The 72,089-nt window shown below is 43.2% G+C and overlaps 2 protein-coding genes across 2 annotated transcripts; both read right to left on the bottom strand.

The window, feature by feature from the left end:
• Positions 1 to 16,945: 16,945 nt before the first annotated feature.
• LOC309550605 (uncharacterized protein) lies at positions 16,946 to 36,359 on the bottom strand (the record flags this gene model as incomplete). Its single annotated transcript, XM_082250948.1, has 3 exons — positions 35,858 to 36,359; positions 34,869 to 35,380; positions 16,946 to 17,584 (listed from the first exon to the last, which is right to left on the bottom strand). The coding sequence occupies exons 1-3, from the start codon at positions 36,246 to 36,248 to the stop codon at positions 16,946 to 16,948; spliced, it is 1,542 nt and encodes a 513-aa protein (XP_082107074.1). The 5' UTR covers positions 36,249 to 36,359.
• Positions 36,360 to 37,905: 1,546 nt separating this feature from the next.
• LOC309551230 (uncharacterized protein) lies at positions 37,906 to 39,767 on the bottom strand (the record flags this gene model as incomplete). The annotated part of the gene is made up of 2 exons (XM_082251735.1): positions 37,906 to 37,939; positions 38,338 to 39,767. The coding sequence occupies 2 exons, from the start codon at positions 39,765 to 39,767 to the stop codon at positions 37,906 to 37,908; spliced, it is 1,464 nt and encodes a 487-aa protein (XP_082107861.1).
• Between the last annotated feature and the right edge of the window lie 32,322 nt (positions 39,768 to 72,089).

Below are 72,089 nucleotides of genomic sequence, written 5' to 3'. Positions count from 1 at the left end.
CAGAAAGAATGAAAGAAAATGAATGTTTTTTTTTATGAAAAATTATCCTGCGGATCGCTTTTGGCCTGTACACAATGAAGCAACGACCTTATTATCTGGGGTGTGCCAACACAATCCTAGAGGTGATCGCTTCATTGTGATACGCAAGCCCCTTCACCACGACAAGGTAACGATCACGAAGGGGAATTGACACATGTATGTGCCTTTTTTTTTGTTTTTTGTTTTTTTGCAGCCACAGTGTAGCACCAGAGGCCAGAAAAATTAGGCATGTACACATGCATGAAAAAGTAGGTATTGTTGCAGCCGCTGCTGTAGCAGCGGCCTGAAAAATTGAGGTTTTAAGGCAGAAAGTGCACTAAAACATTGCGGCTTGAACCGTAGTTGGTGGCGGAGACGTCACGTAAGTCATCCGGCATGCAGAGAATGATTATATACAGCAGCGTGTGGACCATTTTTAGGCCAAGGCATCTCAGTCATCACCAGGCCTTTTTTAGTCAAATGCATCCCCCACTGTCAGTCCCTTCGGGATCCATGCCTCATTCATCTTAATAAACGTGAGGTAATCAAGACTTTTTTGACCTAGGCGACTTCTCTTCTCAGTGACAATACCTCCTGCTGCGCTGAAGGTCCTTTCTGACAGCACACTTGAAGCGGGGCAGGCCAGAAGTTCAATGGCAAATTGGGATAGCTCAGGCCACAGGTCAAGCCTGCACACCCAGTAGTCAAGGGGTTCATCGCTCCTCAGAGTGTCGATATCTGCAGTTAAGGCAAGGTAGTCTGCTACCTGTCGGTCGAGTCGTTCTCTGAGGGTGGACCCCGAAGGGCTGTGGCGATGCATAGGACTAAAAAAGCTCCGCATGTCCTCCATCAACAAGACGTCTGTAAAGCGTCCTGTCCTTGCCGGCGTGGTTGTGGTGGTAGGAGGAGGATTACTTTCACCTCTTCCCCTGTTGGATTCCCGTTGTGCTGTGACATCACCCTTATACGCTGTGTAAAGCATAGTTTTTAACTTATTTTGTAGCTGCTGCATCCTTTGCGACTGCCGGTAATTGGGTAACATATCACAGACTTTCTGCTTATACCGGGGGTCTAGTAGCGTGGCCACCCAGTACAGGTCGTTCTCCTTCAGCCTTTTTATACGAGGGTCTCTCAACAGGCATGACAGAATGAAAGACCCCATTTGCACAAGGTTGGATGCCGAGCTACTCATGTCCAATTCCTCGTCCTCACTGATGTCATTGAAGGTGTGTTCTTCCCCCCAGCCACGTACAACACCACGGGTACCAGATAGGTGACAACGAGCACCCTGGGATGCCTGCTGTGGTTGGTGTTCCTCCTCCTCAAAGCCACATTCCTCCTCTGACTCCTCTTCCTCACACTCTTCCAGTGTTGCCGCAGGTCCAGCAATCGATGGTAAGACTGTTTCTGGTGGTGGTGATGGTGACCACAACTCTTCCTCTTCCTCTTCACGCTCATCTACGGCCTGATCCAGCACTCTTCGCAGGGCACGCTCCAGGAAAAAAACATATGGGATGATGTCGCTGATGGTGCCTTCAGTGCGACTCACTAGGTTTGTCACCTCCTCAAAAGGACGCATGAGCATACAGGCATTGCGCATGAGCGTCCAGTAGCGTGGCAAAAAAATACCCAGCTCCGCAGAGGCTGTCCTAGCACCCCGGTCATACAAATACTCGTTGACCGCTTTTTCTTGTTGGAGCAGGCGGTCGAACATTAGCAGTGTTGAATTCCAACGTGTCGGGCTGTCGCAAATCAAGCGCCTCACTGGCATGTTGTTTCGCCGCTGAATATCTGCAAAGTGCGCCATGGCCGTGTAGGAACGCCTGAAATGGCCACACACCTTCCTGGCCTGCTTGAGGACGTCCTGTAAGCCTGGGTACTTCTGCACAAAACGTTGCACAATCAGATTCAACACATGTGCCATGCACGGCACATGTGTCAACTTGCCCAAATTCAATGCCGCCAACAAATTGCTCCCGTTGTCACACACCACTTTGCCGATCTCCAGTTGGTGCGGGGTCAGCCACTGATCCACCTGTGCATTCAGGGCGGACAGTAGTGCTGGTCCGATGTGACTCTCTGCTTTCAGGCAAGTCAACCCCAAGACAGCGTGACACTGTCGTATCCGGCATGTGGAATAGCCCCTGGGGAGCTGGGGGGGTGCAGTTGGTGTGGAGCAAGACGCAACAGCAGAAGAGGACTCAGCCGAGGAGGTTAGCAAAGAGGATGGAGTAGGAGGAGTAGAGGAGGTGGCAGCAGGCCTGCCTGCAAGTCGTGGCGGTGTCACCAACTCCTCTGCAGCAGAGCCACGCATTCCATGCTTGGCAGCCGCCAGCAGGTTTACCCAATGCGCAGTGTACGTTATATACCTGCCCTGACCGTGCTTTGCAGACCAGCTATCAGTGGTCAGATGGACCCTTGCCCCAACACTGTGTGCCAGACGTGACATGATTTCCTTTTCCACAATAGAGTACAGGTTGGGGATTGCCTTTTGTGAAAAATAATTTCGGCCGGGTACCTTCCACTGCGGTGTCCCAATAGCGACAAATTTTTTGAAGGCCTCAGACTCCACCAGCTTGTATGGTAAAAGCTGGCGGGCTAAGAGTTCCGACAAGCCAGCTGTCAGACGCCGGGCAAGGGGGTGACTCTGCGAGATTGGCTTTTTACGCTCAAACATTTCCTTGACAGACACCTGACTGTGGGCAGGTGACGAGCAGGAACTGCTGAAGGTGAGAGGCGGAGGGGCGGGTTGTTGATAGGGGGCATGGAGGACAGCAGTGGTTGACGTGGCTGAAGATGCTGGACCAGGAGGAGGATGGTGGCTTTCAGTTTGTGTGCTGCTTTTACTCATGTGTTGATCCCATAGGCGTTTGTGATGTGAGATCATGTGCCTTCGCAAAGCAGTTGTACCTAGGTGGGTGTTGGACTTCCCACGACTCAGTTTCTTTTGGCACAGGTTACAAATGGCATCGCTGATATCAGAGGCAGACACACAAAAAAAATGCCACACTGCTGAGCTTTGCAAGGACGGCATTCTGGTGGTGGCAACAGCTTGCGTTGATTGGCGTGCTGTCTGGCTGACCCCGGGTGCCGAATCTACATGCTGTCTGACTGCGCCACTAGCTCCTTGCGATGACCTCCTCCCCCTGCTTCCAACTCGTCTCCTCCTCCTCTCTGTCTCCCCATCTGAACTTTCCCCCTCTTCTTCTGCTCTTCGAGCAGGCACCCAGGTGACATCCACAGACACATCGTCATCATCAGCCGCTTCACTTGACAACTCAGCAAAGGCAGCAGCAGCAGGTACAACATCATCATCATCACAATGTACGTCCATGTGTATAATGCTGCCTGACTGAGACATATCCCCGTTATCTACATCCTCTGGCACTAATAGTTGCGCATCACTTATTTCTTCAAACTGATGTGAAAATAACTCCTCTGACGGATCAAGTGAAGCGGCTGTGGTGCTAGTGTTGGTGGTGGTGCCGGCGGGCTGGCGAGTGGTAAATTGAGAGGTGCCCGAAGCTGAGCTGGAAGAGGATGGTGCATTAGGGTTCCGAGCGGAAGCTGTAGACGATTGGGTGTCTTGTGTAAGCCAGTCAACTATGGCCTCAGAATTTTTTGAGTTCAGGGTCTGTGGTGGCCTCTGAACACTGGGCATTATTCTAGGGCCTAAGGAAATCACAGCACCACGACCACGACGGCCCTTGCGGGGTGGCCTGCCTCTGCCTGTCATTTTCTTTTTTAATGTGTTGTGTACTATGAGTGCAAGGTGCTGTGCCACCCTATAGGAGTGTTGGGCAGTGGGTACAGTACACTCTGTGGACCTGACAGTCACTGGCACTCAGGCAACTGCAATTAAAAAATATATATATTTTTTTTACTTGGCAAGCTGCTGTGCCACCTTATATATCAGTGGTGGGTGGGCAGTGGCACAGTACACTCTCTGTGGACCTGACAGCAGTCACTGGCACCCAGGCAACTGCAATTTTAAAAAATATATATTTTATTTTACTTTGCAAGCTGCTGTGCCACCTTATATATCAGTGGTGGGTGGGCAGTGGCACAGTACACTCTCTGTGGACCTGACAGCAGTCACTGGCACCCAGGCAACTGCAATTTTAAAAAATATATTTTATTTTACTTTGCAAGCTGCTGTTCCACCTTATATATCAGTGGTGGGTGGGCAGTGGCACAGTACACTCTCTGTGGACCTGACAGCAGTCACTGGCACCCAGGCAACTGCAATTTTAAAAAATATATATTTTATTTTACTTTGCAAGCTGCTGTGCCACCTTATATATCAGTGGTGGGTGGGCAGTGGCACAGTACACTCTCTGTGGACCTGACAGCAGTCACTGGCACCCAGGCAACTGCAATTTTAAAAAAATATATTTTATTTTACTTTGCAAGCTGCTGTGCCACCTTATATATCAGTGGTGGGTGGGCAGTGGCACAGTACACTCTCTGTGGACCTGACAGCAGTCACTGGCACCCAGGCAACTGCAATTAAAAAATATATATATTTTTTTTTACTTTGCAAGCTGCTGTGCCACCTTATATATCAGTGGTGGGTGGGCACACAGTGGCACTGCAGTGGGCACAGTACACTCTGTGGACCTGACAGTAACTGGCAGCCCAGGCAACTGCAATAATAAAAAATATTTTTTTTTTCAATTTATTGCAACAAGATGCTGTGCCACCGTATATATATCAGTGGTGGGCAGTGCACTGCAGTGGGTACAGTGCACTCTGTGGACCTGACACAGCACTCACTGCAATTATGACAGAGGAAAAAAAAAATATTTTTTAAAATGCCAGGTACTGTGCCACCCGAAATGAGTGTGGTGTGCACACAGTACAGTCTGTGGTAGGTCTGTGGCCTCTCACACACAGCGGGCAGGCAACTGCAGTGTACAATAGATATATATAGATATATATATAAAGAAAAAAATCTATTACCTTACCAGCCCTTAAAAGGGCATTTGGGGACACTATATATATATATATATGTATATATATAAATAAAAAAAATCCTCAATTACCAGCCCTTAAAAGGGCTTTTGGGGACACTAGATAGATATAGATATATATATATATATGAAGAAACAACTCAATTACCAGCCCTTAAAAGGGCTTTTGGGGACGCTAGGTATATATATATATATATATATATATATATATATATAAAAAAAAAACACAAATACCAGCCCTTAGAAGGGCTTTTTGGGGTGCTGATATTACAGCAGTAGTGGACCAAGAACACTGCAAGACCAGGAACACTGACTAACTGTCCCTAGCTTAAAATCAGCAGCAGCAGCAGCAGCTCTCTCCCTACTCTCACTACACACACTGCTTCAGAATGATCTAAGATGGATGCTGCCCTTGCTTATTTATAGGAGGTGGGAGGGTGTGGGAGGGAGGTATGCTGATTGGCTGGAAATGTGTCTGCTGACTGTAAAGTTGAGGGTCAAAGTTTGCCTCAATGATGTCTTATGGGGGGCGGACCGAACATCGCATATGTTCGCCGGCAGCGGCGAACGCGAACATGCTAAGTTCGCCGGGAACTGTTCGCCGGCAAACAGTTCTATACATCTCTACTCATGACCTCTCAGCAGCCTCCAATGACAGGGATGATGGTATAGAGCAGGGTATCCGAGTCCTTGCAGCCCATCTGCCAGTTGCACACCACCAGCTGTAGACTATAGCAGGCACATTTCTCTGCCCCATCTGCTGCAGCGAAAAAAAAAAAAAATACAGTCACTACCACCCACATGCCCAGCGCCTAAATTCAAGCTTGTCAAAGCTGCCGGCTTTGCAACTCCTTCCTTTTTGTCTGGTGGATTCTGCCCCCTTCCATGATTTTGCAGAATGTGCTGTACCACAATAGCAGGTTTCTAGACACTATTTATTTTCACGTAAGGCCATTCCAGCTCTCTACCATAATATGGAAGGCAATGTGTGGCATCGTTGGGCAAGGAAGTCAACTGCAGGATCCACAGCAGAGATTCTTGCAGCTCTGCACAGGCAGGCCCAGAGGTGGTTCATGCCACGCCAGTTGGAGCCAAGAATGGTGGTTTGTGATAATGGCACAAACCTCCTGTCCACCCTTAGACAGGGGAAGTTGACACATGTGCCATGCCTGGCACATGTCCTCAATTTAGTAGTGCAGCACTTCTTAAATAGGTACCCAGGGTTGGAAGATCTGCTAAAGCAGGCCAGAAGAGTCTGTAGCCATTTCAGGTGGTCATATAATTCAGCAGGAATTCCACCTGACTAGAGTTGAGCGAACACCTGGATGTCTGGGTTCGGCAGGTTCGGCCGAACTTGAAAAAAAAAGTCTGGGTTCGAGAACCCGAACTTAACACGACCTTTACCAGGATCCCGAACCCCATTGAAGTCAATGGTGACCCGAACTTTTGAGCACCAAAATGGCTGTAAAAAAACATGGGAAGGGCTAGAGGGCTGCAAATGGCAGCACAATCTTCTTAAGAGCAGTAAAGTATGAATGAATAACTGAAAAATAATTTTCCCCTTAAATTGGTGCTGTTTGAATAGCAGATTAGAAAAGCAGTGTCTAAACGCTGTAAGTCACAGTAAAATATAAAGGAAAAAAACGTTTTGGTTTTTTTAAATCCAGATTAAGCAGACACATATGCACTAAGCTTGCATTGCATGGCCGCTACACGCTGCACGCCGCCCACCTAACAGACTGATAAAAGTTTTTTTTTTCTCCCACCTCCTCACTGGGCTCAGGTCAGGGCAAAAAGATCATGCACTGCACCCCCACACAATAAAATGGATGTAGATCGCTGTCTGATTAAAGAAGATTCTTCCTATTCTTTCCCTGAAAGCAATCTTCAGCCTGCCCCCTACAATAATCTCCTATCTCTCCCTCAGCAGCATCAGGAACCTTTCCCTACAGTAGTTAGAGCAGAGTGAAGTGCGGCGCTATGTGACTCCAGCTTATATAGAGGCTGGGTCACATGCTGAACTGGCCAATCACAGCCATGCCATTAGTAGGCATGGCTGTGATGGCTTCTAAGGGCACACTAGTTAAACGCTTGTTGATTGGCTGCCCTGCAGCTGTTGAAACCGCGCCAAAACATGAAATAAATTACTGAACAACGGACTGTATCCCGAACATACAGTAAAATGTTCAGGTCCGTGTCCGGGTACCAAACACCCAAAAGTCCGGTACAATCCCGAACAATACAGTCCGTGTTCGCTCAACCCTACACCTGTCCATAAACCGCCTTATTTGCCACATGCCGACCAGATGGAACTTAACTTTGGAAATGCGGCAGTGGCTGCTCATGCCCCTGCAAACTGTATAGGCTCCCTCATTCTTCAATGCCTGCAAAGGGACCTGAGAATACGTGGCATCTAGGAGAATGATCAGTATTGGTTGGCAACCCTCCTTGACCACAGTTACAAGAGGAAAGTCTCGAAACTCATCCCATCCCCACAGAGGGAGAAGAAGATGAAATCTCTTGAGGACACCTTAAAGAGGAGTTCACGTAATGCCTTTCCCAACTGGTAGGTTACAGTGTCATGGAAAATGTAGTTTTGAGGTTTCTGTTGGTCAAGAGAGGAGCAGTGGAGAAGGAGGCTGTCTCAGTGATGCCTTTCAAAATTTTTTTAGTCGTCAGCGCTCAGGGCTGTCAGCTTCTACATCCCATCGGCAGCGTCTGCATCATATGGTAGGAGATTATCTAGGGGTGAGAACAGACATGGAGAGCTTTCCAGTTAAGGATCCACTTGGTTACTGGGTCATGAGAAAAGACCACTGGCCAGAATTTGCCCAGTTTGCAACTGAGCTGCTGGGCTCCCCAGCATCCAGCATGCTTTCCGCATGGGCATTTACTGCTGCTGGAGATTTTGTGACAGATAAGAGAGTGCATCTGTCCACAGACTCTGTGGACTGACTGACATTTATCAAAATGAATCAGTCATGGTGTAGCAGCAGCTATTAAGCACCTGATGCCAATGTCGCTGATTAATTGCTTTCTGGATGTGGAATCTCTGAAAGACTGTCTAGGCTGTCTAGCTTTAAGGGTGTTGATTTAATCTGGTAGAATTTGTTTGGTGTAGGTTTCATGGGTACAATTAACACCCAAGGACCAATTTTTCCACACCTGTTTGACAGGTGCATATCACTTAAATTTTTGACAGCAAGGCCAATTCTAGCTTTCATCAGAAGTACCTCTATAGGGTTATGGTATGAAAGCACCACAGACACTCAAAGACCAATTTTTCCACACCTGTTTGATAGGTGCATTGATTGCATTTATCTAATCTTGTTCCAAGTGCACAAAATCGTGGCCTCATCATACAGACTGGCTCCCCAAGCCGTTGTTTATAAAATAAAGAAAGCTTGAATGGAAAATATAATTTTTTGGCTTTATAAATATCATTATTGCTGCAGCTCTAAACATGGTACAGATGTGGCAGATTACAGGCACACTATATTTAAAGCACTTTTTCATTTTTATTGTTATATCTAATTTTTTTATGGTTTAAATGTAAGCATCAGTAAATTCTTTTTTCATGGATACATGTCCCCGGGCAGTACCCGTACCCCCATGACCATTGTATGTTACTTTAACTGTCATGCAATAGAGTAATGCACAAATAGAGCTTTCTTTTGGTGGTATTTGATCACCTTTGTTTTTTTTTTTTTTTTACGTAATAAACAAAAAAGGGCCAACGATTTAAAAAAAAAAACAATATTTTTTACTTGCCGCTATAAACAAATCCAAAAAAAAAAAAAATTCATTTCTTCATCAATTTAGGCCAATATGTATTCTGCTACATATTTGTGGTAAAAAATCCCAATAAGTGTATATAAATTGGTTTCACAAAGGTTATAATGTATACAAACTTTTGGATATTTTTATTTATTTATTTACTAATAATGGTGGTGATCAATGACTGATAGCAGGACTGCGATATTTCAGTGGACAATCGGACACTAAATGACACTTTTGACACTTTTTGGGACCAGTGACACAAATACAGTGATCAGAGCTAAAAAAAATATGCAATCAAAGGGTTACCTGTGTGCCTAGCTAGTGATTTTGTGTAGTATGGGAGATGCATTTACTAGGGGAAGGCATGGACCCCTGTCCCTGCTTTGCTGTAAAAAACAGGATCCATGCCTTGTCTACCGACAGAACAGCAATCTGCCATGTTTACATAACCAATCCTGAAGTGTCGGATACCATACGAAGTACATGATCCGGCGCAGCAGTGCCACTTTGCCGCCCTATATGTAAGTTATACGGTCGACAAGTGGTTACGTTCCTGAGGTCTCTCCTGATATGTTGTACCCCTCAGACCTTTCACCATTTTTGTTACCCATCTCTCTAGGGTCTATATTATTAATATATTTTTGTAAATGAGGTCTCCATAATTGGACACAATATTTTAAATGAGGTTTCACTAAAGATCCACAGAATATAGGGCAATCAGGGCCTCCTTCCTCCTGCTGGTGATCATCTTAGTGATGCATCCAGGAATTCTTTTCACTTTTCCACTCTTTGGCTACCCTGTTCGCTTGTTTCGCAATCATCTGAAATAAGTACACTCAACTCTTTTTTCTTTACCATCACTGTACCCCTTGTACTTGTTCTTTAAAAATAATATGTCAGTATTCAAAATACAGTTTTAGTCTTTTTTGCTTTTGAAAAACAGCTCAGGAAACATGAGTGACAAGTATTTGTGCTGTGACTATTTTCGTTTAATCTTCTTTGTATAATTTTAAGATGAAAATTGAAATAAAACTCCATTTATTTCTCTTGCAGAGTGAATACAAGTTTTATAGTACAATTGCCACAATGTATTACATCAAAACATCTTAAAGATGTTAAAACTTAATTCTGGTAGGTCTACATTTTGAGTTATTATTGTAACATTTTCTTGAAAGCAATTATAGAAATTTTTAAATGTATGTGTTTCATATATTGATTATTTTATTTCACACAAAGCTCTTTTTCAAATAAGATAGTAAAGTCTTCATAGAACAGGTATTACCGTGTTACATTCCATTACATATTCTAAACATAAGAGGATTATTCCTCATTTTGTAATATTGGGACAAATGCAAATCCAAAACCACTTGGGCAATCATTGCCCAATATTATAGAGCCAGTTATTCCAAACTGCATACAACTGTTTTGGGTTTTTTGACCATCAATCATCATTGCAGGTTATAGAAACCATGGCGTCTATGGAGTAGGTTGTGATGGCTAAAGAGCCAGTTTAACCATACAGGCAAACCACAGTAGAGCCTTATTAGAAGAAAATATATTCATATGTCTCTTTCCATTATCAATTTTAAAAAATTAGATAATTATCCCTTATCATTGGTCCCTTATTAGTTGAGCCAGATGGACCTGTGTCTTTTTTCAACGTGACTAACTATCAGGTTGTAAAAGTCCCCAAATTAATTCAGCAATTTATCATATTTACTGCTCAGGAGGCACAGAACTTCTGGCACCTCAAGCTAACCTATCATCCATATTAAAAGTGTTAGCTGTATTTCACCTTAACAAAAAAAATGTAAAGGTGAACTAACACCTTACACCATGCATATCCCCCAAGTCCCCCCAAGTCTCCCTGTCTCTCTTTCTCTCTCATCCCGTTTACAAATACAATCCCCATGCACACTTTCAAGTTTTATTACATCTTTTTCTGCTTCCTCTGTATCAACGGTCATTTTCAGTGAAGTGTTTTCCTTTATTCAGATCAAGAAAAGGCATTTGGTTACTAGGTAGCATGTTCACCTTCCTGCCCTTGTTTTAAACCAATAGTCACAATGGCCAGTTAGGACTTGGGGCTAGAGGTTGACACTATACATGCAGCCTAGGCATTCAAAATTCTTTATGCTGACTTAGAGTTGTGCAGTAATCTTTAACTGCTGAAGACAGGCAATTATTTTTTTAATATGGGCAGGCGATAGCAGTTTTTGGCTCCCAAAACTGGGTACTTTTTACACAAAGGCCTACTGTGCCTCATTATAAATCTGACCCGTGTAGTAACTGTTCTTTGGCTCTAATCCCACTTTAAAAACTGCAAGAGAAGATAAAAAAGAAGACAGTAAATAAATGCCCATTAGAATGTATTCATACCATGTGTTTTGCTAAGGTTATATCTGATCCGATGCATATAACAGAAAATTTTCCACCTAAAGACTTATATAGCCATATATTGCCACCTAATGACTATAACGGTGCACCAATATATAAATTAATCTTAATGACTTTGAGGAGCCATCTGTAGCTCCATGCAAAATGTTTGTTATCATACTGCGGGGCTAGAAAAATAGTCAGTTTCAAAGAATTTTGTTTTGCCACAATATTTCTTCAATATTAACCCCTAATGCTACTATGTGATGCTGATAGGCAAACATTTACTTATAATAATGCAAAAATGTAGGAGAGATTGACGGTTATGTTACACGACATCAAAGTCTTCTAGCTGCAATAATCTGATGTTGTGTGGGATTGCTTTGTTTATAAAAAAAAAAACTGCTCTTTCAGACACTGTTTGTTTGTTCTCATGAACAATTTTACTTTAAAAACTTAATTTAAAGTCATCTTTTTCACACATTCAAAATATATTAATAAAGGACTCATTCAGCTCCCAATATTCTATAATAAGCTGATTGCAGAATTATAAAATGCTAGATCCAAGTTGGAATCAGATCATTATAATTCCATGTTTATGATAAATAAAAAGGGGCAGTCATACATTATTTGTGTATGTGCAGTCAAAACATTCTTCTCAGTTTTGGAAGTTGGGAAGGCTAAAGGCCTGTACACGCGATAAGAAATTCTGAAGAGAAATTTCATCCGACGAACTAGCTGTCGATTTTTGGATTGTTAGTATGGTGCTTTCGACAGCCGACTCCGACTTTTCGGCCGAAAAAATCCTGATGTGCAGGCTATATAATTTTTGTCATACATAAACACAATGTCCGATTTTCGTGTAGTCTGTACAGAATTCGTCAGACAAAAATCTAAAATCTGAACACGCATGATCGGAAGCAATTAACAACCTGGAAGAATTTGTGCAGGAAAAATAGCCATTGTATCAAGAAAGAACTTTCGTCTCGCGGCAGGCAAATTCATGTTTGAAATGCAGTGCACATGCTCATCTTGGTTAATGTGAGAAGAATGAAGCTGCTGCTGCTGATAATTGTATATTTTTTTAATTAAAGAGGCATGTGTACTGTTATGATGTTAATGATTTGGCTATTATGCATGTTGCATGGTGTTTATTTCTAAAGTTAACTCCACACCGTTATCAATGGATTATTAATGGAAAATATCTAACTATTTATGAGTCCCTTTATAATTTTTTTCATACACGTATAATACATATATTGCTGCCTACTCCAAAGATGCTCTATTTTTAAAAAAAAAGATAGACAAGTTTTGTAGGAACCATTTTATTTACTTGTAAAATACATTTTTACAAAAATAAACATATAGATTTTCTCATTCAAAAATATATTGATGTAACCAAAAGTGCATTCCGTGCTCAAATAACCAAAATAAAACATAATAATCTGGAACATAAAAAACACATCATAAATGAAATTCATTTATAAATGTGCATAGTGGTAATCTTGAGACCATGCTGGTTGGTGGGGATCAGGTGCATATTGCCACTGACTGCCATGCTGCTGTTGTGGCTGTGGTGGAGGTGGTGGTTGGAAGTCAGAAAGCTGTGTGTGTCCGTGGATTTCGCCTCAGACACCTTTGTTGAGCACCTGTAGTAGGAGGAACTCGGCAATTTGGCGTTGCTCCTCAGACATAAGGCGCAGTTTATTGGCAGTTAGGAAGCCAAAAGAATTTGCCTCATCTGGCTTTCTTTGGAGGGCCATAGAGGCCCTGCTTAGGAAAGAAGCAGTGGCCTCCTCCAAGTTTTTGTTTTTTTTCCTTCTTTTTTTCTGGAGGTTGTGTTGGTATTGGCTGCTCTGACGCCATGCTTCCACTTGGCTCCTCCACATTGACACTTTCCTGTGTTGTAAATTTGTACATTATTGTAATGATATAGTGTATAGAAAATTTCATGTTTGTTCGATTATTTTCACAAAATTACAGACTTTACATTAAGGCTAAAATATTGCCTTGATAATGTTTGTTTAGCATCATTATATTTTTTGGAGACAATATATTCTTAAATGCTATACCTGTGTCAAGGTTAGCTCCTCCACATCTTCCTCCTAGGTTTCAGGACATGGGCCCTCTGCCAAAGTGGAAGGCAGAGTAGAGAGCGATGGTCTTGGTTCAGACTGTTCAGTCAGGAAGCACAGGCTCTCAAAATACCAGAGCCTTGGTACATATATGACCTCTGCAGCTGCTCCTGACTTTTGTGAATCTTTGATTTTATTCAGCTCCCTTTTGAAAGTGCTGCGCAGATTTGAAATTTTATTTCTGACATAATTTATATCTGCATTGGGGCAGAAGGTTTTGCTTAAATCTGCCAGTTTTTGTAAATCAGCGTTTCTTTTTGTTTCTTGGAGTAGTCTTTACTTTTAACTCTCCACAAACATGGCATCTGCCTGTATTCATCAATGAAATGTGGCAAAAAATCTGGTGACGTTAACTTGTCAGCCATGATGCCTCCAAGACACAACACAAGACAAAACATAGTGAAAGTTCATGTTGCTTTCCCAAAAGCTGGGCCAAATATAAGTTGTATAGGCTACAAAACACCCATGCTTTAATATAAACTTGTACCTTCGTTTGCTGAGAAGTTTCGTGCTTTGCGGATCGATCGTCCTCCTGTCACAGATCTTTCCGATGGCGAATTGTCAAACGATCTTGCGGCCTTTAAACACTACACATGCGTCAAGTCCGCCTCCAGTGGCGCGCTTATGCAGGGGTGTGGACATGCCGAATATTAAGCTGCATGCGACACACAGACATGTGAGTCGGCGGAAGAATCTTGGAGGAGTTGCAGTCATGACGGCAGTGGTTGGGCTCAGAAAAAAAAAAAAGCCGCACCTATGAGCAAGGGGGAGATGGTTGAGATGGTGGACATACTTGAGAAAAACGATTATGATGGCAAGCTGGAGAATTATGAAAGGCCCAACTCCAGAAAAGACCGAATTCTAGAGAAGGTCATTTCATCTCTAAAGAATATTTATGGTGTGGATCGATCCAAGGACCAAATCAGGAAAAGATGGTCAGATCTCAAGCATCGGGAACAAGAGCTAGATCACATCCATCTTATTATAAAAAAAAGTAAGCAATAATTGTGTCTAAACAATATGTATTGTGTATATTTGGTGTATGTTATTTAGAAATGTATATATACTAATTTCTATAAAAACTTTTGTTAATTTTCAAATTTGTCATGTATTTAAACTTAAAAAACATGAAGCAAAATATAAACTATATATGCATATTATTTTTTACAATTTTTAATAATAAATCATATTTGTTCCATATTGTATTTTTCACCTTAAAATAGGAAAAAAAAGAAAAATTTAACTCAAACAAAGACAAACAGATTAGGAGAAGGGAATCTACCATGCCTGGTCCATCCACATTGGAGGAAAATAATGATGACATGGTCCCTGATGACATGACACATTCCAAACAAACAGGTAATTGGTCCCTTTGCTACCTAAATCATTAATGCCCCGACTTTTTAGGAGGTAACCATGTGCATTTCAGAATATTTTTTAATAAAAAGAGCTGTCAAGCAGTGCACCATGTCATTGCTAACTTGCCCCCTGTCAAATTTCTGACATGCCACTTTTTTATGATGTTTCTGTAGAAAATGATCAACCAAATGCCAGCGGGATCACTTTTGAGGAAAGCAATGTGCCATGTAGTCCAGAGTGCAGCATGGTGGAGTCAAGTGTTGGACAAATAAGCTTACCACCACAGCAACTTCAAGGTTGGTAGCCAAATAATGCTAAGAAATGGGAGCCAGAAACAGATGTGAGTTTGGGGTGATTTTTTAACCTTCTATTGTTGTATTTCAGAGAAAATGGACATTCAAGATGTCCCCGAAGTTCACACATTGGAGCCATGGGATCTGTCACCTGAAACTGCCTCAGATCTGGAATTATTTGCTCCAAGATCCCCTGACATGACTCAGAGTGAGGGCCAAAAAGATACCCAAACAGAAGGAAGTCTTGGGGAGCCTGTCTTGTGCCCAAGTAAGTGTTATTCTAATGTTGGTTATTGTGTATTGTCATTTTTGTGGATTTGATTTAAAGCTTAAAAGGAACTAACTGTTAGCTACATTAGCAAGGTGTGAAACCATACAGTGCTAATGTACATAGTATAAAGTGCATTACCATGGGGAAGGAAGAGGTATAAGGAGCTGTTTGTGTCAACAGGTCGAATTGGTTAGGAGTCACAGACACCAGTGCAAAGAGAACAGAATTTTGCACGGTGTACTTTCATAGTAGTATACAGTGGCGGCTGGTGCTCAAAATTTTTGGGGGGCACAAACAAAAAAAAGTAATAGGCATTGCTTTGCGGCAAAAAACGCTGTAAAAAATTGCGTAACTTTGAGGTCGCATAAGTGTGAAAGGGGCCTTCAGTAATTAAGGTATAGTGTGCTCCCTTTCAATGCAGAGTGACCAGCGTGCCGCCTTTCAATGCACAGTGACCAGCGTGCCCCCTTTCAATGCACAGTGACCAGCGTGCTCCTTCTTAAAACACTGACCAGTGTGCCCCCTTCAATGCAGAGACCAGCATACATGCCCCCTTCAATGCAGAGACCAGCGTACATGCCCCCTTCAATGCAGTGACCAGTGTACATGCCCCCTTCAATGCAGAGACCAGCGTACATGCCCCCTTCAATGAAGAGACCAGCGTACATGCCCCCTTCAATGCAGTGACCAGCGTACATGCCCCCTTCAATGCAGTGACCAGCGTACATGCCCCCTTCAATGTAGTGACCAGCGTACATGCCCCCTTCAATGTAGTGACCAGCTTACATGCCCCCTTCAATGTAGTAACCAGCGTACATGCCCCCTTAATGCAGTGACCAGTGTACATGCCCCCTTCAATGTAGTGACCAGCATACATGCCCCCTTCAATGTAGTGACCAGCGTACATGCCCCCTTCAATGCAGTGATCAGCATACATGCCCCCTTCAATGTAGTGACAGTGTACATGCCCCCTACAATGTAGTGACCAGCATACATGCCCCCTTCAATGTAGTGACCAGCGTACATGCCCCCTTCAATGCAGTGACCAGCGTACATGCCTCCTTCAGTGCAGTGACCAGCATACATGCCCCCATTCAATGTAGTGACCAGCATACATGCCCCCTTCAATGTAGTGACCAGCGTACATTCCCCCTTCAATGTAGTGACCAGCGTACATGCCCCCTTCAATGTAGTGACCAGCGTACATGCCCCCTTCAATGTAGTGACCAGCATACATGCCCCCTTCAATGTAGTGACCAGCATACATGCCCCCTTCAATGCAGAGACCAGCGTGCGTGCCCCCTTCAATCCAGTGCACTTACCTGGATCATCATCAGCAGCAGAAGCAGCATCGGCGGCGGCGCGGCTTCTCCTCAGTCCCCCGGCGCGTCTCCTCGGGTCCTCCCACTCCCGCTTCCGCTTCCTCCTCGGCCAATGGCATGGGGTTTGCCTTGAGGCCAATCAGGAATCAGGTATTAGACCATCTCCCTGATTGGCCGGGAGGAGGATCTGTGTGACAATAGCGAATTTTCATTCGCTATTGTCACACAATGGGTGGAGTCAGGGTGCACTGCTCTGCGCCCCGGGTCCACCCTTTGCATAGCCCTATTAGAGCCTAAAGCTCTAATCAGGTGATGCAAAAAAAAAGCCCCATTGAACTCCTGCGTCCCCAACACACCGGCCGCCACTGCTAAGGGCAAGCAGGTTACACACAACAATGCACAGGGTAGGTATTAAGTATTAGTTAGTTTCTGATGAACTTGACCAAACAAAATATTCCAGATATTTTTGTCGCAAATCCCGCTCACTTCTGGAGGCCAAGCCAGAACGGGCTACCTCAATGGGCGTCATAGGATCAACAGCCCTATGTCCTTCAGCCTCTACACTAGACCCTGGCATGGCAGGGTCACTGTCAATTGGCAGAGAGGTGACATATCTTTCTGCATGCCTGCGTAAAAAATTATGAAGGATGCAGCAGCAGAGGACAATGTGATTGATCTTATATAATGCCAGATTAATAGAGGTCAGAAACAGTCTAAATAGATTGGACATAATTCCAAAAGGATTTTCAACCACTCTTCTGGCACGGGAGAGACGATAATTGAAGATCCTTTGCTCGGGGGTGAGGTTTTGCAGAGGAAATGGCTTGAGAATATGTTTCCCAAGAGCAAAGGCTTCATCTGCCACAAAAACAAAATTAAGGCCCTCAAAAGTTTGGTCACAGGAAGGCAAGTTTAGAGTGCCATTTTGTAGCCGCCGAGCAAACTCTGTTTGATCGATGACTCCGCCATCAGAGTTTCGCCCATTCTTGCCAATGTACAAAAAAATAAACTCATAGTTTGCATTGACAATGGCAAGCATTACAATGCTGAAAAAACCCTTATAATTAAAATAATAAGAGCCAGAGTTAGGTGGTGGGATGATGCGGACGTGCTTGCCATCGATAGCTCCCCCACAGTTTGGAAAATCCCATTGCTCCTGAAACTGGGCAGCAACTTCCTGTCACTGCTCTGGGTTGGTCGGAAACTGTAGGAAAAAAAAAATAGTGCTTGTGCACATCACATTATTACACACACATTTGGCACACAAATGCTTATGCAACATAAAGATAAGAACAAAATGAAGGGAATGTGTAGCATTTTTTTGTAGCACATCTACATACATTTAAAACTCGCCTCCTAATGTCATAATATTCTAAGTCACCAGCTACAGTATTTTTATATGCTGACTTTTATATTTAGCATGGGTGGGTAGAACTATACTTTTAAACATTATTAAGGCCTTGTGCACACTGGACGTTTTTACAGCAGAAAAGAAACATACACTAAAAAAAGGGAGAATGGATTCTGGGAACGTCAGAAAATGACACATATAAAAAATACTGTTAACAGGCTATGCGTTGATAGACACATAGAAGAGGATGCTGGGGTGGTTACTGGCTAATTGTAAAAATGCTTAAAGTAAAAAAGAGCATTAGAACAATGTGCATGAGGCCAGAGGGCAATTACAAAATAAAGAAATATGTAATTTGATGTACATCAAAAATAAACAAAATTATGTTGACATGACAAACACATAGAATGTAATTGAAAATCAATAAACATACCTTGATTTAGTCCTTCTGCAACACTTTAATGATAGCAGAGCACGTCTCAGCGATGATGACTCCAAGAGCTTGGGGGGAGATACCAGTGGTAAACTTGAGATCCTGCAAGCTTCTCCCTGTTGCAAGATACTTCAATGTTGCAATTAGCCTTTGCTCAGGAGTAATTGCAACCCACATACATGTATCCTGCTTACGAATATATAGGGGGACACCAAGGCGAGAAGACGGTTAAAACTGGGATCCGTCATTCTCAGATAATTCCTGAAGTCATCAGGATTATTTTCTTGGAGCTCCCGCAGCAAGGACATGTGGGAAAATTGCTCATGGTTGAGCAACCAATTTTTGGACCAGGAGCTCCTCCTTTTCTTGCCAAGAACTCGGCTTAGATCAATTACTCCCTCCCCAACAACAGCAAGAGTAGCATCATCGGTCATCATATTTGGTCATCTAACAATGTCTCGTTTATTGCGAAATGTCGTTAACCAAACAAATGCTACCGAAATCAGCAAAAGATGCCCAGAAGGGTCACGTCCACAAACTGACTTTCACTTTTATAATGTAGTACGTAGATACTTATTCTTTTGTCGGACGACAAAATTCTGGCAGTCTAGAACTGTCACAGGGTAATGTGGCAGAGCCTGACGTAAGAGGAGTGGCTTACCGGGTAACTGGCGTGGCACAGGTTCACCAGAGGCTCGGAGTCTAAGTGTTAGCCGGTTTTCACCAGGGCCCCAGATGGTGGGGATGGATTTGGCTGCTTGCTAACACCAGGTCGCGGTCCCCCGGATTCCCTGGTGGAGCCAGGATCAGGTCCAGGACCAATAGCCGGTAGCGGATAAACAGATCAGGATCAGGCAGGAGAATAGTCAGGAAAAGCCAAGGTCAAGGCGGGCAGCAGGTAATCAGAATCCAAAGACAAGCTGGGTCAGGTAAACAGCAACAGCAGAATACAAACAGACACAGGAAACAGGAGAGCTGAAGATAACACAGCAACTTCCTGTAGTGACAGCTGTGTTTAAATAGGCCAATTTGGTAGCCTCGAGCTATACTGAGGTAGCCTCTAACTATTCCAAGGTAGCCTCTGACTATTCCAAGGTAGCCTCGAACTACTGCAAGGTAGCATCGAACTACTGCAAGGTAGCCTTGAGCTATTGTAAGGTAGCCTCCAGCTATTCAAGGTGCCTCTTTGTACACGCAAGCGCATAGGCATTCGCTGGTCGGCGGCGCCAGTGCGCCTGCACAGGGTATTGATTCCCTGACAAGAACACATTCCAACATCATGGACACGCACTCTCGACAAAAGACGGACGATCGGTCGGCCGAAATTCTTAGCGTGTGTACGGGGCTTTAGAACCACTGCTATCTAGGGGGGCATTAGAATGCTTTACCCCCACTTTATGTCCTGCTGACATTTTACAAGACCAGATTTGAGTAGAACTGTCTAACTGCAACACAGACAGAAAATAGACAAATACTGTCTTTAGTAGATAATTCAGCTTCTTCAGCTTCTAACTTCAGCTTGTTTAATTAGGCTTTGACAATAAAAACCTGGAACCTGATTGATTTCTATGCATAGCTGCACCAGATTTAGCAGTTTTAGTAAATCAACCCCAGTTTGTGTACATTCTAGCACTGGCTTCGTTGTCATAGTATAGTTTGTGATAACCCCTGGCCAGCCAGTATTAGAGGATGAAAAACTGCTTGGCATGGCCTGCCAATTTGGAATGCGTTTTATATATATGTATATATATATATATATATATATATATATATATATATATATATCATAATTCTTGAAAAATGTTGGCTAGTAAGATGACACCAAATGTTTACGGATACAAACAAGATAAAATTAAAAGTTAAAGCATTGCAAGATGATAAGCTCAGGGTTAAAAATGTAGGTGTGAAATGTAAGCTTAGATTAAAAGTGTACATGGAAAACATGTAATATTAACCACTTACCGCAAAGTGACGTAGGGGTACGTCGGGTAACTTTGCTGGGTTATACCGGGATGATGCCTCGATCATTACCCAGGTGAGCCGGAGGGGACTCCCCCCCCCTTCCGCCGTCTTCTGTGACTTTTAACGGGACCCCCGTCCCACCGGGAGACCCGAGCACCCAGCCGGCACGTCCGCCGGCTGGATGGAGAATCCGATGACGTAACCCGGAGGTGGCGTCCATGACGTCACTTCTGGGTTACTGTGCTGCAAAAGGCGGCAAATTTAAAAAACGGCTGTATGCAAAAACGCCGGTTGCATACATGAAAGTGTAGTGGAGGGGTCTAGGGTCTTTTAGACCCTCGATCCCTCCAACAAGAGTACCTGTCACTGCATATTGGTGTCACAAGGGATGTTTACATTGCTTGTGACAGCAATAAAAGTGATCAGATTTTTTTTTTTTTTAAACCTGTAATAAAGTTAGAAAAAAATAAAAATAAATAGTAAAAAAAAAATTTTTAGCCGCCGCCATCACCGTTAGCTCGCGCACAAAAAAAACATATACGGAAGTAGAGCCGCAAATGAAATCGCTGTTCAAACCACACATGTGAGGAATCGCCGCGATCGCCAGAGCGTGAGCAATAATTTAAAAAAAAGAGCTACACTCTAACTTTAAACTGGTAACCGTTAAAAAATGTAAAACGTCGCCTATTGAGAGTTCTATTGACCGCAGTTTGTCGCCATTCCACGGGTGTGCGCAATTTTAAACCGTAACATGTTGGGTATCTATTTACTCGGCATGACATCATCTTTCACAATATACAAAAAAATGGGCTAACTTTACTGTTTAGTATTTTTTAAATGCAGTGAAATGTGATTTTTCAAAATTTTTCAAAAAAAATGTCGTTTTAAAGACCGCTGCGCAAATACCGCGTGACAAAAAATATTGCATTGACCGCCATTTGATTCTTCAGAGTCTTTGCTAAAATAATATATATAATGTTTGGGGGTTCTAAGAAGTTTTCTAGGAAAAAATACTGATTTTAACTTGTAAACAAAAAGCGTCCGAAATAGGGCTGGGGATTAATTGGTTAATATATAATCCATAAACTGAAGGGCTGATTTTATAAAACTTAAGAGTGCAAAATCTGGTGCAGCTCTGCATAGAAAACAATCTGCTCCTATGTTTTTTTTCTGGTCAAAGCCTAATTTAACCACTTGTCGACCGTACGGCGGCAGTCTGGCTCTCCTAGGCAAAGTCCCGTACATGTACAGCACTCACCTGGGAGAAGCTAGGGGGCGTGACAGGCGGCTCCATTCGCGATCTACCCCCCTGACAGCGAAGGACAGATGGCTGATGTAAACACAGCTGTCTGTACTTCTCCCTGAAGTTATCACAGATGTCATGTGATCCTGCTATATAGGATCGCATGTCTCTGCGATAACTTCACAAGCCACGCCCCCCACAGTTAGAATCACGCCCCTAGGGTCCCATTTAATCCCTTGATCACCCATACTGTTAACCCCTTCACTGCCAGTGTCATTTTTACAGTAACAGTGCATATTTTTAGCACTGATTACTGTAGTAATGTCACTGGTACCCCCAAAGGTGTCAAAAATGTCAGTTAGGGGTCCAATCTGTCCGCCGCAATGTCACGGTCCAGCAAAAAATCACAGATCGCTGACATTACTAGTAAAAAAAACAAAAAAAAAAACAATATAAATGACATAAATCTTTCCCGTAGTTAGTAAACACAATAACTTTTGCACAAACCAATCAAAATACGCTTATTGCAATTTTTTTTTACCAAAAATATGTAGCAGAAAACAAATTGGCCTAAAATGTTAAAAAATTTAGATTTTTACATTTTTTTTGAGAATTTCATGTAAAAGAATGAAAAATATTGGTATTTTTTCAAAATTGGCGCTCTTTTTTTTGTTTATAGCGCAAAAAATAAAAATTGCACTGGGTGATCAAATACCACCAAAAGAAAGCTCTGTTTGTGGGAAAAAAAGGACATCAATTTAGTTTGGGTACAGCACGACCGCACAATTGTCCATTAAATTCACACAGTGCCGAATTGCAAAATAGGGCCTGGTCATGGAGCAGCCAAATCCTCCGGTCTTAAAGTGGTTAACAAGCTGAAGTTAGAACCTGATTGGCTACCATGCACAGTTGCACCAGATTTTGCACTCTCCAATTTTAGTAAACCAACCCCACTGTGTGTATAGTCACACATCACACATTACACATGTTACTTGTTCCCTCACTACTAGTTATTACATAAGGTTATGCCTGGTTAAGCTGCTGTCCACAGATGCCAACAAAGTCTTTAAAGTGTAAGTTCACCTTAACAGAAAATCTCCAGCGCTGACAGGAAGGTCTAGGCGGGTTCTGATTGGTCAGTGCCGTCCATGTGACGATCCAATTAGAATGCCTCCTATCTGTACACCCTGAAGGGTACATATAGGAGACTTCAGCCCTGGAGATTTCAAATCCCCAAAGTGCTTAATCCACGACCTGATGTCTCACAGCGGGAGATTGTGGGACTACAATATAGCGGGACAGGGAGGATGGGGAGGGGGTCCAGTGTAAGTTCACCTTACAGATTTTCTGTAAAAGGTAAACTTACCCTTTAAATAAAAATGTGCTTTAGCTATAAAAAGATGACAAAATCATTTATAATTGCTACTATCTCTCTCTCCCTCTCACTCTGTCTTTTTAACTAAAATATACAATCTATTTACAAAAACAAATGAAACAATAATAAAGCAATTTTCACAGTAAGTTGTATACATACCATACATACAAAGGCAAAGATCAAGGAGACATCAAGTAAATTCAATGCAAAATCCACCCCTGCAATGAGGTAACTTTGACAAGGGCACCTCAAGAAGTGTGTCTCCCCTGACCACCTGTCACATCCAACTACTGTACATAAACCATATTGAAGTAATTGAATGAAATGAAGTAACAAGATTTTTCGTAAATCTCTATCACAAGTGTTTGTCACATAGGTAATCAATTTATTTATTTCAGAAGCCCAGTCTGTTTTTAAATGTGGTATAGTTGAAGCTTTTCAGGCTGCATTCACATCTGGGCATTTTAAAATTCAAAATGCCCAGGTGTGAATGCAGCCTGAAGACTATCACCCTACATGCCAAAAACAGGGACCTGGAGATTGCAAGGGTTGTGTATGAATTAGATAAGGTGATCTAAAGTATCCCAGGATAGACGTTAAAGCAGTGTTGCAAGGATACACCTTGAATATGCAATAAATCATAAATTACCCCAGTATCTCACTAGCTAAGGGCATTCATGAAATTTCATTGATGAGAGCCACATGTAACACAGCTTAAATAAAGAGAATCATGCATCCCTATCCTTTGTAAGATACAATAAACCCTATGAAATGTAAAAAAATTGTGTCAAGCTGTGAGTAAGGGATAGAGACATTTAGGTTAACAGTTGCAAGACTTCCTCCCATATCTCCTCTGATAGGTTGCCCAGCAGAGTGTCCCTCTACAAAACAAAGGGAAGGACACAATGTATAGTAAGTAGACACATACGTGGGATTTTAAACCTTTGACAAGATGTGAGAAAATTCAAACAGCTGGAATGATTACAATTACTATCCCATAAAGATGCTGAAGAATAGCCCCAGATGCCTTCCACATTTTAGGTTCTTGGAGTTTAGCTAGTCTGTCAAGGAAGCATTTAGACAAATAGATGTTAGTCTCATAATTTGCTCCATGCGCAGTAGTTGCTTACTAACTTCCCCATACCTTTGCCATTAGTAAGAATGTGGGGTCACAAGGGTCATGTTTATGGCATTAGGCATTCAAAGTAATGACATTTAGTGGGTTCTGATCATGAAAAAGCACCTAAATATTTTGTTTGAATAAATCTGAGCTCCCATCCATAAAGAGGCTGCATTTGGGAGGCTAAAAAGTACATCTGGGTATTCAGAACGGACAGACCCCCCAAGTCTTTAGGATATTGTATAATCTCTAATCAAATACCTTTGTTGCCTTCTTCTCTAAAGTTAGTCTCAAAAGAGACCATTATTCTGTTTACCAAATTTTTCTGCCACCAATGTGTAGCAGTATTTCCAGCATCAGTGCTGGATATTGGTCTGTCATGGTTACCGTTAACACCAACAGCACATTTAAGCTCATTGCCCAAGTGTAAATACTAAGACAATGACCAGTCCAGCATCTTTGGTTTTTAGTTTATTTTAGGAACTTGGATGGGAGAAGGGAATGAGTGGGATACTCCTCTGGCTCAACTAGTTACAAGAATGGGACACTTGAGAAAAAATGCCTTCTAGCGCTGACTTGACGCTGGCTAAATGCCGACCAATGCTTACTGATGCTTGTGAACACTGGCTTGCTGTCACTGAACTGAAACTGACTTCTGACACTACTGTTAGCTCAAAAGTCCTTTTTCACTGCTTCCTCCAGTCCTCCCTGACTGAGGTAGCCACTTGCAATTACTGCTGTAACACTTAACACTTTACACTTCAGGGCCCACCGCTGGCACCCCCTTTACTCTTCAGGGTTAACTCTGGAACCCCCTTTACTGTCACCGCTGCCTGGCTAGCTAGCTCCTGGATCCCTCTTCTCGGCAGACCCCAGGGGCAGTTTGCAGTACTCACGACTCAGAATGCTTTCTTGAAACTTGTCCCTCAACAGCTCTGCTGGTCCTCAGCACACTGGATCCTTCTCTGCAGCTCAGCTCAGCCCTGTATACCCTCAGGCAAACCACCTGGGATACCCGATTCCTCTTGACAGGAGGAGAAACAGCCATCACCTACCTTCTGGGACTCTGCTTCTCACCAAATACAATCTGACATGTGTGCCCCACAGACTTATACCCCCTCCTAGACTGCTGTGCAGCAGAATCTGCCCTTCTAGGATGGATACAAGCCCTAATGTGCTATTGGCCAGGTTTCCTCCACTGCCCAATGAGAGCCCTCATTGGGATACAGTGCTGTTAAGCAGGCAAGGCCCCACTATAATTTACCTAACACCTACCTTGGAGGGTGCTACAAATGTAAGGCGGTATATACTTTCTCAACTAAGTTTCAGCTTTTTTGTGGAAGTGAATCTGGCAGCTATTAGACCACCATGTTACTTTTACAGACCCCTGAACATAGTATGTCTAGGCTCCACTGGTACAGGCATGGTGAGTGTTACTGGTTAGAATGGAGAGAACTTAGTGAACATCCATTTTCTGATCCAATTACATCAATTCCAGGTTTTCCTGGCTACTCTGGCTGGGATAAGCACAATCTGTGCTCCATTAGATTCAATGGAGTGTAGGGGAGATATCAGGGGTCTACCAGTTGTCTTACTAAAAGAGAACCAGTCACTTTAAATATTCTATCATATAGAGACTATTGGTCTTTTATGTGATACCAATAAAGTAAAAGTGGAGCTTCAGTCAGGTTCTAAAAAAGTCAGCAACTACAAAAATGTAGCTATTGACTTTAATAAACAGATACTTACCTGTTCAGAGTTCCAACGGCGTCTAAACCTGGGCCAGTTCGTTGGTGTTTTTGCTGGCATGTTTAGTGTGGGAAGCCAACTGTGACTCCTTGCAGCTTCACAGCCAGCTTCCCACTGCATATCCACAAGCTGAACTGTGCCCTTTGAATGGTCCCACAGCCTCCTGGAACCTGTGACATGTCCTAGAAGGTTGTGGGCATGGAGGCCTAGGCAATCCGAGTGGAAGTGGAATGAAGTACCTGCCAAAACTAGGTACCCACCCCCCCCCCCCCACCGCACAAAAAAAAAAGATTCCAAATATGGAAGATGAGGTTGGAGGAGGAGGAAGAGTGGAACCTCTCACTTTACGTAAATCAAAAGTAACAAAAAAAAAAAGTATTCAAAATACTATGCTTAAAGCCCCACCATGTACACACACATACTGTACATACCTATACACTTGTGTCTGGTGAGGTGATTTATGAAAATGACGTTTGTGCTACAAATGTTAGATATTGCCATGCATGGCAAAGTGATAGCAATAGTTCTATTGGTTAACCACTTGCCGACCAGCCGCCGTAGTTTTACTGCAGCAGGTCAGCTTTGTACGTTGCTTCATGTAGCAGATAGTGGGAGCGTGTGTGGGCTGCCGGAGGGGGAGCCAATCAGTGGGTCCGGCGGACGCTATATCTGGTGGGCACCCACAATCCATCCTCATGGAGACAGAACGGCGGTCTGCCAATGTAAACAAGGCAGACCGCTGTTCTGTCAGTGATGAACACAGGGATCCTGTGTTCATCCAGTGAGTAAATCCCCCCACACAGTTAGAAAGCATCCCCTAGGCTCACATTTATCCCTTCGATCGCCCCTGGTGTTAACCCCTTCCCTGCCAGTGTCATTAATACAATAACAGTGCATATTTTTAGCACTGATTACTGTAGTAATGTTACTGGTCCCCTCAAAAGTATCAGTTAGATGTCCGATCTGTCCGCAATAATGTCACAGTCCCGCTAAAAATCACTGATCGCTGCCATTACTAGTAAGAAAAAAATAAAATAAAATAAAAATTACATACATTTTTCTCCTTGTTTGTAGACGCAATATATTTTGCGCAAACCAATCAATATACACTTATTGAGATATTTTGTTTTTACCAAAAAATATGTATCAGAATACATATTGGTCTAAATTGATGAAAAAAAATTATTTTTTATTTTTTTTTATTGGGAATGTTTTATAGCAGAAAGTAAAACATATTGGGTTTTTTCAGGATTGTTTTTTCTTGTCTTTTTTTTTTTTATAGTGCAAAAAATAAAAACTGCAGAAGTGATTAAATACCACTAAAAGAAAGCTCTATTTGTGGGAAAAAAAGAAGATCAATTTTTTTTGGGTACAGCGTCGCACGACCGCACAATTGTCAGTTAAAATTATGCAGTGGCTTGATCATTAAGGGGGTAAAACATTCTGTTCCTTAAAGAGGTTGTAAACCTCAGGGGAAATAAAAAAAAACCTGGAAGACAAAAGGCATAATGAGCTAGTATGCATCGCATACTAGCTCATTATGAAATTCTTACCTTAGAACGAAGCCCCGCAGTGCCGCCCAATCACTGGTAACACGGCCGCACATGTTCAGCCGTCTTACTTCCAGGTTTGCGCCATCCAGCCATCTGATTGGCCAGAGCCACGATGACGTCACTCACGATGCGTTCACGGCTTTGGCTGCATGTAATGTAAATACAGTATCTCCTAAACGGTGCAGGTTTAGGAGATATTTACATTACCTATAGGTAGGCCTTATTATAAGCTTAAAAGCAAAAAGCAGGGGTGCTTCAATGGCAACCCCTGCAGGTGGTTGTAAAGCAAGGCTCAACGCAGGTTAATGAAATGCAAAAGACAATTTTATTGAAATAGACCGATTGACAAACATTAAACAGTCGCTAAAAAATCCACAGAACCAGTGAAAAAATACCCGTGGACTTGTTAAGGCTGGTAAAACCACATTCATAACTCACATACACACTTGAAAGGGCCCAACTCCAAGCACCCTACTCCTCTAAATGTGACTGTCCCTCAGACATCCTAAAAAAGTATTGATGCATACGTGACGCGTCACCACGCGTTGGGCCAACCCTCCGCCTCACGCCATCTCTCTGATGGCTGCCACCTATCACTTCGTACAACAGGACATGACATACTAGCGACGCGACATGGCAGACAGCACGGCAAACATTGAAGCAGATCCTGGGTGACCCCATTTGTTTCACAGTTTGTAGCAGTGTTACATGGACATTTTCACCACAGCCGGTGACATGAAATCTGGAAGCTGAAGTAGGAGGGTAAGAAGTTATCTAGGCCTGGCTGGCCATTACCCTATGGACGTTGTTCCTAATACTCTGCTAACCTTCCCTACCCCATGGTGAAGCTGTTAATATCGGACTATGCTAACACTGTTTTCAAGACATTGGTGCCTATAAGTGTGATGCTGCCTTAGTCATCTGACTATATCTGACTACTCAATACACTGTCTGAAGGAGAGTGGACCCTGACTGGATCTCACAAGAGGGTTTTGAAAGCATTTTGTCTCAAACGCTCTGTCTGCTTCTTCACTTAAAGGTGACGCTGCCAATCCTGATCACTGTTGAGACTATTACAGGATATTTTTGTCCCTAAGCCTGCCGTTGTCCTAGTCATTGACTTCATTTGACCCCATAGTATACTTTGTGGAGGAAAGTGGATAGAAACTGGACAATACTGGGAGTGTTCTAAGATCACAGGGTCCTGAGCTTGATTGCCATCTCCAGTGATAGCCCTCACTCATCTTTTGGGACATTTTATGAATGATGAAAGAGAGTGGACTCCATCTGGACTGTACAACGCCATTTATAGACTACTAAGGCCTTAATACTCCTCGCCTGCATACAGTCTGATATAGCTCATGGACAGGGTTAATAGAGGAGTCCAGGTCTTTATGAACACACCTTGTTTGTCCAACTACACATATATACATATATGTACTTTCTTTAATGGGAGGTTAACTGCTATTATCCTATTGTCCAGCCAACATTATTCACCTGATAAGTATGTCCTCTAGTGTCTGGGTAGTATAGTCGGAGAGTCACATGGCCACCAGCTTTGACTGTCCCACGTCTATTCAGTTTTACTTGCCAAGAGTTTATACACGTATGCAGCAATACTTTTTTAGGATGTCTGAGGGACAGTCACATTTAGAGGAGTAGGGTGCTTGGAGTTGGGCCCTTTCAAGTGTGTATGTGAGTGTATGTGGTTTTACCAGCCTTAACAAGTCCACGGGTATTTTTTTACTGGTTGCTGTGGATTTTTTAGCAACTGCTTAATGTTTGTCAATCGGTCTATTTCAATAAAATTGTCTTTTGCATTTTATTAACCTGAGTTGAGCCTTGGTTTACAACCACCTGTAGGGGTTACCATTAAGGCACCCCATTTTTTTTGCTTTGTGTCCAATTTTTGTTTGTTTAGGCTCCCCGGTCGATACTTGACCGTATGGTATGTAGACTATTAGAAAGTGCTGCTCCCTAAAAACATAGGGTTGCACAGTGTTTTTCTATGTATCCCTAGATACTGTTTTTATGTTTTACTGTCACTTATTATAAGCTTACCTATAGGTACAAACCCTACCTGGGTGTTTACAACCACTTTAGGTTGTTTACTTTAAACTGATGACCTGTAAAGGCTTTTAAAGCGCTGCCTATGGACAATTTTTAGTACTGAAGTTTGCAATTATTGAGCACAATTTTAAGGATTGACATGTTGGGTATCTATATATTTAATAAACCATTTCGTTAATATCTTGTGAGATAGTAACACTGCAACTACGACCATTTTTTCTCCCTGAGTCCCTGATTCAAGAAAATATATAAAGTTTGGAGATTTTTACTGATCTGGTTCATTATGTGCATTCTAACACACATGCAAAAAAAATGTTAAAACAGTAAAATGCCCCCCCCCCCCACTCGGCCCCTGGCGTACCCACTTAAGAGCTATACCTTGGTTTTGGTTGAGACCCCTTCTGTGTGGGGGTCCATCCACGCAGCGTGGCCTCGGCCTCACCTACAGTCTGAGCGTACCCTCATTGCATCCCAGACGGTACGTCGGGTCGATCCCATATATGTATTGCATTTGTTACATGTTGTTTGTATGTTATATACAGCAGTTTTGTATACAGCAGTTTTGCATCTTAATGTGCCTTGTTTTATCTAGGCATGTACCTACTATTTTCACTGCATATTGCTGTACCATGTTTCTTTTGCCTTCAATAAAAACCGTTTAAAAAAGAAAACAGTAAAATGCAAAAGCGTGCGGATGCCCAAAAACCCATACCAGAACCTTATCCAAGCATGCAGCATGAAACCCCCCACCCTTCTGAACCATACCATTCCACATGCCCTCAACATGGGGGTGTACCAGTTGATGAGGACAAGGGCTTCTTCCCAACAGCCAACCCTAGCCTAGTATTTGTGGGGGTCTATGGGCTTGGGGCTCATTGGAAGTTGGAAGCACTCCTTAACAATATGGGGCACCCAGATACTGGCTTTCCCTATGTTTTTTTCACAAAAAAATATGTAAAGTGTAAATAGGTGCACAAACAATAAAATCAATAGGACTGCTTGCCATTTCTTATCAGAGCAAGGACTTGTAAAATACTGTGTTTGTGCGCCAATTTACTGTGACTATTTACTTGCTACAATGAATTACGTGTGTCCTCATAATTCATACAAAGCATAGTGCTGTAGGGTCTCACATATATGGAGAACACACAAGATTTATTGTAACAAGTGGAGCAGTAATCTTACACAGAGGGAGCGCCCTCAAAAGGAGCTAATGAGTGAAATATCTCTGGTGACTGAAATCTGTGGGAGCGAGTTTGATCACTAGTTTGAGATCCATTCCTTCTGGTAAGAGGCATGCGTATATGTGGGGAAGGCACTTTGCTGAAGCACCTCTACCGTAAATCCCTCTTTAATTTTAAGAGCACGAGTTATTGGATGTTATTGATTTTTTTTCACTGTGGACTGCATGTGGTTATTTTGATTTTCTTAATTTTCCATTTTTTATTTTTTTCACTTTAAATGTATTATATTTTTATGGTTTGATATTTAGATCAATTCATGTTGTTATGAGTATATAACAAAAAACTGGTTGCGCACTTATATTTACATACATGTACAATTAGATTGCATAGTGTATGGTGAGCTTTACAGAACCCAGGACATACTTCCCCCTGTTTTCAATACTACAGCCCTATCCACATGGGCTGTTATCTCATCGCTGAGCTCCTGCATACTCTGCCAAATAACAATCTGTAGCTGTTTGTTAAGGGCTCTTTCACACGGGCGATCCAATCAGATCCGCCTGTCAGTTTTTTAGGCGGATCTGATTGGATCCTCCATGCAGCTCTATGGGGCAGCGGATGTCAGCGGAGACACCTCCGCTGACACCCGCTGCCATCCGTATCCGATCCTGTCCGTGAAATCTGGACAGATGGAAACCCTATTTTTCCATCCGTTCAGGGATCGGATCGGATGAGAGCGGACAGGCGGTCCGCTCTCATCTGATCCCCCATAGAGAGCAGCGGGAGCTGTGAAACCTCCCTCTCCACACTGCAAGTGGAGACGGAACTGTCATCCGCCGGCTCAGCCGGGATCGGTGGATAGATCCCGACTGAGCAGCACAGATCCGCCTACGGAGGCGGATCGTGTGAAAGAGCCCTAAGTGGGAAAGATATTCACTGATTGTATAGGAAAAACATGCACCTGATTAGGGGTGAGGTGATATCCTGGAGTAGGAGGGTAGAGGTTGCAGAGTGTGTACTAATGAGGTCAGCTGGTATCCCAAGGTCTGTCCAGCAAGTAATAGAGAAGTTTTTTTAATACAGCCAGCTGGACACCAAGGTAAGGGGTGTGAATATAAGGCCCTTTCACACATACAGACCGTTTGTCCGTTTTTCATCCATCTGTTGACGGAAGAAAAACGGACATCAATGGATTCATATGGAAAAACGGATGACAACGGATGATCATCCATTTACATCCGTCTTCATCCGTTTCCGTCAATATCCGTTTATTTGATGAAAGCCCTATTTTTCTTCTGTTAAAAAAAAGGGATCAGATGAAAATCGGATGTAAATGGACAATTGGCCAGTTTTTCATCCATTTTTGCATTGGTAGTGGATGTAAAAAAACAGATGAGAAAACGGATAAAAAACGGACGAAAAACAGACAAAAAACGGATGAAAAATTGGATGAAAAATGGATGAAAAACTGATACATTTTGACGTGACTGAACTGATGTACTGAACGGACTGTATGTGTGAAAGGGGCCTTAATCGAAAGCTTTTTTTATTTCTACAAAAGAAGTACACTAATAGTATATTTGTACATAGGGGAGCTGGGATTTAGAAAAGAAAAGCTGATCTTATCCTTTAAATTGTAATTTTTCATATACCCAAGCAAGAAAACAGAACTGATTTGTTGAGCAGTTTGTACTCAATTTAGATTCGATGATCTATCAGAGGGAGAGAGCACCCAGATTTAATCTTGATCAAAACATAACAGTGTTTTCCTGACGCCAACATGGCAGCATACACATGTAGCCTGATCGCACGGCTGATGTTGTTCAAACTGTTGTTTGTTACTAAAGTTCTGCAAAGACAGTGACTTTGAATTATGGGAGATGTAGTTCCGGGAGGGACCAGGACCATAGACTGCTATGAAAGGAGACTCTTCTCTCAGGGAGCAATGTGACTCGCGGAGCCTGCTGGGAATGTCTTTATAAAGGGGGGCGGGATCCAATTTCGCTCTCTTGCAGAGAAGCAGGCTGGAGGCCTAGTGACGGACACTGGAGCTGAGGCGGGTGGTGTGTGTGCGCGGAGGAGACTTGGTAGTGTGACCGAGCGGAAGGTCGTTTGACAGGCTGAGGGAGTCGCTGAGCAGAGCGGGACCTAGTTGCAGCGGAAAGCAGAGTTTCCGGTTTGGGTGAGAGATATCCAGTATCTACATCTACATCAATCGCAGACCTAGACTGAGTCAGGGCAGGTGTTCTGTCTCAGCATCGATTGTACCTGTGACCCTCTTGTAGACCTCCAGTCTGTAAGTGTGTGCAGCAGGTTGAATGATGGCTTTAACAGATAGTTTACTCAATGAATAAAGACTCCAGAGGTGTTCTCCAATGCTTCTTTATGCTTCAAGTTAGCAAAGACATAAACATAGAGGCTTTTCCATAGGTAAATTTACAATGAAGTTACACAGCTTCCACAGTCTGCAGTCTCCTCATAACAACTAAACAAAATGGTAGATACAGCAGGAAAATGGAGATGGGAGAAACCATTTAGCCAGAAACAGCAGGGGTGCAAGGAAGATACCAATAACATAGCATAACATAACATGTAATAACAACTGCTAGACAGTTAAAGCTGCGTGGCAGCACACTCCCCGCCTGGTATCGTGAGATACCACTACACAATGGTTTTCCATAAACATACAATTAACATTGCATACAGTAGAATGTTATGTAGCCCTCTCCTCTAAGCTAACTATGCTAGAGGTCTAAGTGACTCCTACACATAACACTGAATCAGAATTTTTTGGAAGCAGGCATAATTAGGACTGTCTCAGTGACTGGTCTCAGGAAGGTTTTTGGGCTCCCGTCCTTTACAATCCTGACTTCCACACTTCGGACCTTTCCATCATCACTAGCAATGGCCTTTGAAATAACTCCAACTGGCCACTGGATCCGATTGGTTTGCTTTTCTTTTAGAAGAACCAGGTCCCCTTCCTTTAAGTTAGGCTTCTGGGTTTGCCACTTTTTACGTCCTTGAAGAAGTGTGAGGTATTCCCTCCTCCATCTGTCCCAGAAACAATCTGCAAGGTATTGAGCATATCTCCATTGACGTTTATATATGTCCTTTTCATCAAAGATGCTCTTTGGCGCTGGGATCTGTCCAATTTTCCGGCTCAATAATGCAGCTGGAGTTAAAACAGTTGGACATTCTGGGTCTGTGGATACAGCTGTCAGCGGTCTTGAGTTGATTATTGCTGCGACCTCAGCAAGGAATGTAGTAAGTACTTCATGGGTAAGGCGTGAAGAACTCACATCAAGCAACATAGAATCCAGTATGCGCCTTGCCATCCCAATCATACGTTCCCATGCTCCGCCCATGTGTGAAGCGTGTGGTGGGTTGAATTTCCACATGCAGCCTAGATCACTCAAATAATTTCCAACTTGGTGTCGGTCGATCTGTAACTCTTTGCAAGCACCAATGAAGTTAGTTCCACAATCTGATCCCAACATCTTCACGGGACCTCTTAGAGCAAGAAATCTCCTTAGAGCATTGATAAAGCTCGAAGTATCCATTGACTCGATTACTTCGATATGCACAGCTCTTACAGTTAAGCAAGTGAACATTACAGCCCATCTTTTGCTGTTGACTTGACCACCACGACTTCTTCTAGCCGTTACTGTCCATGGTCCAAACACATCCATTCCGACATATGCAAAGGGTGTATCTTCACTCAGTCTGTCTGCAGGTAGGTCAGCCATCTGTTGAAACTGCTGTCTACCCCGTAACTTCTGACATTTAACACAGTTGTGAATGATCGTGGCTATTTGTCTTTTTCCTCCAACTATCCAGAACCCTGCAATTCTGACTGCACCTTCAGTGTAGTGTCTTCCTTGATGTTTGACTCTCTCATGGTAATGCTGTATAATCAATGTTCCCAAATGGTGGTTTCTTGGTATTATCAAGGGGTTCTGTTCCTTCCCTGGCAGGTTTGACCTTTTCAGTCGTCCACCGACTCGAAGCATGCCCTCGTTGTCGATCACTGGGTTCAGTGTGAATAGTGGGCTACATTTTGGGACTGGTCCATTGCCTCTTAAGCACTTAATCTCTTCCACAAAGACTTCTTCTTGCACACGACGTATGATGAACAGCTCAGCCCTCTCATACTCTAATGCATTGGGTGACTCCTTACAAGTGTGCCATCCATGGCAAGAAGATGTCTGATTCGATTTGCGGAAAATCTGTGCAATATGAATCAATCTTGTTATAGTCTTCACCAACCGTTTCCAAGAGGAGAAACGTTCAAAACGTCTTACCTCCAAATTTCTTCTTGAGCAGATGTTGGAACTCAATGCTACAACTTCAGGCCGGATTTCCGGGTCAGTATCTGGATCCTCCAGGTGGAAATCGATATCTTCTTCTGAGTTTGTAGAAGACTGGTCCATTAAAAACTTGGGTCCTGAAAACCAGATGGTTTGTGTGAGGACAACTGCTGGCACTGACCTAGTAGCAATGTCTGCGGGATTCAAACCAGTCGGGACATAGTTCCATTGTTCAGGTCTACTGTTTTTCCTTATTCGTTCTACTCTGTTGGCCACATACACATAGAACCTTCTCACATTGTTGCATATATAACCAAGCACTACCTTGCTGTCAGTGTAGTACTTAATCTGATCGATTTCAATATCCATTTCATTTTGCAGGAATTCTGCGACTTCAACAGCTAGAGTCGCACCACACAATTCTAATCTTGGAATAGTGTGAGCAGGTTTTGGAGCTAACTTGGCTCTTCCTAGTAGAAACCCGACATGGGGTCTCCCGGACGGATCTATGATCTTGAGATAAGCCACAGCCGCTATGGCTTCGGTAGATGCATCACAAAAGATGTGAATCTCTTTCCTCAGACTTCTTGAAACTGAAGTGGGTGAATAGCAGCGTGGGATATTAAGTTCTTCCAGTACCTTCAAGGAGTTTCTCCAGTTCTCCCATTTAGGCAGTAGGTCTACTGGCAGAGGGGCATCCCAATCTGTCACTCTCTCAGTAAGCTGACGAAGTATGGATCTCCCTTGGACGGTAACTGGAGTCACAAAGCCTAGGGGATCGTAAAGGCTGTTAACAGTTGACAAGACTGCACGTCTGGTGAATGGCTTCTTAGCGTCAGAGACCTGAAAGGTGAATGTGTCTGAAGTTACATTCCAGAGAAGACCGAGACTTCTTTGCATGGGCAGGGAATCTACTCCCAAGTCCAAATTCTTCAAATCCTTAGCGTGATCTTCTGGATTGAAAGCCCTCAATTCTTCGCTGCTATTAGATGCGATTTTATGAAGTCTCAAGTTAGCAGTCAACAGGAGCTGTTGGGTCCTTTTTATCAAATTGACGGCTTCTTCAGGTGTTGAGAAGGATTTCAGGCCATCGTCTACATAAAAATCTCTCTCAACGAATTGCCTGGTGTCAGATCCGAATTCCTTTTCACCTTCCTGCGCTGTTTTTCTCAGTCCATAAGTCGCCACGGCAGGAGATGGACTATTTCCAAAGACATGGACTCTCATGCGATAATCTATCACCTGATCATTAATGTCATTTTTGCGGTGCCACAAGAACCTGAGATAATTTCTGTGTTCCTCTTTGACTATGAAACAGTGGAACATCTGTTGGACGTCAGCTGTCACGGCAATTGGTTCCTTCCTGAACCGCATCAACACTCCTATAAGGTTGTTCGTTAGATTTGGACCAGTTAGAAGAACGTTATTTAAAGAGGTTCCCTGGAACTGAGCGCTTGAGTCAAAGACTATTCTGATTTGCCCCGGTTTACGAGGATGATAGACTCCAAAGGACGGAAGGTACCAGCATTCTTCACCTTTCTTAAGGTCTGGTGCTGGCTCAGCATGATGGTTATCTAAAATTTTCTGCATGAATGCTAGAAAGTGCTCTTGCATCTCAGGTTTGTTACGGAGAGCTTTCTTAAGTGCAGCAAATCTGGTTAAAGCTTGTTCTCGATTGTTAGGGAGAGTAAGCCTTGGTACTCGGAAGGGTAATGGAGCTACCCAACTGTTGGAATTGTCCTTGAAGAACTCTTCATCCATAATCTTGATGAACTCCTTGTCTTCGACTGAAGGGGCAATCTTGTTGTCATCACGAGTAGTTTGGTACACTGAATCACCAAAGTCCTTTTGAGAAGTGAGCTTGCAGTTAATGCTTTGGAGTGCTTGATATGGAACTTCGTTTTTGAAATCAAGTCTTTCCTTCACATAGTAGTGCAATGGACATTTCATCAATCGATAGGTAACATTAGTTTTGTAGGAAGCTACATCCAAGAGCTTGTGAGATTGGTCTAAACAGACTTCTCCTATTATCACCCATCCAAGATCAAGTTTCTGGGCCTGAGGAGCATCATCTGGACCGTTACATAACTCTCTTATTTTATGAACTCTAGGAATGTCTCTCCCTAGTAGAATCAAAATCTTAACATCCTTGTTAAGTGGTGGAATGTAGTTAGCAATGTGGCTCAAATGAGGGTGATGACGTGCAACCTCTGGTGTGGGGATTTCTTCTCTGTTGTTCGGTAGCTGATCACATTCGATTAGAGTTGAAAGAGGAAACTCTGTGTCCTCATATTCTGATGCAACTATGAAGCCATGGGCTCTTGTTCCAGAAGTATTGACCTTTCCTGCACATGTCTGCAAGGTATAAGACCAGGTCTCTCCTTGAATGTTGAATAGGTCAAAGAATTCTGTACTGGCCAATGAGCGATTGCTCTGATCATCGAGTATGGCATACATTTTTATGGAATTTTGTGGACATCCTTCAGGAAAAACTCTTACAAGACATATCTTGCTACAAGACTTGCTATGAAGCCCTTCTCCACATACCTCTGTACACCTTGTGGTTACGGGGTCGGCATATTGCTCAGTTCTCTCCCCGCCATCACCTGATGTAGTCTTGGGGTTGCTGCCGGGTGAAGGTTTCCTTTTGAACAGGTCTGAATGAAGAGCGTCCACATGTTTGGCACTGTTGCAGAGAGAACATCTGATGGCGATCTTACAGTCTCTAGCTAAATGATCGGAGGATGCACAACACTTAAAACAGATATTATGCTCTTTGAGAAATTAATTGCGTTCTTCAATAGGCTTGTCCTTAAATGCACGACATTTGGAGAGAGAGTGTGGCGCATTATGAATAGGACACTGTTGATTAAGATTGCTAGCTTTAATGTCTGTAGCTAAGACGTTGGATGCTATTGCAGTCTTCCTCACGGCAATAGGATGCCTTAAATCCTTGAATTTACTGTTGGTGGCAATACCCCTTGAAGTACTTAAAGGAATGGTGGTTGTATCTGGATAGAAGAAGCTTGGGTCATTCTTGGATCTTGCAACCTTCCGCACGAACTCTGAAAAATAAGAAAAGGGAGGGAAGGAAACACAATGCTCATACTTATACTTTGATCCTACACTAGTCCACTTTCCCTGAAGATGACTAGGCAACTTTGCTACAATAGGATTTACGCCCTGAGCAGTGTCTAAATAGCTAAGACCTGGTAAACTAGGATCTAACTTAGCAATTTCAAGTTCATGAAGGAGGTCACCTAACTCTCTAAGCTTATGATTGTCCTTAACAGAGATTTTAGGAAAGTCGTTTAGTCTCTGGAATAAGGCAGATTCAATGACTTCGGGGCTCCCATAGTCTTCTTCTAGACGTTCCCAGGCAGCATCAAGGCCTGCTTTAAAGTTATAAATGTAGACAGATTTAAGTCTCTTTACTTGTTCTGAAGATTGACGCCCCAACCACTTTATTAGTAAGTCAAGTTCTGCTTGAGGTTCAATGTCCAAGTTCTTGGTTACCGCCTTAAATGTAGATCTCCAACTCCTGTAGTTTTCTGGGCGGTCATCAAATCCAGACAGTCCAGTTGTAATCAACTCTCGTCGAATCATATACTTGCTGAACTCTGCAATGTCAGTGCTTTCAGTTTTTATAGCCACAGGGTCTACTGATGGTGCGCCGTCTTGGACCATGGTTGGTATCTGATGTTGGCTGGTAGGTAGAGAGAAAGGTGTTGCAGATGGGTTTAATTTAGGTAAGGGTCTGTCGACTGAAGGTCTCTGAGCATTTGAAGTCAAAGAGAGCTGTATCAAAGGGGGTATAGAGTTAATTCTGTAGTCTTCTGCTGTGCCCTTGTAATCTCTATGCACATAGGGTTGTGGTGGCACATGAGCTGCGTAGGTTGATTCACTTGATTTTGTGACGTGCGGTAGTTGTGGAGGGTCTCTGTTAGTAGGTGCGTCTAGTTGACCAGCTTGCTTTGGCGACACATTGCCTTCTGATCCACTTGCTGGATGATTATGAGAAGAATCTCCAACTGTAGGTGGGACTGTATTGTCGTGGTTCTGAGTTAGGACAAACTGTAGGGTCCTTTCAACAGGGTCTTGACAAGCAGCTAAGCTGGTACAAGCTGCTCCTTCTTCTTCCAATAGGGCTTGTTCCAAGACAGATAACTCTGCTAAAGCTACTTCCTTTTCTCTATTCTTCTGAAGAATTTCTAGCTGAGCCTCTGTTTCTGCTTGTATTCTTGCTTCCTTGCATTTAGCTTCTGCCTTGAAGGCTGCTTCTTTTTCAGAGCAGGCGGCTTGAACCTGGGCTACTGCAACCTTTTGGCGAGCTTTGAGTATTTGGTCGCTCAGTATTGACCTTATAGAGCAGGACCGCAATGACTTAGAAGAAGATTTATGATATGAGCGGGCAGACCTAGAAGATTTTCCTGAGTGTCTGGAAGAAGCAGAGTTGCAGGATGTAGTCTCATGTATCCGTGCCAATCTCCCTTCTATCTGTGCCTTTGCTTCAAGATATGTGCTATGCCTCTGCTGGTCAGTAGAAGTAAAGTCCTTTAATTCCAATGCAGCTTCCTCTATGTTGGAATGTGACAATAGAGAATAGTACTTCTCAGAAAGTCTTTTATAATTCTCAAATGCCTTCTTAACCCTTGAGAGAGCAGTGTTCAATTGCTCAGAATTGTTGCTAGTTTCATTAGTGGCTGTTATACAACTTAAAGTCTTTTCCCATAATGCAGTCAAGTTACTAGATGTTTCTTCCTTACTTGCTTCATAAACCTCCCTTGCCTTCAAGGATGGATGAGGTGCTCTGACAGGACGAGCAGAATGAAGTAAGGAGTCTGCTTTATCTTGACTAAATGCAGGTAATTCTGTGAGATCTCTGTCAGACATAATAAGTACTGTATTTCTGGTGTCTTGTTAGAAATCTGCCAGAGCTCAGCTCTTTAAGTAGTGACTTCTGTTATTAAGCAGGCTGGGCTGAGGTATGTTTTTGTTACAATAGTGGCTAGTGCCTGAACTAGTTCAAACTGGATCACCTCAGAAGGCTGTAACAGTAATGAAGCATTCAGTAGGTGGCTGGTTTCATATGCAGAGTAATGCTTCTGGTGACACACAGGTGTGGTACTTACGTTTCTGAAGCTGCAGAGTCTTGGAAATTTACTTTCTGAAGCTGCAGAGATACCTGTGTGATGAAACAACTGGAAATTTACTTCAAGTACTTCTTGGAAATGTACTCTGAAGCTGTGTATTCCTGGAAATTTACTTTTCTTAAGCTGCAGAGATACCTGTGATGGATTCTTCATGGAAATGTACTCTCTGAAGCTGTGTACACCATGTAAATTTACTGTTCTGTCTCAGCATCGATTGTACCTGTGACCCTCTTGTAGACCTCCAGTCTGTAAGTGTGTGCAGCAGGTTGAATGATGGCTTTAACAGATAGTTTACTCAATGAATAAAGACTCCAGAGGTGTTCTCCAATGCTTCTTTATGCTTCAAGTTAGCAAAGACATAAACATAGAGGCTTTTCCATAGGTAAATTTACAATGAAGTTACACAGCTTCCACACTCTGCAGTCTCCTCATAACAACTAAACAAAATGGTAGATACAGCAGGAAAATGGAGATGGGAGAAACCATTTAGCCAGAAACAGCAGGGGTGCAAGGAAGATACCAATAACATAGCATAACATAACATGTAATAACAACTGCTAGACAGTTAAAGCTGCGTGGCAGCACAGCAGGACTGCCAAACTGTTTTAATAAGAAGGCCATATTGAGTTATAGAAATACCACTGGACACTGCAGTTACATATAGTGCGAGGTGGGTGAACTAGGCCTTAAGCCCTCTGTCCAGTCATAGGCTGTTAGCCAGTAAAGAAGCATCCAGGTCTCTTTTACGTTCATCTCTGTGGATTACAATTATTGAGTACTTTGGGGATTACAGTTCATCATCATCTATATTTGGATTACAATTACTTTCCTCTGATTGATTGAGGATTCCTTGCCAGTGAAGACTAGTGAGGCCTCACTCTCCAGGAGACTCTTGCAATTCAGTATAAAGGGGGCCCCCGCTAGTACACAGCGTGCACTCTGATAACTGAGCTAATATTGTTATACTGTTTATTCTATGTTATTTACTAAGCATAGTCAATCTTAATTTGCGGTCACTCTCTATATAATATAAAAGATGTAACTACCGCGCTAACCAAAAAACGAAAGTTGCCAGCACTACCAACTGACAAAAAGATTGGTGAAAAGAATAAAAAAATATAAAGTGCAGCGCTATAAGAAGAAGAATGAACCCAAAACTGTTCATATATCAAGTGCATAACATTGAAAGAGTTATATATTGAAGTGAATAAATAAGAAAACTCCCCTATTCAGAAATGGAAAATTTAAATTCCATTAATGAAATGTCCCATAAATTCAATCCATGGGTGAAAAAAATGGTCACTAGTGACACAAAGTCTAAATATCTAAAGTCCAAATAAAAGAGTAGAAATCTTGTTCTCCGTTGAAATAGTAAATATATGTGCTTACCAGAGCAAGTGGACTTACACTATCATAAGGCAAGCAAGTCACTTAGGCGTCAAGGTTAATATCAGGTGTCTTTGAAGAATATGTCATCTGGTGCTGTTTCCTGAATGTATAATCCTCCACCGGGGGCAGAAGAGAGGAACTCCTCATCCAGACCAGATTGTAATAAGTGACATAAAAAGAAAATATATATAGTGTGATACCACCTATGATAAAGTATCACATAAAACGTGCACACATTATCACCCACAAATTTTGAATAGTGGAATGTGGAACATTCACAAAGGTGCACTGACCAGGGAGAGATAAAGTGACCAAACAAGCCCGTCACCAGGTATAAAGATTAAATATGCATTTACCAGAAAGCAAAAAATAAAAAACAATCAGAATGATAATTGTCCTGAAAAGATGCTAAAATCCAACAGTAACATATGAGTCCCGTCACCAAAGGGAAAATCCTGGTATAGTATATGCTTACCAGATAGCGTGGGCCTATGATACTATACAGCATATAGGCTAAGCAGGCATTATATAAATATCCATAAAGGCTGAGCAGGTATTATATGAATATCCTCCACATGTAAAAGGATAGGATCCATAAAGGGGCGATCAACTAGATAAAGTGGTGTGCCATCACCATATGAAGTATAGTCTTAAACACTCTTACCAAAAATGATGGACCTGTAATACTATACAGTAGGCAGGTCAACAGAGCATAGCAGGAAATATGTATATGGATTCCTCTTTTAACCAGCTGTTCACAGGAGAAATATTGAACATTTCGCAGGCACAAGTGGATGTGGAAAGATGAACTCCACTCCATTTCAATGACCATGTAAGCAAGCCAAACGAAAGCACATAGTGGCTGAATCCTTTGATAATGCTTGGTGAAGGGAAACATGTCAGGATACATCATATTGGCCTAATTTGAACCTATCATGCTGTATACTTGTGGATGTCTGTAAGTACATGTCCTTTTTTAATAAAACGTAATATAGCAGTTTTACACTATGTGCTTTCGTTTGTCTTGCTTACATGGTCATTGAATGCGGATGGAGGATACACCTGCATTAAGCCACTCCCCTGGGAGCAGGGCTACACACATGATATAGTTCCGCTCCTATATCCACCCACAGGACCTGTTGAAATCTATAAAAGTCTGACTGAGTGCAGTCTCCCACATTCTCCTTTTTGTCCTCAAAGATACGTAGCAGATTTCCCAGCCGTTGTGCTTGATGTGGGTCTGCCAGGGTTACCGCTAACAACAACAGCACATTTATAACCCCTGATAAGTTTTCCTAGCCCCTACCTAGGAGGGTGCTACAGATACAACACCTACAGACCGTTACACTCAGGATAAGTTCTTACCTGCCCATTATGTCGGAGTCCACCTCTGTTCAGCCTCTCCCAGTCGCAGTCCCACATCTTAGGCCGCTAAACGAACCAACAAGGTGGGGAGCCCCTTCTTTTGGGGCTGAGGTATTCTTTATTCAAAGAAAATAATCCTTTTGTGGCATGCCTACTGTGGGGACTGGATATAGCGGCTATAACAGCTTAGCATCTAAATTTTTCCTTTTTTTTTAAAGCCTTTCCTTCTGTCATTTTTTTCTCTGTCTTTAAAAAAAATGCATATTTTTATTTTTCAGGAGGGGGGTGTTCTCTGTAGAGGGTTTGTATGTGTAGGGTCCCGGGGATCAATGGTTCAGTGTCCCCTTCCCTACAACTGTTAATGGAAAATCCTCCATTGGCTTGTAGAGAGGAGGCAGGGAAGGCGGGGGAGGGAAAGGGAGAGTCTCATTACAGGTGCCCTATTTAAAGGGCAGAAGATTGCAGATATGGATGCCTCTTAACACAGGCATCCAAAGAGAAGGCACCAGATAGGAAACTGAAGAAGCCAGGAGCAGACAAGTCCAGGTAAGTGAGAGGGATTTGGGGGGGGGGTTCTTTGCCAAAAAAAAAGGAAAATGTATATGTATGTGTATATGTATACGTGTGTGTGTGTGTGTGTATATATATATATATATATATATATATATATATATATATATAAATTATTTATGTGTATGATAGGCAGTTAAAATATAAAGATATGCGTATGCGGTGGCGATTTTTAGGGTTATAGGTATGTGTATAGGTGTGTGTGTGTGTGTGTGTGTATATATATATATATATATATATATTTGTGTGTGTGTGTATATGGATGTATATGTTATAGGGGAACATAGGCGTGCAGGTATGGGTATGGGTAAAAAATATATGTATGTATATGTATTTGGTGTATTTAACGCTCTTCCTGCTCCCTTTTCCTTTCTTGTTGTCCTTTTCGGGCCTGGCAGTTCCCTTTGCACCTTCCGGTTCCCCTGTCAGTATGAGCCTACCCACATAGCCATAGCCAAGACCACCGCATTACCAGGTAAGGGCCACCTTTGAGTATATAAGAAGATGCGGGAGAAAAAGAATGCCCTATGCCCTGACGAGCATGCCTTTTTGTCTATTTCAACCCTGGCCGCTCACACTCCCACTCTAGGAGGTCCAGAGGCTCTCTGGATCATCAAGACTTGTCCAGGGCAGAGAGTGATTCCTCCAGTCCTGTCAGATCTCACTACAAAGGGAGCAAACGTACACAAAAAAGAAAGCATACGGCTTCGCCACAAAGGGCCCAGTGCCCAAAAGGCAAATGCTGGTCATGTGGAGATGACCGATGCAAGGAAAATTTGTTTGCAGCAACTCCTTTGGACAGCTTGCCCAGCCATTCAACCCTTTTTAACCAAAGAGGTACCAGGCACATCAGGGGTGACTCCAGCTCAGCAGAGCTGATTCCCCAGATACAGCAATACAGCAGACTTCCCGGGAAGAGGGAAAAGAGACAGCTTCCTCCTCGGCAGAGAATCCGGAAGAGTCAGGCTTTGATTTCTCTATGGTGCCTCCATTTATTAAAGCTTTCAAAGCTGCGCTGGAATGGGAGGATCCAGAGCCTCCTCCAAAGAAAGGGAAAACATATTATCCCCAACTACAGAAACAGGTGGCTACCTTTCCTCTTATGACTGAAATAAGAGGCCTGTTTCAGGAGCAATGGGACAGAGGAGAGCGAAAGTCCTCTTCAACCAACAGGCTTAAAAGATTATACCCCCTCACAGAGGAAGATGGGGCACCATTATCTAACCCACCAATAGTGAATGCAGCAGTCACGAGGCTAGCCAAAAATGTGACACTCCCAATGGAGGACTCTACTTCCATTTGGGATGTTCTGGATAGGCGCACTGACATGGACTTAAGAAAGTACTCCCTCGCAGCAGGTAGTGCCTGCAAGCCAGCAGTGGCATTGACGTCTACAGCAAGTGCTATATGAGTATGGACATCGAATTTGGAGTATGCGATTCAGAACCAGCTGCCAAGAGAACAAGTCATCAAGTCATCAAAGTCATCAAAGAAAAAACTCTCGGCAGACCTTGTAGGGGAAGCAGCTATAGATGTCATAGGGTGGTCTTCCCGGGCTATGCTTAGCTCGGTCACAGCTAAGAGAGTTTTGTGGCTAAAGCCCTGGGCGGCGGGCCTGTCCTCAAAGGAAAACTGCAGCAAGCTTCCTTTTGACGGAAAAGCCCTGTTTGGCCAAAAACTGGAGAAGGCCATTACAGGGGGAAGGTTGGGTCTTTTCCCCAAGATAGAAAGGCTAGAAGACAGAAAGGATGGCCTGTTAGAGGAATGCCATATAAGTATCGGGATTATGGAAACTTTCGTCCATCCAGGGACTCTAGGAGGAATTGGAGAGGAACCCAATCTACCTACTTGGGGGAGCAGAGAAATAAGGCTCCTGCGACTCCCTCTACTACCCATAAGCCCTTTTGATACCAGACTGGCCTAGGGGCATACAGTTGGGGACAGACTGCTCAAATTTACTCAGTTCTGGCAGGATCCTTTTCAGGATCCCTTGGTTTAATCCACAGTAAGACAAGGCCATTATTGGCCATTCAAACAATGTCCCCCGGATTACTCCTTCACCCCCACCAAGACAACCAAGTCAGCCTTGAAGTTAGTAGCTCTTCAGGAGTACGTCAATATACTGCTGGATCAAGGGGCCATTATAGTACTCCTGACCTGTCAAAGATTTACAGGGTTCTACTCTCCTCAATTTCTGGTCCAGAAGAAGACAGGAGGCTTCAGGCCAGTAATAGATCTCAAGCGGCTAAAATCAATTCATCCAGATAGAGAGACTCAAGATGGAGTCTCTCAATACAATAATCCAGATAGTTCAGCCAGGGGAATGGATGATTGCGGTAGACTTGCAGGATGCCTACCTGCATATCCCGATACATTGAGTGTACCAAAGGGTTTTTCAGGTTTGCATTGGGAGACATGCATTTCCAATTTGTCTGCCTTCCCTTCGGACTGTTAACTTCTCCGCAAACCTTCACCAAGGTTTTGATTGCGACTTTGGCCTCTCTCATAGAAAAAGGGCTCAGAGTCCATCATTTCCAGGATGACATTATCCTCATGGCTCAGAACCTAGACCTCTTGCAAGAACAGAGATCTGCTTTTGTCCACTTTGCGAGCTTTCGGCTGGATAATCAATCTGAAAAAAAGCCAACTGGAGCTGACGCAGAATATGGTCTATCTGGGGGCCCAGTTCAATACCCAGAAGGCCACAGTTTCATTGCCTCTTCAGAAAATTCCCAAGATAAGGAAGAAAGTCCAGCAGGCATCAGCGGCACCAATAATGTCAGCAGCCCAATGCATGAGTCTGCCGGGGACAATGGCAACATGTATCTCAATGGTTCCATGGGCGCATTGGAGACTAAGAGTCTTCCAGCAGGGCTTCTTGATGCAATGGAAAAGGCTGCGTGTAGCCCAGCCAATCAGGATCAGCATTCGGCTGAGTCAGTCTCTGGTGGTGGACGCATCAGGAGAACTACAACAATGAGTCGTTGTCACTACAGATGCCAGCACACCAGGGTGGGGTGCCACTTGCGAACTACACAAGACCCAGGGCAGATGGGAATTCCCTTCTCAGGGAACTTTGAGCAGTCTTTATGGCATTAGCCACCTTACTACCCTACATACGGGGTCGACCAGTCCTGCTCCATATGGACAACACGGCAGCAGTGTCGTACATACAGAGGTGGAACCGATAATGTCATTTGCACAGCAACACTTGTCAGACTTGAGGGCAATATATCTTCCAGGGAGTCAGAACCTGGAAGCAGATCGCCTATCCAGGCAATTCAAGGATCCCAACGAGTGGGCTCTCAAAATTTCTGAGGAGATTGCTGGCAGAGAATCTGACGGTTATCGCGATTCTACCCTACTGGCCACGCAGACCATGGTTCTCACTAGCAATGGATTTCAGCATGTGCCCCCCGTTCATGCTGCCATGCCACACCCATGTCGACTAGCCCTAGTGGCCTGGAAATTGAGAGGCAAGGGTTACAAAACTTAGGATGTTCCCCGGAGGTCATTAGAACCTTACAGATCTCCAGAAAAGAGTCTACAAACGGCATATTCTCCAGGATATGGGATAAATTCGCCAGCTTTGCGACCAAGCATCAGTTCGAACTCAGTAACCCCAAGGTGTCACAAATTCTATTGTTTCTATAATCTGGACTAGATTTAGGTCTCAGCCTGAGTTCAATGAAGATACAGATCTCGGCCATATCAGCCTTTACCAAAAAGAAGTGGGCAACAAATCCATTAGTAGAACGCTTCATGAAAGCGATGCTCAGGCTACGCCCTCCCAAAAAGAATAGGTTTCCCCAATGGGACCTGGCAAAAGTCATTAAATTCCTGGCAAATCCTCCTTATGCTCCTTACGGAGGATTGTTCTCTTTGGAATATTACCCTTAAAATGGCTTTCCTAATAGCCATAACTTCAGGTAGGAGAGTGCCAGAGCTCCAAGCTCTGGGGGCTGCTGAGCCTTATACCGTGTTTTTCCCGGACAGGGTCGTGGTGAGACCATTAGATCACGTTGTTCTTAAGGTGGCCTTGATTTTTCACCTCTCTAGTGAGTGGGTGCTACCGGCATTTCCATAAGAATCCGATGTTGACCTGCGAGAGCTGGACATTCCCATGGTCTTCAAGTGCTATCTCCAAGTTACTTCCACATTTAGACATTCTGAAAGCCTTTTCATCCTACCTGCCAGTAGACTTAAAGGCAAGGAAGCTTCAGCCAGAACCATATCAGCTTGGATAGTTAAAACTATTCATAATGCATATACAGTGGGTACGGAAAGTATTCAGACCCCCTTAAATTTTTCACTCTTTGTTATATTGCAGCCATTTGCTAAAATCATTTAGGTTCATTCTTCTTCCTCATGAATGTACACATAGCACCCCATACTGACAGAAAAACACAGAATTGTTGACATTGTTGCAGATTTATTAAAAAAAAAAAACTGAAATATCACATGGTCCTAAGTATTCAGACCCTTTGCTGTGACACTCATATATTTGAGATGGTTCTACACCTTCATTTGAGTCCAGCTGTGTTTGATTATACTTGATTAGGAAAGCCACACACCTGTCTATATAAGACCTTCCAGATCACAATGCATGTCAGAGCAAATGAGAATCATGAGGTCAAAGGAACTGCCTGAAGAGCTCAGAGACAGAATTGTGGCAAGGCACAGATCTGGCCAAGGTTACAAAAAGATTTCTGCTGCACTTAAGGTTCCTAAGAGCACAGTGGCCTCCATAATCCTCAAATGGAAGACGTTTGGGACGACCAGAAATCTTCCTAGAGCTGGCCGTCCGGCCAAACTGAGCTATCGGGGGAGAAGAGCCTTGGTGAGAGAGGTAAAGAAGAACCCAAAGATCACTGTGGCTGAGCTCCAGAGATGCAGTCAGGAGATGGGAGAAAGTTGTAGAAAGTCAACCATCACTGCAGCCCTCCACCAGTCGGGGCTTTATGGCAGAGTGGCCCGACGGAAGCCTCTCCTCAGTGTAAGACACATGAAAGCCCGCATGGAGTTTGCTAAAAAACACCTGAAGGACTCCAAGATGGTGAGAAATAAGATTCTCTGGTCTGATGAGACCAAAATAGAACTTTTTGGCCTTAATTCTAAGCGGTATGTGTGGAGAAAACCAGGCACTGCTCATCACCTGTCCAATACAGTCCCAACAGTGAAGCATGGTAGTGGCAGCATCATGCTGTGGGGGTGTTTTTCAGCTGCAGGGACAGGACGACTGGTTGCAATCGAGGGAAAGATGAATGCGGCCAAGTACAGGGATATCCTGGACAAAAACCTTCTCCAGAGTGCTCTGGACCTCAGACTGGGCCAAAGGTTTACCTTCCAACAAGACAATGACCCTAAGCACACAGCAAAAATAACGAAGGAGTGGCTTCACAACAACTCCGTGACTGTTCTTGAATGGCCCAGCCAGAGCCCTGACTTAAACCCAATTGAGCATCTCTGGAGAGACCTAAAAATGGCTGTCCACCAACGTTTACCATCCAACCTGACAGAACTGGAGAGGATCTGCAAGGAGGAATGGCAGAGGATCCCCAAATCCAGGTGTGAAAGACTCCTGGCTGTATTAGATCAAAAGGGGGCTTCTACTAAATACTGAGCAAAGGGTCTGAATACTTAGGACCATGTGATATTTCAGTTTTTCTTTTTTAATAAATCTGCAACAATGTCAACAATTCTGTGTTTTTCTGTCAGTATGGGGTGCTATGTGTACATTCACGAGGAAGAAGAATGAACCTAAATGATTTTAGCAAATGGCTGCAATATAACAAAGAGTGAAAATTTTAAGGGGGTCTGAATACTTTCCGTACCCACTGTAGAGCAGCTAGAAGGGATCCTCCGGAGGTAGTTAGAGCTTATTGAACCCGAGCGGTATCTTCTTCTTGGGCAGCGCGTGCAGGGGTGTCCCTGGAAACAGTGTGCAGAGCAGAAAGCTGGTCTACTCACCACATGTTCTTGAGACACTACAGGGTGGATCCTGCAGCTCTTACTACAGTAGAGTTTGTAAGGAAAGCTATTCAAGCTTCTATGTCTATTGTCAAATAAAGACTAAGTTTGCAACATTAGATCCTCCATCTCAGAAGCTTATTATTTATCATGTGTATGCTGCCATGTTGGCCTCAGGAAGTTGGAAAATTGTATCGATACTTACCATCATTTTCCTTTCCTGACGCCAATACATGGCAGCATATGGACCCTCCCTCTTATCTTTGTGCTTTATACAGAGAATAGGGGAGACTGCTCTCAGTTAGACTTTTATAGATTTAAACAGGTCCTGTGGGTGGATATAGGGGTGGAGCTATATCACGTGAATGCTGCCATGTATTGGCATCAGGAATTGATACAATATTGATACAATTTTTTGAACTGAAGACTAAAAATAGTATATACGTATTTGCAGCAGACTTTTTGAAGCCTTGTTAATAGTCTGCTATAAAGGGGAGAAATTAGATTTCATGTAAAAAAAATGGTTGTCTATTTCCTAGACTTAAAGTACAGTGCCAAAATAGCAAATACTGAAAAACACAGTTTGCAGCTTTTGCAAAGTCCGAATAATTATGTGAGACCAGTTGCTGAGATGCAGAAAGGAATGCAGAAAAGTCAGACACCATAGACAGGAACACAATGCTGACGGTCACCAAGTGCACAAATGAGGTATGGCTCTTACCAGAACTGTAGACCCCCCTGTTAAGGAAGGTCAGCCAAGCCAGAAACGTAGAAATAACCACCAGGATAGGTCCACTCAGAGTCCTGCACCAGATCCACCAGTAAACTTCATCAAACATGTGGTATCCTCAAAGATTAAATAGCCTTGGCTAGTAGATGGTGTGGTCCCTCCAAAAAACAAATGAGGCTCCAATGGTGAAGTATATATATACATTTATTGAAAGGTAAAAACCGGGAATAAAACTAACATGGCATCAAATGAAGACAGCATGTAATCCCAGCTGTAGTCGCCGCAGCTGGAGGCGTGTCTGCATGAGGGCTGGCGTGTCTGACGCGTTTTGTCTTCATCAGACGTTTTCAAAGGCAAAGCCCTCCACATGCAGCACGCTGTTTATAGTGTCCCCTCGTTGGAAATGCGGTAACGCACTTCCGCTTCCGGTATGCGATGACGCACTTCCGGTCGCGGCGTGCGTGACGACGCACTTCCGGTTCCGGCAAGAGGCGCAATGAAGCACTTCCGCCCGACCTTACAGTGACCAGGAACGATCAGATGAGGCACAACTGCAGGCCATAATCCACCTGACCTGCACATCACTTCCGGAATAACAAGTCAGAGGGAAATGACGCAGGCTAAGCGGCGCGCCACCAAGATCGTCAAGCACATTGTCACTGATTTCACTGAAAGCTATGCCATTAGGATTAGCAAAAGCAAAACCAACCCATTTAGTAAGCAAATTCATATGCTAACAAATGAATTAATATGCAATCGACAAGCCCACAAAGAAGGTGTAAAACACATAAAAAAAAAAAACCCTAAGTGGCATGTGAGACAAAACACTAAATATTCCTGAAAAAATAATGTAAGATATAATAAATAATACATCTCATAAGATAAAAATATCACATATTATATGGCGAATGATACACCACCTACAATAAATGACACAGAGCATCATTGATTAGTAGTGTGTAAACCAAAAAATCATAATGATCATAGTCAAAATGATAAATGTATTCACACCTCCAAATCTGATACATAAATGTAAAAAATATATAAAAAGGTATAAACCATACACACTAATAAAAATGCATCATCAAATAAAAATGATCATGGAGATTTAAATACATATTGGACTGGGAAGCCAACATGTCCCTCAACTATTGTTAATGAAACAGTTGACGTCCCAGTCCACATTAAGGCCATGAGGGGTGTAGCACTTGAGCTAAAAAATCCAGCGAGTTTCACGATGGGAAATCACCCTCCTCACGTTACTGCCCCTCCAATGGGCAGTAAAACTATCAATGCCAATGATCTTGGTGCCAGCTGATTTCTTGTGATGACACTCCAAATAATGTCTGGATACGCTGTGCTTTGGGAAGCCACGGCGAATGTTGCCAAGATGCTCGTTGACCCTAATCCGCATCTCCCTGGTGGTCCTGCCCACATATTTATACCCACATGGGCATTCCAACAGGTAAACCACATTGCGTGTAGAGCAAGTGATAAACTTATCAATGGAATAAGTCTTATGTGTTGTCTTGGAAAAAAAGAGGTCATCTTTCTGTCCTTAATGGCATTAGCTCTACAGACTACACATCTCCTACAGGGAAAGAAACCTTTAATTTCTGGAAAAAGGTGGGTGTTTCTCATGGGTGGATCTACGATGTTCGGTGCTACTCTCAATCTAAGAGGTGGAGCCCCCCTGTAGACCACAGTGGGATACTCACCAACCACTGGGGCTAAGACTCTATCGTTCCTCAGCACCTTCCAGTGTCGGGAAAAGATTCTTTTGATATCTTGATACTGCTGAGTGTATGAGGTCACAAAGGAAGTGGTGAAACTCCCGTTACCACCACTATCCCTTGGTCTCTCCTGCAGCATATCCGATCTATCAATGTTTGCCACTTCATTGATCACCCGGTCCAAATCCCTTATCCAGAAATTTATCCTTCAACGTCTGAGATTGGATCAGATAATCCTCCAAGCAGGTACAGTTTGGTTTACACACTATTAATCAATGATGCTCTGTGTCATTTATTGTAGGTGGTGTATCATTCGCCATATAATATGTGATATTTTTATCTTATGAGATGTATTATTTATTATATCTTACATGATTTTTTCAGGATTTAGTGTTTTGTCTCACATGCCACTTAGGGTTTTTTTTATGTGCTTTACACCTTCTTTGTGGGCTTGTCGATTGCATATTAATTCATTTGTTTGCATATGAATTTGCTTACTAAATGGGTTGGTTTTGCTTTTGCTAATCCTAATGGCATAGCTTTCAGTGAAATCAGTGACAATGTGCTTGACGATCTTGGTGGTGCGCCGCTTAGCCTGCGTCATTTCCCTCTGACTTGTTATTCCCGAAGTGATGTGCAGGTCAGGTGGATTATGGCCAGCGGTTGTGCCTCATCTGATCGTTCCTGGTCACTGTAAGGTCGGGCGGAAGTGCTTCATTGCGCCTCTTGCCGGAAGTGAGTCGTCACGCGCGCCGTGACCGGAAGTGCGTCATTGCATACTGGAAGCGGAAGTGCGTTACCGCATTTCCAACGAGGGGACACTATAAATGCATGTGAAGGGCTTTGCCTTTGAAAACGTCTGACGAAGACGAAACGCGTGAGTACGCCAGCCCTCATGCAGACACGCCTCCAGCCGCGGCGACTACAACTGGGATTACATGCCGTTTTCATTTGATGCCATGTGAGTTTTATTCCCTGTTTTTACCTTTCAATAAATGTATATATATATATATACTTCACCATTGGAGCCTCATTTGTTTTTTGGAGGGACCACACCATCTACTATCCAAGGCTATTTAATCTTTGGGGATACCATATGTTTGATGAAGTTTACTGGTGGATCTGGTGCAGGACTTTGAGTGGACCTACCCTGGTGGTTATTTCTACGTTTTTGGCTTGGCTGACCTTCCTTAACAGGGGGTCTACAGTTCTGGTAAGAGCAATACCTCATTTGTGCACGTGGTGACCGTCAGGATTGTGTTCCTGTCTATGGTGTCGGACTTTTCTGCATTCCTTTCTGCATCTCAGCAACTGGTCTCACATGATTATTCGGACTTTGCAAAACCTACAATCTGTGTTTTTCAGTATTTGCTATTTTGGCGCTGTACTTTATTATTTACTGTTCTTTGGTCTGATATCACCTTTGTACTGGCAGCCTAAACTATTTATTTGTGTATTGTAGCGCAGCTATCTTTCTTCTTTTTTATCTGTGTCCAATATCTTCTGTTAGCTGCTGCTGGTTTGTGGTTTTATTATCACATATATACATGGATATTTTTTCATATAGGACGAGTCATGTCACCGATTTCAAGGATGCCTTTGAAGGCTCTCCTGACCCTAATAGGTCGGTTATTGGAGGCATATTCGTTAGATTACGTAACATCATGGTTACAGAGACCCATACTAATTTGGACATAGCTCTCCTCGAGAAATATCTTGAGGAAGGGTTTGTCCTACGGAGTCTCAGATGGGAGGTGAATACTCAAGAGACCGAGAAGGATATCACGCTATGGTTTAAGTTTTTTAATGATGCAGGTCTTAACATGTTAAGATTTTTAATTTCTCGCAAAAGACAAAAACTTACCAGATTGGATGAGGAACTCACCACCCTTAAAACATTACTATCCCCGCATAAAGACACCCCTGAATTTAAGACTAGGTCTGAGGATCTTAAAAAAATCTTAGAAAAGGAGGAGTCTGAGCAAAAATATAAGAAAAGAAAAAATATTTTAGAAATGCCGGTGATTACAGTACTAATCTTGTTTTTAAGTGGCAAAAGAAGAGGGCAGAGTTGACCAATGAGGGGACACAACCCTCTACACAATTGGACTCCCAGGGGGAGACCAGCGGTGCTCCTAGTGCTAATAAAGGTGGGGTGGTCGACCTGAGACCAATAAGAAGGATCTCGGTCGATACCCCACACCGTTTTCCCCCTAGGACTCCGCCTTCTGCCAGACCATCTGGCCCTTACCTGAGACCCACAGGGAAACAGTACCAGTTTGGTCCTAGCACCTCTCAATATCACACACTCCCAATAGAGGCCCTAAAAATAAGAATAAAAGAAAAAAACACAAGAAACCTAAGTATAATCAGTACTATACTCCTACTTATAATTCTTATACCCCGTTGGATAATTTCCAGGGTGAATACGATAAATATGAGGACAGGTTTCTCACACGGCACCCCCAACCTTCCTCCTATAGGAATAACCATCCCGAAGAAAGAGGATATGATTCACCATGGAGAACACAACATCCTCAAAGATATCCAAATTTTTTTCTGAGGGATCGCTACGACTACGATCAGAACGTAAGTCGAAACGAGGAACTAGAGGAGGAAGAAGGAACAGGAAAGAAAAGAAAAAGAACCTAAGGGGCGCCGGTATCTTTAATCTGAGCAACTCTCACTGATGATGAACTCTTTGTCCTAGACCGGGGTTTAAAGCATGTCCCCTTCAAACCATTAGACAAATTCAGTGTCTTTATGGATGTACAGAAGTATACACGCAAGCTTAATATCAAGCGTTACATGCTTTCAAACCCCGTTAGGAACTCTGTTCAAGTGAGAGAAGGCATTAAAGATTCCCATTTGTCAAATGCCTCCTTGTTTAGTCCCCCTGGTCCTCTAGCCCCGTCATTGGGAGTGTTTAGGGACTTGGTTATTAAGGACTTGGAAGCCTTAGCGGTAAAGCGTATGTACGCTGACCGTAGGTTCTCCAAGGGATTGAAGTCCCTTCAAGCTAGGGAAGAACTTGTCGTGAGACCTGCAGACAAGGGGGGTGGTATCGTTGTCCTAGACAAATCTGCATATTTGACAGAGATGTCCAATATTTTATCAGATCGCGAAACCTACTCCCCCTTAAAGTATAATCCCACACTTAAGTTCAAGCTGGAACTCTCTAAGATGGTCAACAAAGGGTTTGAGGATAATATTCTGAGCAAAAAGGAGAAATCCTTTTAAGTTCCAGTGGCACCTAAGGTTCCCATAATGTACTACCTCCCTAAGGTTCACAAAAACCTGATTCACCCACCCGGTCGTCCCATCATCAGTGGGATCGATTCAGTTACATCAAGGGTGGGGAAGTACATTGATGGTTACTTACAACCACTAGTAGTGTCCACTCCCACCTTCTTGAGAGATTCTACCAAGGTCCTGAGGCTTTTGGATGATGTTGTGTGGAGGGATGGTTATTTGTTAGCTACTGCTGACGTAACCTCCCTCTACACCATCATCTCTCACGACCATGAACTTAGCGCAGTATCGTCTTTCCTACAGAGGGACCCACAACTCATCCCTGCACAAAGGGATTGGATCCTTGAACTCCTCTCCTTCGCCATGACACACAACTATTTTTGGTTTGGAGGTTCATATTACCTCCAAACCAAGGGTGTCGCCATGGGCGCTAAATTTGCGCACCCAGTGTGGCGAACCTATTCATGGCGAAGTGGGAGGAGGATTTTGTTTTCAAGGACCAAAGAGACGAGCTTATTTTGTGGAAACTATATATTGATGATGTCATTTTAATTTGGAATGGCACCGTTGAGTCCCTTACTGGATTCTTCGAGGAATTGAACAACAATGCCTTTGGAATTCGGTTACAGCAAGAGGCAAGTGATTGTAATATCCACTTTCTTGACCTCAATATCACTGTTAGGAATGACGCTTTGGTAACTACCACCTACTTCAAGGCCACGGATCGTAACGGCTTTATTGGCATAGCTTCCATCACCCTTCATGGTTGAGATCTGTGCCAAAGAGTCAGTTCATCAGGGTACGGAGGAACTGTACCTGCGTGGAGGATTATCTGATCCAATCTCAGACGTTGAAGGATAAATTTCTGGATAAGGGATACTCCGGTTCTGATTTGGACCGGGTGATCAATAAAATGGCAAACATTGATAGATCGGATATGCTGCGGGAGAGACCTCATACACTCAGCAGTTTCGAGATATCAAAAGAATCTTTTCCCGACACTGGAAGGTGCTGAGGAACGATAGAGTCTTAGCACCTTCCAGAAAAATTGGGAGTGTCAAATTAAAGAGTGGTAATGTTGGCAGGGCTGCAGCGATTGCAGTAGATGCGAACCTGCCAGAACTTGTAAAAGGAGGTGTTAATGATGGCCATGGAGGCAGGAGGTGACAATGGTGATAGGAGGTTTTACAGAAAATAAATACTTTAGGTCAGGGATCCTCAAACTACGGCCCTCCAGCTGTTGCGGAACTACACATCCTATGAGGCATTGTAAAGCTCTGACATTCACAGACATGATTAGGCATGATGGGAATTGTAGTTCCGAACAACTGGAGGGCCATAGTTTGAAGACCCCTGCTTTAGGTGATGAAATCCCAATTAAATCTAATAGTCGCTGATGCAGGACTAGTTCATTTTAACACATCAGCTGGTTAGCAATATTATGGGACAGGCAGACTATTTTATCTGTCACAAAGCCACCCACAGCACTAAATGTATGTTCATAGAGGATGCTGGCTGAAGGGCAGCCCAGCAGCTTGATTGCATACTGGGCGTGCTCTAGCCAATGGTCCATCCTTGTTACCCAATAATCAAGAGGACAGTCTATTTAAAGGATGTCAACATCGGCCTTGAATATCTCACTTTAGAAGCCACCCCCACTGCTGATTCTTTTTTCAGTGACAGCAGGCCCTAAGTCACATTGTTTGTGAGACCATATATGGAAAGGAGGTTAACAGGTTCCTCCACAAGCACATCTCAACGTTTGCTTCTGCTGTGGAGGGCAGGATGAGCTCTGTGACTTTCCTTTATAGTGTGGATCCAGGAAGGTTTCTAACTAGTAATGGTCCCACTCCTTGTTGCAGCAAATCCTATGGTACTTTTCAGGTTCTGGAGGCAAAGGAACCCAAGTCCTTGGGGTCACTGCAGATGACATTGCCCTTATCTACCTTCTTCCCATCCAGGTATACCTCCCAGAGTTTGTGAGGGATAATACCCTCCCCCCCCCATGTCTTCCTCCTCCTTACTGCCATCACAGCAACCATAATCCTCCTCCACGTGCTCCTCCGGTAGCTACTGACACCTCACAGTGATGATGTTTGGATATAGTGGGTGCTGAGATACTTGGAACTTCTCCTCTTTCTGCTACTGCTGTGCCTCCAGTGCCTTGCCTCTAATGGTGCTGCAGCATGGCCATGGTAGAATTTCACCAGGTGGGCAGTCTCCGCTCTAATTCATCCCAAAGGTGTTCTATTGGGTTAAGGTCTGGGTTCTGTTCAGGCCAGTCAAGTTCATCCACTCCAAACTAACTAATTTATGTCTTTATGGACCTTGCTTTGTGCATTGGTGCACGGTCATGTTGGAAAAGGAAGGGGCCATCCCAAACTGTTCCCCCAAAGTTGGCACCATGAAATTGCCCAAAATGTCTTTCTATGCTGACACCTTAAAAGTTCACTTCACTGGAACTAAGGGGACAATCCCAACCCCTGAAAAACAGCCCCACACCTTAATCCCCCCTCCACCAAATGATTTGGACCAGTGCACATATCAAGGTTCATAAATACATGAATGAGTGAGTTTGGGGTGGAGGAACTTGACTGGTCTGCACAGAGTCCTGACCTCAATCAGATAGAATGTCTTTGGGATGCATTAGAGCAGAGACTGTAAGCCAGGCCTTCTCGCCCACATCAGTGCTGGCCTCACAAATGTGCTTCTGGAAGAATGGTCAAGCATTTCCATAGACACACTTCTAAACCTTGTGGACAGCCTTCCCAGAAGAGTTAATACTGTTATAGCTGCAAAGGGTGGGCCAACTCAATATTAAACCCTACGGACTAAGACTGGGATGCCATTAAAGTGGTTGTAAACAAACTCCTAAAACCTTTACCTATAGATAAGCCTTTAATAGGGCTTACCTATAGGTATTGTAAATATCTCCTAAGCTTGCACCGTTTAGGAGATATTTACATTTCATGCAGGGTTTTTCTTTTTTTGGGGGGATTACAACCTCTTTAAGGTTCATGTGCATGTAAAGGCAGGCCTCACAATACTTTTGGCCTGGACGATTGCTTTTATGCCGTGTATCATTATGTGTCTGGTGAGTGCATTCATTTTGTTTTAATAAACACCATTTCAAGACATACTGCACCATGAGCTTTTTTTTTCATTCTTTGACAATACCTTCCCCTCTACTGGACTACATTGAACCACTTACCTGCACACGGAGTGGTGCGTATTCTATATATTCATGCTGTGTCCTTCTGTGGAATACCTAATCCAAAAGTGCTGTTGATCATTGTGCAAGCAATGATCCCAACCTTCTGGTAAAAGGCTGTCTACTCCATGTGGTGAAGGTGTAGATTCATACATATCATCTGTGTCAGTCTGTTTGTTTCACATTGAGAGGTGGAAGTTCTTCTTCATTTTCAGTGACCGAATATAATCATGGACTCACTATTATAATCACCTTCAAGCGCTGCATTTTATATTCAATCTATTTATTATCACCTGGTAATTGATGCTAGCTTCTGCATTTATAACAGTTTTGGAAGCACGGTTTTCCCTATTTTACACCACCTTCATGACCATGCCATTTTTTGCTATTCAGCACTGCGCTACTTTAACTGTTAATTGTATGGTCATGCAATGCTGTACCCAAATTAAATGTATTTTTTTTTTTTTTTCACACAAAATAGCTTTCTTTTGGTGGTATTTGATCACAACTGGAACATTTTTATTTTTTTTAATTAAATTTTATAATACCAATTACACCCTCTGGGTGGAGTTTCATGGGTGTATTATTTGCAATTATATAAAAATAGCAAGTCAGTAGACAGGGAGACATTACAGATCACACCGACTCATCTAAGACACACGCCCATCATCTATAGGGGATCACAATCACCTATCATCTGAAGAGGGACACACTTCACTGAAGCCAGTACAGATGCCCGTCATCTACAAAGACATACATCAGGACACTTCATCATTAAAGACAACTCTACACATTGAATGGCAGCCATCTGAGGGTCTGGCCATCAGACATTTTAAAGCGGTTGTATCCCGCTTTTTGACACTTTTACCTACAGGTAAGCCTATAATAAGGCTTACCTGTAGGTACAAATAATATCTCCTAAACCGGCACGGTTTAGGAGATATTTACAGTGCATGCAGCCACTCGCGCGAGCGGCGCATGCACTCTGAAGGTCTGGGGGGACCTTCAATTAACTTGCCGGGAGCTTGCCGGAAAAATCACTCCCGCGCGCATGCGCGGGAGTGACGTCATCGCGGCTCCGGCCAATCAGCGCGCTGGAGCCGTCTCTTTCGGCCAATCAGCGCGCCGGAGCCGCCGAACCCGGAAGAGACGACGAGGGATCATGGCAGCGCCCGCATCGATGTCCGGGGGTCCGTGTCGGGGCTTCGTTTTAAGGTAAGTTAAACATAATGGGCTAGTATGCGATGCATACTAGCTCATTATGCCTTTGTCTTGCAGGTTTTTTTTTTTTTTTTAATAGGGTTTACAACCGCTTTAAAACCTACACCTGCTTGTGGAAGGGTAACTGTAGTTTCCATTTCTCTTGTTGACTTTTCAATTTGCAATAATTTTTTGCTAGCTGATTTGCTATCCCACTAGATATCCTAAACATTCCAAAATTTGGTTATTTTATTTGCCATATTGACATATTTTAGACGGACTTCAACCATGAGTTGGACTACAGCAGGTTCACGGGCCAAGTTAATCAAACACAGATTATTATCTGCCAAATTTGATAAAAACTGGTTAGAATATCTATATATATTTATATACTCTACAGCAGGCATGTCCAACCTGTGGCCCGGGGGAAGCATGCGGCCTGGAACTGCAGGCAATGCAGCCCACTGCCCCCTGACAATATTTTTTTGTTGGGGAGGAAGGAAGTCGGGTGGGGGGCACAGCCACAGCGGGTTCCAACTAACTGTAGGCAGTGCAATGGTGTTTGTAAAGTGACGTCTGTCAAATAAATATTAATTATTTTTTTTCTAAGTCCATACTTCCCTGACAGCTTGTTGGAGCTGTCCATCCACAGTATGAAGGGGGCGGGAGGTCCTAAAAAGGTATCATTTTACTATTATTCTAACTTAACCTGACTCATATTAAAATAGTAATGGCAAAGGTAGACCTGACCATGATAGTGAGTTGTTTTTAAAAAGGCCTAGAGGGTAAGAAAATATTACAGAAACATTTTGTATAACATTTTTTATTACTAGAGGTTGCTTCAATAGACAGGCTGACATTCTTAGCTGCTATTGTGTAAGTGACTGACATTTTTCTAATAATAATAATTTTTCAAAAAACTCTTCCACTCCAAGCCACTTATACTCCCATTTTGTGTGTTCCCTTGCCACTTCATTGTTTTAAATGTACTAACCCTGTGTAAGCTTCATGTCAGATGGTGTCAGAGCTTACACAGGGTTGAGAAAATGTCCTTCTTTTCACCTAAAAGTAAATCAAAAGAAGTGTAGGGTGCTGGACAACTTTATCTGATTTTTGATTGTGGTTTTCATGTTTTGTCTGGTGTAAGACTTGCCTTCAGGCAACTATCCAACAGAAAAGTGAAATAAAGCTGTTTGTATCTCAAAAAAACTGTTTACAATTTCCTGAAGGAAAGCACAATTGGGTTTTGGGGAGTCAAGAGTAAGTTTTATTTACACGATAACAAGTGGATGTTGTATGGGCGCTTCTGTGGATCTAGGCAGATGGTGTATAGGTCGCTGCGCCTGGGCAGCACTTGAGAGGAGAAGCTGCTCTAAAGATAATGAGAAAAAAGCAAGGCGCCTCTAAGTGCAGTAACTTCAGTAGTTTATTAAAATAAAGGGATAAAAGCACTCACAATAAGCAGGATGAGACATGTGCTGTAGTAGTCCAAGATCCGCCCAGTATCTTTGGGGCCACTACACTATGGTGCGGACGTCTGGAGATCTGCTTCCTGTATGGGCGTCCTCTGAGCTGTGTGCGGCGTCAAGATCCTAGCAACAGAGCGGAGACGCATGCGGCTGGTATCCAGTGACGTGGGTGGATGGGTGGGGGACATGTTTCGGAGCATGCACAGCTCCTTTGTCAGACCTCCACCCGCTGGAGATAAATGATTACTTATATGGGTGGCTCTAATTATGGATAAGAGGGGCAGGTGCAGTACGGCAAGAACAGGGTTAATAGGAAGTCAGCATAATGGTCATGTGCACCCGACCTAGAGACTTATAAATAGTACACAAGTGCTGCAAATTTAAAATGGCTATAAAAACTATAAGATAATACTAAAAGTGCCTAAAATTAGTAGAGATGAGATAAATAAACAGAAATGGGAGAGAAATCAAAAAAATTAAAATAAAAATAAAAAATAACAAAATACAAATAAAAATAAAAGAGTAAAAATAAAAATAAAATTTAATGAAAATAAACAAAAAGTAAATATATCAGAAAAAACCAAGTAGATTGTCTACAATAGAGTATCAATTTCTAATTCCTTGTTTATGCCCCCGGGTGACAAAACATTGAGGGTATAAATGCAGTAGGTCTCTCTGCGACATAATCGCACAAACCTCTCTGCTTCAGAGAAGGTAGGGGGAATGGACTCGATAACCCACACCTTGAGGCCAGAACTGAATTTATTATGGTGTTTAGTGAAATGTTTAGGAACACTGTGATCATCTATGCCGGCCTTAATTGCTCGGCGATGTTCTCCAAAAAGTTTTCTTAATGGCCGTATAGTGCGGCCTACATAATGTAGGCCACAGGGACAGGATAAGCAATATACCCCATGTTCTGTGGAACAAGTGTAAAATTCTTTCATAGTGTAAGTCTTACCCTTTACAGTAAATTATTTTTGTCCATGATGGACAAAACTGTAGTTGAGACGCAGAGATTTTTTACACTGATACAGTACATCCCGATGATGGAAAATAATTTTAATGAGGGGGATATATGTTTTCTGGTTTTAAGCTTACTCGGCACTATCTTACTCCTAATGTTTGGTGCTTTTCTGTATGAAAATCTAGGTTGAGTGGGTATGGTATTTTCCAAAAGGGGAACCTGTTTTAGTATATAGTGAAAAAACTATATAGTTTTAGTATAGACCAATTGTAACGGAACCGCCGACCCACACTGTACTTGTGGTCTTCCGTCAGTATACGGCTTCCTTGCAGTCATGATTGAACATAAATATCAAATCCTAGCTGCCCCCATACAAAGCTAGCCAACAACTTAGCTTGTACAAGTTAAGGAACCTTCTCCTCTTCTGCTATCCGGGCCTTGGATCCCGGTGGAGGTTTGGATGTCCCAGACTGCAGGAAGCATCCCACTGCGGCCACCAATGTAACCGCCGACCCACACTGTACTTGTAGTTTTCCAAAAACCTTTTATTTTATTCACACAATGTATACAATTAAACAACAAATGTGTTGTGGGACAAAAAAGTCTTTAGTAGGTAGTGCAAGATATGTATTTGGGACAATTGAGCTGGATAAAATCTTAGGGAATATATTCAACTGCATTGAAATAGAAAAAAAGCCTACTCAAATGAATGGTTATTGATTATTGATTATTATTATTGGTTATGGATGACAACCTAATCCTGCCTTTATTGGTAAGGTAAATATCCAAAGGTAAAAAAGCAAAAATCAAGGAGTCTACATTAAGTATATGGTAGAAATGACATACAGTATTTCTTTCCTCACAAGTTTTCATTATGAACTCATACATATGTTGGATGTACAGATGAAAGGATGTTTACCCAGCACTTAGATTTTCACATTTTCTGCAGCAGAACTGTCATCAGTCCTTCCAATGAGGAAATCCATCAAAAAGAACAGCCGAACACAACTCAATAAACCTTGTCAGATCCAGAATTTGCCAAGCGCTTGATGGGCATGAGGAATAAATGTTAGGTATCCCCTTTTGACATCTGTGCATTAAAAGATAAACGATTTCCTATTCCATGACGTAAAGCCCTCCGAGAACTCTTTTTTAGCCCCACAGTTTCAAAAGTTACCAAAATAGCATGCATGCTTCCGAGTTGTGTGACTTCACAATGTATACTAAAATAGTTTGTAATAACATTGGTGTTCTAATCTATTAAAATAAATATTATTTGAACCATACTAGAGTTACCAAACATTTATTTTAAGGAAGGTGGGAGTAACACATTCTAATTATGAGTTTAGCTACTCGGATTACATTGTACTACAAGATCCAGGATATTCTGCACCACAGGATCTAGGGTATACTGCCTTTTCTGCCAGCCTATACTGCCTGCACTACATGTTTTAGCATATTCTTCCTATTATTATATTGTTCTACAAGCATATCCTGCATATTTCTTCCCAATTTATTAACAGCAACCTCACACAATCAACACAATAAAGCCTCTCTCACAGCTCTTTCCTTATATTGACAGCCCATACTTCACCCAGCTGCCATCTACCCATACTACTTGTACATTGTCTTTGAAGAAATACAATTCTAAACATGTTCCCTATATGTGTGTATTCTGCTTACTTTGTTTAACCACCTAATAAAGTGGTAGTAAAGTTAACCAAAAAGAAAAGTCCCCTGTGCAGGTTTAAGCCATAATGTGCTAGTATGCACTGCATACTAGCACATTATGGCTAGTAATGTTCACCTGGTCTTCTTCCGGGTCTGCAAGCCCCAGGCAATGATACAGACCTTTGAAGGAACGGCACGGGTATGGTCGCGAGGTCACTGGCTGCTGCATCCTGGAATATTTCCTAAATGGTGAACGTTTAGGAGATATTAATTTTACCTACAGGTAAGCTTTATTATAAGCTTACCTGTAGGTAAAAATGGCACAAAAGGGTTTACTACCACTTTAAAAAGAATATATGTGTGCTAGTTTGGGGGGAAAAGTCTTTAAGGAAATGTTTCATGATAAAATAGCCCCATGGTATGCTGGTTGGATTTGTGTACTATTTGAAACACTCAGGTCTCTTATGATTTAAAAAAACAAAACAAAAAAAAAAAGATATTCAGTTTTCCACTGTGATCTTTTGTTGGTATTTTGTAAAAATACATGTTAAAGCATTTTTTTTTCATTATGGAGGGCGCTATGTAATATCATCAATACCATCAATAATTCAGAAAAGTGCTAACTGTATATATTGACAAAATGGTTACATTTTGGTGGGCTAAAATGTTTAAGGCTCCATTAACATATAGGCATTTCAGATGCTGGCAGAATTGCTGCAATTCTGCCCGTGATCCCGAAAAATTGCGCAAACAGAATTGCGGGACACCTGTGCAATAACTTCTTTTGGGCGACAGGCACCCCGTGGTTCTGTTTGAGCGATTTTACCGCGATACGTCGGGCAACAATCACGGCAAAATCGCACTGCATGCGGGGTGCCATTTCAAGTCACAGGAATCGCACGGGCGTCCCACAACTTGCAATGGTTTGAGATCACGGGCAGAATCGTGGCAATTCTGCCCGCGATCCGAATTACCTATATGTGAATGGAGCCTAAAGGTAATGCTACTATAGTATACGATAATGTACTGCAGATAAACAGTTACTATGAAATAGGTCTAACCCCAAGAGAAAGAGATAAAGAAGGGTTGATATTAACACCCAACATATAGAAGAGCGGGCACATTTTATTACATCGATTATATTCTGCAGTGAACATTTGGTTTAGGGGATTTGCTTATCTACATTTATTCATTTGGCAGGGAAGATTAAGATAAAGTCTTTCCATGTGCACAACATTAAAATTAACCACTTAACTGCTTTACGACAGCCCGCTGCAGTTATACTGCGGTAGGCAGCCGCTCCTGCGCAAACCGGCGTAGGTAAACGTCGGTCGTGTGCAGGGAGCTAGGGGGCATGCTCCCGCCCCCACTTGTCAGTGGGGAAGCCGATGCATGGGGCAGGTGGCTTCGATTGCCGCCTGACACCCACGATCATTCCCCGCTGAGAGAGAAGGACGGGCAACTGTTGTAAACACAGCTGACCATTATTCTCCCTGGAATGATCATAGAGCTCCTGTGATCCTTCTATATAGGAATGCAGGTCTCTATGGTAATTTCACAAGCCACGCCCCCCCACAGTTAGAATCACTCCCCTAGGCTCACATTTAACCCCTTCATCACCCACAATGTTAACCCCTTCCCTGCCAGTGTCATTAGTACAGTAACAGTGCATATTTTTAGCACTGATTACTGTAGTAATGTCACTGGTCCCCCCAAAAGTGTAAAAAATGTCAGTTAGGGGTCCAATCTGACCGCCGCATTGTCGCAGTCCCACAAAAAATCGCAGATCGCCACCATTACTATTAAAAAAAAAAAAAAACAATAAAAATGACATAAATCTTTCCCGTAGTTAGTAGACGCAATAACGTTTGCGCAAACCAATCAAAATACGCTTATTGCAATTTTTTTTTTTAACCAAAAATATGTAGCAGAAAACAAATTGGCCTAACATGTTAAACAATTTTCATTTTTAATATTTTATTTTTTTTTGGGGGAATGTTATATAGCAGAATGTGAAAAATATTGGGTTTTTTCAGAATTGTCCCTCTTTTTTCATTTATAGCGCAAAAATTAAAAATCACAGAGATGATCAAATATCGCCAAAAGAAAGCTCTATTTGTGGGAAAAAAGGACATCAGTTTTATTTAGATACAGCATCACACAAATGCGCAATTAATCTTTAAAGTAACGCAGTGCCGAATCTCAAAATATGGCCTGGTCATTAAGGGGGCAAATCCTTCCGGTCCAAAATTGGTTAAAGAGGTTGTAACCCCCCCCCCCCCCCCCCAAAAAAAAATGGAAAAAAAAAACCTGTAAGAAAAAGGTATAATGAGCTAGTATACATTGCATACTAGCTCATTATGAAATACTTACCTTAGAAGGAAGCCCCCACGCAGTGCCGCCCGCTCAGCTGTGGCACGGCCGACATGTTCGACTGTCCTGCTTCCTGGTTCGCGTCCTCTGGCCATCTGATTGGCCGGAGGCGCGATGATGTCACTCCCAAGCATGCGCGCAGGAGCTGCCGTTCACGGCACAGGGCTCTGAAGGAACAGCACGGGCGGCCTTTTCCTTTAGAGCACAAGCGCAGATAATGTCATCGGCTGCATTAAAAGTAAATATCTCCTAAACAGTGCAAGTTTAGGAGATATTTACAGTACTTAGAGGAAAGCCTTAATAAAGGCTTATCTATAGGTACACGTTATAAGATTGGGTTTACAACCGCTTTAACGACCGCCCTATAGCAGATTTATTGCTAAAGGGTGGCCGTTCTGTGCAGAATCACGTATACAGTACCTTGAAAAAGTATTCATACCCCTTGAGATTTTCCACATTTTGTCATGTTACAACCAAGAATGTAAGTATGAAGACGGGCCTTTGGCCAGCCTTTATTTGTAGGAGGAGTCTGAGGGGGGGGTATATATGCCTCCTCCTCTGGCAGGCATATGTCGGTCCATTTCCTTTTGGTTCTCTAGGTTACAGTCGGCTGTTGTCACTTCTGGTTTCCGTACAACAGAGCAGGGAGCTCTGTCAGGCTTCAGCATCAGCAAGTGGAGCCTCTCCTTTCAGTTGTCAGGGAGAAGAGAGGAGGGGGCCACGGCAACTGTTTACCACATTAAGTGGTGGTCTGGCTCTGGTTAGTCCATGTGGGGACATGGGGAGGGGGTCAGGGAGCAAGACGCAAGGAGCACACTCCTGTTGGCTTATCCCATCCTCAGAACGAAGAGGGGCAGGGGTTTTCATGGCACTATATGAGTGTATCAGAGGTATCCAGCTCGGCTCAGCTTTCATTACCCCTCACCTCATCGGCCCGGTCACACAAAGCAGTCAGTGCCTGTCCTACTGTTTAGCCACATCTTTTCTCCTGCTCAAAAAAACTCACATTCATGTTCCTAAGTTCACCTGCCGCCCTTGCAGCGTTCAGAAGGTTGGCAGGTGACGCCGTTAATGGTGGTTCATCCTTGTTACTGCCCACCAACTGCTTTGTAAATCCATGCTTGATCAAAAAAAAAATATATAAATATATATGTATATATATATATATATATATATATATATATGTATAATAAAATAAGGGGGAATTCTTTGGTAAGTTTTCATTTTATTTTCACTTTCATTTTATTGGGGCTTTCCGTTTCCGACAGCATAGTAACCAAGTTGTTGCAAGTACTATGTGTATATGGTTGCATTTGGCTACAAAAAGAAAAATATATATATATATATATATATTTTGCTATTGGGAATTTTATCGTCATGGTTTCATATATATTGCCAGATAGTCACTGCATTTCTATAATGTTTCAGGTGGATTCTAGGTTACGCTTAGGGTTAGCAGGTATGTTTTGTGTGTTTATCATATTGTCTTGCATTTTCCAGTCATGTCAGGGGTTTTTAGTTAGTTGTCACACATACCTGGACCTGTCACGTTTACAAATTTGTTACAGGCTGAGGTTTTGTTTTTAATTGTTTGTAGCGCATATAATCTCTTCGCCTGTATATCATAGGTCGCATGTTCATTCAGATACACTCCTATTTCTACTATTTCTACCTACCATGGTCTGTAGGTACGTTCGCCCTGAGTGTTACTCGGGCTTGTTTACTTGGCAGCTACCTCATTAACATACATAATTAGTCACAAGGGGGTGTCGTTTTAGAAACAGTTTTGTCTACCAGAAACATCTCTATTTTTCTCCACAGATCTAACAAGTCAAACGTATCTTAAAAGCAATGAATTTGCCTTTATCCCTCCTATACGGTTAGGGGTTTGGAGCAGGGTAGCATCCCATCCCTGAGGAACTGGACTATACACAAGCTGATAGCTGAGCTTCAGTGCAGGAGGATTCCTTTTCCGGCCACGGCTAGGAAAGCAGAATTGTTCAAATTGTTGCTCCCGAGTCCCTAGTCCATCCCAGCCATGCCTATCCACTAGTGCTGAACACATATCTGTGCTTACCTCTCTCACTCAGATATATGCAGTCCTAAATACTCTTTTCATCATTGCTACAATTACAAAACATGATAGAGGTAATTGAGACCCACCCGGTTACAACAGTTAGTGGCATCTACGCTCACAGCTCCTGTGCAGCCTAGCGTTTCTGCAGGTAAGATCTGCATATCTTTACCTGTGGTGGCTCCTTCTCCTTTAGCTGTTTTGCCTTCAGTATCCCCGACCCATTTAATCCCTGCCAACATCAAAAAGGACATTCTGGAAGGCAAAGATGTAAACCTGGCTTCCCTTCTCATAGCTTCCCAAGATATTGCTGAGAACAAATCGTATGCTTGCGGGGAGGTCTCAGTAGTTCTTAAGAAAAAGAATCCCAGGCTCAATCACAAGTTGGATTTAGCAGAATTTGTTCTCATATTAGGCATCTAAAGGAACATCAAAAAATATGGTGGTTCCATATTTTATGACTACCACCGGTCTTTTTCAGCAAAAGTGGCGGCCACCTGGGCTCAGTTTCAGGTGGTTTCTTGTTGGAGTAACATTGACATAGAGCTGTACTGCAGGCACTTCGCCAACCATAAATCTCCAGTATGTGCCACTTGTCAATTATCAGCACACACCACTGGTGTCTCAATGTTTATCATTCTTTTCACTCCAGTACCACTAGGCAGGCAGCTAATGAATCCTCTACGAGGGTTTCGGGTCAGTTGGACAAGCTGGGAAGACCCATTCATTACCTGGGTAAGGCGCAGTTGTGCAACCAGTGTAGGCTTCTGCACATCTGCGCTAACTGCTTCAGAGCCCACCTCTCTCGATACCAATCTTATTCTTGCCAGCTTGCCCATGGAGAAACTTGTCAGAATGCGTCAGGTTATTCACAAGTTTGTTCCAAAAAAGAGTTACAGTCTCTTTTGGGGATGTTTAATTTTGTGATGAGGATCATTCCACAAGGTAGATCTTGTGTTTCTATGTAGGTTATTGGCTCTCCTTCCCCTGCAATATAGAAGAAATGGCTGCACTCCAGGTATCATCAAAATTTTAGTTTATTAACCGAACATCCCAATGTGGCAAACAACAGGTAGACGCGTTTCACACACTAGCAAGTGTGCTTAATCATTACTAATTCCCCTGCACCAGGACGCTGACACACTGATGAGTTTGCAAGCTGATGCACAAGCTGATATGCTCTCGTGGAACCACTTTATATGCGACTGGAATGGTATTTCCATGTTCACTCCACAAGAATGTTTTCAGATGCCGCAGCCTCAGTGGCTTTTGCGGCCATTTTTGGGCATCAATGGTTGGAAACCAGAAGTGTTCAACATTCCTAGTTTTGCTCAGATTTCAGCTTTGTTTGAAATCTACTCGATACCTCCTGCAGCAGTCACATGGGGCCTTGGTTGGTCTGGCTCCATTTCCCCATACTAGGTATCGCCTGGTTGCGCTAGGTTTATTGCGACCAAATTTAGATATTATCCCAAAATATTGTCTTTGTTTGTCGGTGGTCTTCTTCTCTTTCACAATCTCTTTCTCTTCCTGAGTCCTTTTATCTCTTACTTTCCCAGCTCCTGGGTCCTGGCCTGGTAGTCTTTTGCCACTCCTCTGTTCCCTACCATCTTCCTCCCCTTTTCTTTTTCTTCTTGCTGTGCTTCCCCCCTCCTTTTTCTCTCCTCCGCCTTCTCCTCTTCTTTTTCCCCCGCCGGTTCTTTTTTGTCCCCTTTTTGCTTTCTTCCTCTTTCTCTTCCATTTCCTTCCCTTTCCCCTGGGCCGGGGTGGGGTTGCTTCGGCTGTCATGCCTCCCCGCGAGCGCCAGGGAACCTTAGGTTATAAAATGACCTCACTGAATGTGAGGGGGCTGTCCACTCCAGAGAAACGCGCCCGGTTGCTATCCGATTTACGGCGCAGCCACTCTCACTTTGCATTTCTCCAGGAGACCTATTTTCGCCTGGACTCTATTCCCAGGCTCTATAATCAGGATTTCCCCTGGGTGTATCATGCCCCTTCTCCAATTTCAAAATCGAAAGGGGTGAGTATATTCATTTCTAAATGTATACCCTGGTCTTTCATAGCTGCGCAGGCTGACCCCCCTCGGCAGATATCTTTTGGTGAAGGGGAAGGTGGGCCAAGTTACTGTCACTTTGTTAAATGTGTACTTGCCTAATACTGACCACTTGTCTTTTTTGCAGCGTTTGACTCCAGCGGTGCTGGACTTTCGTGAGGGCTTCCTTGTCATGGGCAGGAACTTTAACTTTGCCCCTGAACCACTCCTTGATACTTCCCGCGGGTCCTCTCACCTGGCATATGCATTATTACGCAGGCTGAAAAAGGAACTTTCCCTCCTCGACCTTGTGGACCCCTGGCGCGTGATGCACACAGGTGAGCATACACCTATTATTCTGCGATGCATAATGTTTACACAAGGATCGACTTCATCCTGGTCCCCCAAAAGGATCTCCCCTTGGTCACCTCTGCCCAAATTGGATCATTCTCCTTTTCAGATCATGCTCCCATACACATCACGATCAACTGGGACTCTAGACCCGGTAGGCCGCTCACTTGGCGTCTTAATGAGTCGCTCCTGCAGCTCCCTGATATATGGAATGAACTGGACAAGGTTCTATCTAATTATTTTACAGAAAATTCGGACATATCTCTTTCACCCCCGATTGTTTGGGAGGCTCACAAATGTGTGATACGGGGGGCTCTAATTGGAGCCGGATCGTGAGGTGGAGGGAGGGGGTGATTGAGGCCTTGCTCACCCGTATTGAGGAGCTGAGCATGAAACACAAGCATTCCCTTGCGTCCGAACATCTGTCCCCCCTGACTCGAGCTAGAGAGGAATTGAACATACTCTTCCAGAAAGTGATAGGGGGCATGGCTTGGGTCAGATGACATTTATATGAATTCTCAGACAGGCCGGGGACAATGCTGGCTCGCGCCATTCGGGGTCGGAGAAAGCGCATCTTCATCTCACAAATTTCATCAGGTGGTCGTAAGGTCCATTCTTCGTCCGCCATTGCAGGGGAACTTTATTGGTATTACCGGGCCCTATACAATCTTCCCTCTCTCAATTCACCATCCCTTGAATCAGATGGTCAAGGTGGGGCTAAGGAATACATCCGGTCTTCTGGTATGCCCTCCCTTATGCGGGCACAGAGCCTTGCCCTTGAGGGTGAAATTATGAAGGAGGAATTGTTGGCGGCGTTGGCTCAGGCGAAGCCTCATAAGGCCAACCCTTACTCTCCTTTTTCAATGCGCTCCACGACGGTACTGCGATGCCCCTGGACTCCCTGAGGGCATATATCACTCTCATTTATAAGGATGGCAAGGACCCAATGGCTTGTGGGAGTTGTCGTCCTATTGCCCTCCTTAATACCAATCTTAAACTCTTTGCCAAGGTGCTGGCCAATCGATTCCTGCTCCTTATCCCCCAATTAGTCCACTACGATCAGGTAGGCTTTATTCCATTTCGGGAGGCTAGAGACAATACGACACGGGTGATCGATTTAATCTCCGCCGCCCGGACCTCCTGCCTGCCACTGGTGCTATTGTCCACAGATGTGGAGAAGGCTTTCGACAGGGTGGCCTGGGACTTTATCCGGGCTACCCTGTCGCATATTGGTCTTGGACCTCAGATGATTCATTGGATTCTGGCCCTATATTCTGCGGTAAGGGGTTAATGACTAGCGGTCCGATTTTTTTCCCTATTTCCAACGGCACTCGACAGGGGTGTCCGTTGTCACTCCTTATCTTTGTCCTCTCCTTGGAGCCTTTTTTGTGTTCGGTCCGTGCTAATCAGGACATAACGGGACTGCAGAGAGCCGGAAGTCATCATAAAGTTGCCGCCTATGCGGATGACCTAATCTTCTTCATTTCCAATCCGACCTCGTCGTTGCCCGCCATACTCCAGGCCCTGGACCATTATGGTCACCTCTCTAACTACAAAATCAACCTCGCAAAGTCCGCGGCACTCAATGTTTCAGTCCCGGATGTGGGTGCAGGTACGTTATGGATTTCCTTTCCTCTACAGTGGGTGTCTAGCTCCCTTAAATATTTAGGGGTGCATGTTACAGCGGATCCCCTCAACCCCTTCC

This window comes from Pelophylax lessonae (genome assembly GCF_965119305.1).
Source record: "Pelophylax lessonae genome assembly, chromosome: 3".
Taxonomy (NCBI): domain Eukaryota; kingdom Metazoa; phylum Chordata; class Amphibia; order Anura; family Ranidae; genus Pelophylax; species Pelophylax lessonae.
This window is presented reverse-complemented; position numbering and strand designations above follow the sequence as displayed.